Raw genomic sequence first — 72,089 nt, 5'->3', positions numbered from 1 at the left:
ATGATTATGTCTTCCTCCCGTCTATTGGAGAAAATCTGTTTTAATGACGCTCTCACATATTGCGCACAATAAAGATATTTAATGAAATGAGCATCCTGATCCCAAGTCAAGGCTAATTTCATAGTGATTCATGCATTATTTATGGCGCATCACATACTTTGTGGAACAAAAACCAGTGTTTGGGCAAAATCACGAATTAGTAGTTTTTAGGCTTTAAAAAAAATGAAGTAAAGAAATGCGAGAGTTGCAATAACTTTCTAAGGCTCCGTTCACATCTGTGTTGGAGGCTACTTTAGGGATTTAAGTTGCAGATTCCATAAAAAATGCTGCCCTATTTTGCCCTGTCCAACAATGGACACCATGATTGAAACCCATAGGACACTGTTATGGTCAATAGGGTCCATCAAACACCACTGGTGCTCATCATGCAGGGTTGCCAACTGTATTTCTGGACAGTCCATAAAAATAGGTGAATTTTGGTGTTGATGAAAAAAAAATGAACATGTCTGTGAATGTTTTTAGGCTGGTGGTGCTTGCCTAGATTATTTTGGTGGTAATCATCATTTTACAGGTCACAGTAGGTAATACGTTCCTATCAGTATATTGAGCTATAGACATGGATTACTTATAATCTTTATCATTTATTATGGTTTTCCAATTTGTCAATAAAAAATGTTGGTGGTCCGTGATTTTGGGAAAAGTTGTGGTTGGCAACCCTGCCATCATGTGACAAATCCATTCCCAGCTTGAATTACATTTTTTCTGTTCCTATAATTGAACAGAAAAAATAAATGCCTCATCAGTAGCGCTATTATAAGTGCATTAAATACTCCCCCTCCGATCAGCTGTTTAAAGAGAGTGAGACACTCTGATGAGAGCTGCATCCTCTTCCAAAACCACTGACATCACGTTCTCTGGTCACAGCTAGGCACAGTTCAGTCCCATTCGAGTGAATGGGCCTGAGCTGCAATACCAAGCACAGTCGCTGTACAGTGTATAAGCTGTGAGGAGGCCTCATTGGGGTGCCAAAGCTTTTTCCAATAGCCGATTTTTGGGGGTATCAGACCACCACCGATCAGATTTTGGTGAGCTATCCTGATGGTAGGCCATCAATATAAAATTCTTAAACAAAGCCCTCTAAAGTATGGATTCTGGGAGCTGTTCCCACAGACCTCTGTTAGGGGGTATTATTTAAATATTAATATACAATGCTGTGGAAACGTTTTAGGCAGGGTGGAAAAAATGCAGCACGGAGCCTCAGTGGTTAGGACTGGTACCTTGCAGCGGTGGGGTCCCAGGTTTGAATCAGACCAAGGACATGGAGTTTGTATGTTCTTCCTGTGTTTGCGGGAGTTTTTTCCCAACCCCCAAAGACATACTGATAGGGAACTTAGATTGTGAGCTCCTGGGGACAGCGAGTGACCATAATGTCTGTAAAGCTCTGCGGAATATGTCAGCGCTATAGAAGTGTATAAAGTAAGAATGCTTTAAAAAAAAATAGAAATGTTAATAGTTTATTTTTATCAATTAACAAAATGCAAAGTAAATGAGGAAAAGAGAAATCTAAATCAAATCAGTATGGGGTGTGACCGCCCTTTGCTTTTAAAACAGCATAGTTTTTCTAGGTAGACTTGCTCACAGTTTTTGAAGGAGCGAGGTTGTTCCAAACATTTTGTAGAACTTACCACAGATCTTCTGTGGATGTAGGCTTGCTCAAATCCTTCTGTCCCTTCATGAACTCACAGACAGATTTGATGATGTTGAGATTAAGGCTATTTTGGGGCCATAACATCACTTCCATCTCTCCTTGTCCATCTTTAAAGTGAAGAGAGTTCTTAATGGCATTGGCTGCATGTTTGTGGTCATTGTCCTGCTGAAGAATATATTTGGAGCCAATCAGACTCCTCCATGATGGTATTCCATGATGGATAGTTATCTGCCTGTATTTCTCGGCATAAAGGGCACCATTAATCCTGGCCAAATCCGCAACTTTATTTGCTGAAATGCAGCCTCAAACTTGCAAGGAACCTCCATCATGCTTCATTGTTGCCTGAAGACACTTAAAAATTGTACAACTCTCAAGCCCTCCGGCAAACAAACAGACAAATATTTGAAATTTTGACTCAACATTTCAGGGCATATGCTGCCATTTTTCTGTATCCTAGTTCTTATGTTTTAATGCATAGTTGAGTCACTTGGTATGGTTTCCACATTGAAGGTAAAGCTTTTTGGCTGCATTTCTTGCATCAAGATCACTTCTTGACCGACTTCTCCAAACAGTAGATGGGTATACCTGGGTCCCAATGGTTTCTGCCATGTGTGTTTCAGCATGATGTCTGCCCAGCTGGCAAAAAGGTTAGATCTACCTCTTGCTTATAAGGTTGTTTACGGTATTAATCCAATATTAGGGTTTACAGTCTTAAAGGAGTAAATGTTACCTACTGTATAGGAATAAGTGCTACTTGTAGGAGTAAATATTACTTATAGGACTGTTTGTTACTTATAAGAGTAAATGTTTAGGAGCAATTGTTACTTATTGGTGTAAAGTTTCTCATAGGAATAAATGTTTCTTATAGGCAGGGACACATCTGTCATGAGGCGAGATGGACATCTTTCCTCAGGTAGCAGCTGACCTGTCTCTGAGGGGTTGGCATTGTACGGTCCCTGCCATTCAGCCTCATCGGCCACAGGCCACTAGGCCTCCTATACCGGGTCTCAGGCTAATCCCTGATGATGTCCATTTTTGGCTGAAACAAGACAATCCCTTTGAGGGCAGCTGTACAGGACAGGGCACTGGGGTTCCTGCTTCTCTGCATGCACGTGGTGGCAGTTGGTGCCATTTACATATTATCGTTATATATACTGAGGCTCTAGTATCCTGTTGGACGCCTCTAGCCTGGATAAAAGATGAGCTATGGTAGGCCATGGAGGCATAAAGGTTCTGTATGGTATCCTGCGGCACGTTTTTCCACCGAAGTATTGCAGCCTGGCAACATTCCTGGGAAACCCTTGCTGTGTGGGTGAGCATTATCCTGCTGGAAAGTGCCAGGTTGGAAGTTCTGCCATGAGAGCCAACACATGTGGCCGCAGGATAGTCTGCACATGTTACTTCGCTGTTAAGCCTGTATTAGACAGGCAGATTGCCTGCCAGATCATCTCTAACAAGCGTTCATAGTAACGCTCGTTAGCCATGATCTGTAATTCTGCCGCTCGTTCATCAGGCAATTGGAATCTTTCAACAGGTTAAAAATTGATCATTTACTGGCAGCAGATTGTGCTGTGTAATCACTATCTGCTGCCGGCAAACAATGATCAGAATGGGGACGAGTGATGGCATTAACGATCGCTCCTTCCTATACTGTGGAGGAGATCACTGCATGTAATAGCAGCACTCTCCTCTGCTAACGGGCATGCGATTGCCTGGAAGGAATGCTTCCCTCTCTGACAATCGTCTGCTAATCTGCAGGTCTAATACAGCCTTAAGTGTCCCTCATATCACTACTAGTGGTGACCAACGGTCTTATTCATATCTGGATCTCCAGATCTTCACACCAGCAGATGGGGCAGTGTGTCACTCCACTGAAAGGCAGAGTTGAAGCACTCAACACGAGGCCTCTAAACTCGAACCGGATCATTGTCAGATCCCAAACAGCACCTGGACACGTTGCTAAAGACAATACAGTTTCAGTCCAGGTTACTCGTCCACGACACCTCTGCAAACAAAGGTGACAGTGGATGGCTGTCAAAAGCAGGACATGCAATGGGTGCCATGGTCCAGGCAGAGAAAGCGGTGTGTAATTATGGTGCCACCTTTGTATGTGGATGGGTAACAACAAAACTGTCGGAACTGGTTGTGCTTGTTGGCAGATCAAATAATCCTCTCTACTGATTGTCTGTCTGGGCTATCTGGAGCCTGTTTGCAGCCCGCATGTAACCACTGCTTCCAATACCACCTATCAGCTAGGTCACAATGGCCTACATGGAGGACAGTTTCTCAAAATGACCATTCTGCTTCTCTCAGTCCAATGATGAACCCCCTCTGAAAGTCTATCAGCTGGACAAAATGTCTTTCAGTGCGTCGTAGAGGGTCAACGATCTCTCACCAAGAGGTACACTACCCAAAAGTGGCCCCTGAGAGCCTTTTTAGATGACAGAAAGGAAAGCACTTCTACACCTTCTTGTGGCAAGACCCAGTGTCTAATCAGACTCATAATCATTCACATATCTGCCGGAGATTATAACTGCTTATAAGGTTTTCCAACAAACTGAAATTTCTATCTGGATGCGTTATTGTTTTGGACAATGTGTATTTATATGTACACCAGCAATAAATAATTGCGCTGATATAACATAACATATAAGTATACAACATAAGTATGCCTGAGTAATGGTTGGTTTTTGCATATTTCCACCACAGTCCTGTAAATAAGAAAAACCAATAGATATCACTTTGCATATATTTCAATGACAAGTTACATAGCATAAAATAAACACAGTATCCTGTGTATTATACAAATGTTCTGTGGCCAGGATGTGTATACAGCCCGATGCAAAACTGTGTATCCCATACACTATGCTGGATGCAGGTGGCTGATGTTTTGTTCATTAGAAGAACATTTAAGGACTGCTTGTCCTGTACTGCCCTGGTAGGGTGCTTATAGTAAAGTATTCACTTTCATCAATCACATGGCCTAGGCCTATGACCTTTTAGGATAGGTTGTCAATATCAGATTCCCCAAAAACCCCTCTAAAGACACAGAAAAAAGAACTTTTGCAGTTACAATGCTCAGTTTTAGCATCTTTAATCAACACAAGTGGAAATGAATAATCTCAGTGAGTCCATTTTTCAACCCATTCATGTAATATACTAAGTTTTGCTGGATTAAAAGGGTTGTCCTTGTCCAGGCTCCTGATTGTCATGACCTATCCTAGCCTGATGGAGGCCAAAAGGACACTAGTATGGCTACCTTCAGGTGAAAGGAGCCCTCTAGATGTGATCGACTTATAAGACAAACATAGGGTTCAGAAACAGATCCTTAAAGGGGTTTCCAGGCACCTGATATTTATGACCTATCCTCATGATAGGTCATTAATATCTGATCCATAAGGGTTTGACACCCCGCACACCCACCAATCAGCTGTTCCCTGCAGACATCTGGAACTAGCATTTTGAAAGGAACAGGAAGCACAGCTCCATTCAAAATGTAGTGGCCATGCTGGGTACTGCAGCTACCACTGAAGTGAATGGGAGATGGGCTGCAGTTACCCAGCACAGCCACTACACTTTAAATGTAGCTGTGCTTCCTTTTTTTATTCAAAGTGACTGGCTAATATACTGAATTGGAGCATTTTCTTGCTCTAACACTCCCTCTTGTCACACTGCATTACACATTGCAAGGCTGTGTTTGTTTATTGACAATGAAGTGCCGTGCTTCACATCACTATGCTAAGTGGAGACTTCCTCCTAGCAGTGGGCCTGGTGACGTCACAGATGGGAGGTCTATAGCTCTGCCAGAGGCTGTTTTGGAGGCGGGTACTATGCTACTTTGCATAGTACTCGCCTCCAAAACAGCCTAGGCCACCCATTTGTGCTGGTGATTTCAATAGGCTCACTGGTAGGCGGAAGTAAACAAACACAGGCTTGCGCTGTGCGATGCAGTGTGACAAGGGGGTGCATAGGAGCAAGGAAATGCTCCGATACTCCACTTATATATAGTAACAGATAAAGAGAAGCTTAATTCCAGGTTCAGCCCTGATACTGAAGAACCCCTTTAAGATTGGGACTTTGACTTGGCCATTCCAAAACTAACTTAATTCCTTTTTAACAATTTTTTAGTAGAAAGATTTGTCTACTTACAATTTCACAATCTGCCTCACTGTGGATTGGTGGAGTCCAGATTCTTTAGAGATGGTTTTTTTAACTTTTTCCAGCCTGGTGATCATCAACAACTCCTCTTCTGAGGTCTTCAGAAATATCTTGTATTTGTGCCATAATACACTTCGACAAACATATTGTGAAAATTCAACGTTGATAGTTTCCTGTTCATTAAAGTAGAACTCCTGGGAAAATGTTTATTCTCTGACCTGCTAGAAAGTGATGTCATGTGACCAACTGTCTGATCTCCAACTGACACAGGACAGGAAGTCGGTTACTTCTCTATTCATTCCTATGAGACTGAGAGTGAGGCTCCCATAGGAATACATAGAGAAACAGACCTGAAAATAGGTCATTAATACAAACAGGCTGCACAACCCCTTTAAGGACACTGCTCTCTCTTGGTGTTCTCTTGGTAGCTCTCTGGCTGTTCTTTCATTGTATCATTCCTTGGTTTTACTTCCCCCTCCTCTCCCTCTTACTGTTGGGGTTCCTCAGGGTTCAGTCCTAGGTCCTCTCCACTTTTCCCTCTACACTGCCCCTTTGACCAAACTATCAGCAGATTAAATTTTCAGTATCATCCTTCTATATGCTGATAATACCAAACTTATATTACTCCTCTTGTGACATCACCCAAGAACTAGTATAAAATACCAGCGATTTGATGCTGATCTTTCCTTCACCCCCTATATTCTATTACTTGCCCGCTCATGTCTGCTGCACCTCAAAAACATGTCTATAATCCTCCCTTTTTTACTGTGGAAGCAAAAAAATCATTGTTGCCCTAATCCATTCTCATCTTGATTAGTGTCGATCACGAATATTCGAATTGCAAATTTTTATTGCGAATATCGGCAGTTCTACAATTCGCAAATATTTAGAATATAGTGATATATATTCGTAATTTTGAATATTCGAGATGACTGGATATAACGAATTCTTGAATTCACGAATATATGGTGAATATTCACCAAATATTCGCAAAATATCATAAATTTGAATATTGCCCCTACCGCTCATCACTAATCCTGATCACTATAACTATGAAGCAGCGGAAACATGTTCTTTGGAGTGTTAAATCACACTTCTCTATTTGGTGGTCTGATGGAAGAGTTGGGTTTAGAACTTCACAGAATTGCCATTAATTCTAAGACATAACTTTTAATAAATCATTGTTAAAAAGAAACCATTGGACCCTTTGATACAAAAATTTATAATAAATGTCAAAATAAATCAAAAACCTACGTGTGGAAAAAATATATTTCACTAGCCTGTTTTTTGCAGGATGGGCAGATAAATATTGTTTAATAGGCTGTTGGGGCAGTATCCCTATTTTTGTTGTTGCCCTGCCTACAAACGGAATAGCCGCCCCGATAGGGGCGATCCCGTGTCTCGTACCTCCATTGAGAAAGGGGGTAAAAATTAAATATATACATTGAGAGGGGGGGGGGGCAAAAAGGTAAAATGGGGGCAGGGTGATGGGGGGGCCCAATCCAAAGTTTGACCTGGGGCCCATAGAACTCTAGTTATACCACTGGTTAGGGGAGAGTACTTTTCTGTTCTAGCATGATTGTGCCACAGTGCAAAAATTAAGAAACATAAAGGCATGGTTGATAGGCCCACACAGAGCATTAACCTCAAACCCACCTTTGGGATGAACTAGAACAGAGATTGTGAGCAACGTTCTCTTGTCCGACATCAGTGTCTGAACTCACAAATGTTCTTCTGGATGAATGGACAAAAATTCCCACAGACACACTCCAAATTTTGTAGAAGGCTGTCCCAGAGAGTGGAAGCCGTTTGGCTGCAAGGGTGGTGGTGTGGGGGAGAATTAACACTATATTAATGCCTATGGATATAAAGGATAATGTAGGTGTAACGTCACCCCCAACTAGATTGTAAGATTTTATGAGCAGGGCCCTCACTAGTGTTTCAGTATATTAGCCAGTTACTTAGGGATGTCTTTTGTTTTGTACATGAACCCTCTGAATTTGTAAAGCGCTGCGGAATATGGTGGTGCTATATGAATAATAATAATAATAATGTAGGTGTCACAATACTTTTGTCAGTACAGTCTATCTATCCAAGGCTACTCCCATGCCTCTACCCTGTGCCAGTCACTGAACTGGTTGCTCATGCAGTATAGTATTCAATTCTCCATCTCATCCACAAAGCTCTCCACAGTGAAGCACCCTCCTACATGTCCTCCCTCATCTCTGTCTACCACTCTACCCGAGCTTTACATTCTGCCAATTTACAATGAACATCCGCCATAATTTCTGTCTCCTAATTCCTGTCTCCAAGACTTCTCTTGAGCTACACCCATTCTCTGGAACGCACTACCCTGGACAATCATGTTAATTCCCAACTTCCACTGTTTAAAGGGGTTGTCTCATCTCAAACATTGATGGCATAATGCTAGCATATGCCACCAATGTCAGATAGCTACGGGATCCGTCTCTGGGACCTGCATCTGTCTCTAGAACGAAGCTCCCAAAGAGAACGAGAGCACACTGTGCATGTGTGGCCACTCTCTATTCATTTCTATGAGGGTTCTGAAAATACTTGAGTGCTGGCTTGGCCATTTCCAGCAGTTTCATAGAAGTGCATGGAGTGTTGGCTACGCTTGTGCGGTGCACTGCAAGACTCTCGGCTATTTTCGGCGCTCCCTTAGAAATGAATGGAGGCAGCCGTGCATGTGCAGTATGCAGTATCGAACTTTGGGCGCTCCGTTCTAGAGATAAGTGTGGGTCCCAGAGGTGGAATCCGCACCTGATATTGGTGGCATATTCTAGTGACAACCCCTTTAAGTTGTGCCCTGAAAACACGTCTTTAGGGTGGCTTATCACATTCCTTAATCTTATTCTTCTCCATTGACCTCAAACCGATCCTTTAACATTATTCATCAGGACCTGATCCTTTCATCCAAAAGTATCCACCACTCTTCATGCACTCAGAAGCAATGCAGATACCGACTAGTGGCTGGCTCATGGAGCGCTATATTTACTCCCATTTTTAGTTAAAGGGGTTGTCCTCTTTCTGGTTACTGGTGACCAATTTAGTCTTTGTTGAAATTCAGCACCATTTTCTATATTTCTCAAGACACGGTCCTTGTTTGCCAGGTCATTTAGGCAGTCCATAAGGAGGTCCTGTCCATAAAATGGCCACTGATGGAGGATAACCATCTCCATGTGATTTCTCCTCCATTGTTAAACACTGCACTAAACTCTTAAGAGAACAAGTACAGATTGCAAGTATAGTGTATCTGAATAGAGGAGACATCACATGGAAGTGATTTGCCTGTCCATCAGCAGCCATCTTGTGGACAGGACTTCTGTGTGGACAGTACAAAAGACTCTGTAAATATAGAAATGGCACCTAATTTCAACAAAGGCTATATTGTAAGTGCCATATAGACATCTTACAAACACATTGGTCAACAGTAACCAGAAAGTGACCAACCCCTTGAAGATGGCTGGACCACTGCACATAAAATTATAGATGTAAGCTCTTGTGAGCAGAACCTTCACTCCGCTTAGTTTAGTCGTTGATGTTGTAACCCTGTAATGTGTGATTTTGTCTATACTGTATTGTAACGTGCTGCACTATATATTGGCACTTCCATCTCAGTTGTTCCTGGTACGTACGATAGTGGTGGCGGTGTGAACATCAGTTATACGGTTGCGACAATTAGGGAGTTGGGGATCACTATTCAGTATCGTGACATGTAAATGGCTCATAGACATAGATAATGATCCGGTACACAACATGGTTACTGCTCAGTGTAAAATAAAGCTGTGAATTGTATTACAGGTGATTGGGAACGGGATAGGGACAGCCACAAACCCCACAGGACCGGAGGAGCTAATTATATCTTCAAGTGAAGTGTAACCCATTAAGTAGATGGCATCTCTGGACTATTGATTGCAGTTCAGAGGGAAATCTCAGCTTGTCGTGTCGAAAGGTTAATGTAATTACATGGTCGGGTGATGGGACTGGCTTCAGCTGGGGAGACGGGTAGTGGAACACTTCATTCACAACATATAAAGTTGTCAAAATATAAATTATTCATCTTGGCTTCCTATGGACGCTCTACCCGTGCATTTAATCATCTGCACTTTGCAGCACTAGGTTTATCTTATCAGCGCGTGCACAATTGATATTTAGTACTGAAGCAGAGCAGACACCATTTTTACGGTTTTAGCTGGGTTTACACTTTGTAGTTTTTGATGATGTAAAAATCATATCCTTTTTTACCGCGATTGCAATTTTTACAGTTGAAATATGTCAAATATATGTGATTCACCCGTAAAAACTGCACGGGCAATTACGACATAGCAAAGCCACAGGAATCATGTTAAAAATACAGCGACGTGTTTTTGTACTGACAAGAAAAAGCAATGTTTAAACCCAGCCTTCTGGACGAGTATGTTTCATTATTTTACTAGTAGATTTGGCCCATTTCAGACGATAAGAAAACTGTCCATGATCCGGGTGGTGAACGAGGTCGAGTCAGACTGCACACGGATGGGCATTTCACCCACAGACCCTTCCATTTGAACGAGGGAATCTTGCAAGAAAGTCTAAAAAAAATAAACATGCTGCAATTGTATTTGGTCCCTGCGGAAAATCGCGCTCATTGAATATGTATTCTAAACTATTCTCATTATTCCCTGCTAGAATGTAGAAAAACGGGTTCTCGAAACAAGACAACGCTTTAACATATTCTCATCATTTAGACTGTATAAAAGTTTTATGGTTCCTCTGAATGAAATATCCATTGCAAAAACATCACAAGGATGAGAAGAGCCCGCACACGATCTATGGCATTCATTTTATTCTTCAAGCGTCTTCCGTCATCAGAGTATTTAACCCTTCACACACATTTCATTCACAGCGCAGCAGGATGCTGGTGGGGGGTCAGCCATGCTGTGCTCAGGCTGCTGGCCGAGAATTAGACAAATTGCACGAGTATTTCTCTACAATCGAGCATTCAGAAATAATTGTCCTCCACGAGAAGATGATGGAGTCTCTTCCAGTTGTCCTATTTATGTGGCTTGAGTTTAGTGTACAGCATGGTTACTGTATATAGTGCTTGCATGCTGCTAATATTAGAAACTGCTGTGTAACAGATGTTGATCTATAAAATGCATATTGTATGAGTAAAGGGATTTTCTGGGACTTAGATATTGATAGCCTATCCTCAGGATCAGTGGGGATCAGACACACTGTCCATGTGCTGGGCAGCTGACCGTACTGGTAACTATATAGTGGATAGAGCTGAAAGCTGAAGGTGCTTGCGTACTGTAGCTGAGCTACCATTCACTTGAATGGGAGCTGTGTTGCAGTGCCCCGGCATGGCTGTTATACAATTGGCATAGTACTGTGCTTCCAGCTTTGTCCTCTGTATAGTTTCCGGCCCTGGTCGTATGCCCATAAACACCAGTGGGGTCCAGGGCATCGGTTTGATACCGATGACCTATCCAGGGGTTGTCTCACCAAAAAATATTCTATAGTTTTCAAACCATCAGCAGGATCTGAATACTTTTGTAACTGCATGTAATTAAAAATGTATCATAGCTACTGAGTTATTAAATTTAATCTATTTGTATAGCGCCACCTGCTGTTTCCTCTTTTTCTTATTTCTCTGTCCTGCTGACGGAGATGGAAGCACATGCTCAGTTCCACCCCCTGAGAAAGTGCACGCCCCCCTGAAATGACAGCTTGGAAAAAATCTAGCAGAACAATTGGAGCAATGAATGGGGAGATCTCTGGATCCATGTGAGGTACAGGGCTGTCATGTACTAGATTATGTATGATTTTCATTTTTTTACACTATTCATGGAACATGTGCTTCAAAAATATTTGACTTGTTTTTTATTAATTAACTACTACAAAACTGACTAGTAAGTATAAACTAGTTGTAACATACAATTCTCTACAGTTCTGAACTGCATTTTGCTTAACCATGCAATAAATGGAACCAAGGCAAGATTATAGGAAGGGCAAAAGGGGGAACAGCCCATGACTCTTCTTACTTAGGGGTCTCGGTACAGTTAGTACCCTTCACCTCTTCTCACAGCGTTCCCAGAAGTCTGAAAAGCGTTGACGCTCAGCATCACTAAAGTTTAGAGCTCTGTTCCCCGTGCACGGAGCTTCGATACTGCATCTGCTTGCCCTGATCCCTCTGCCTCTGATTGTGGCTGACGCAATTAGGGAAGGGGAGAGGGTGAATACCTATACTTGCAGTTGCACCTGGGCTTGGAACCTGAGGTGGCCCAAGGGATGTTCTTCCACATCAGTGAACAGCCGTACTGCATGTCATGCTTTGAACGCCTAATTATCTATCTTTCGATAGGACCCAGGAGCTTCAAGATACACCTCTGATCTCTCGAATGAGCACAGGATTGTCCAGATACTGGAAGAAAGTTTAGCTGCCCTCATACACTCGGGTCTTGATGATATTGTGATATCTACAGACAGTTATCTAACATGTCCAACTGAAGTTAAGCTGGCTGTACATATTAGATCAATGTCAGCTGAACCTAAAAATGTCTGGTAACGTGTTCGGGGTCTGTCAGTGGCTTTCTTCCCTCTCAGAACACATGCGTTCTCAGTGGGCATATTTACAAGGGGCAATGAGACAGGGTTCAGCCAGCAGTTTAGCAGTTCTAAATGATCAGTTTTAGTCATTGCATATGACACTGTTACAGGGGATGTAGCCCTCAACAGATTTTTGTCCAAAGGTCTCCAACCTTTACTGTAACCTGTATGGAAGGAAGGGGTGAATTACCAATTTATTTGTAGTCTGGGGTCAGGTTCGCTGGGTGGCATACTCTGTGGAATGTACATAAAATGGAGGTAAAATATATAGTATCCCTTTAAACATCTTCCTTTAGTGCGTTTTGCACCAATTATATATGATGATGAGACACAGTACACACTTCTGTATTCAGTAACTACTTTATTTTTTGTTTTATTTTGTCCAGAATGCAAACATTTGCATTAACTTTTGCTATTTTACAATTTTACAAACTAGGTATAAAAAGACCATAAATAAAGAAGATAAGTTATGCGTACCTAAGTTCCAGGGAAGAGGAACCAGTTACTCTCCCCTTTGCCAAAACAAAGGCAAAAAAAAATATACAAATGAAACAAAATTGGAAAACATGACAAGTCTAAACAATGTGTGAACTGAGAAAAAATATGCTCTGTTAGATTTTTTTTGACATTTTTTTACCATTTTTTAGTAGAAGCTAAATTAATATTCCTCATTTGCAGTGACACAAAACTTATAAATGTCCCTTTTCCTTAATGTTTGGTGGGTTAGGTACAAGTGAAAAATACTGTTATTAATAAACTGGATCATTCCATAATATTTTCAGTCATAGCTGGGCCTGAAGCATTCTAGGCCTCAGTTATAGGCATGGAAGTTAATAAGTCCCATTAGAACTTGGGTATTGCTAGGTAAACAATTCTTGAAATTACATATAGTTTTTGGCAGTAACACAAAATACTGATATCTATGCATATCGCTCCTCACAAAGCACTCAAAACCATCCTAAATTATTGACTTTGTTTCTGCAGAAAAATCTGACTACTTCTCATTGTCTCCCATCATGCTCCAAAGGGAGTTCTCCAAGCAAGCGATATATCTCAATGTTGCGTTGACAAGTGTTTGGAGAGTCGGTGTTACAGAATGGAAGAAACCTGATCTCATTCTATGTCATGCTTGGTACCCTCGCTTTTCACAATCCCTTACGGATGCTAGTAATTTCTTTATTAGCATCACTGCTGATAATGTTCTTAATATCAGCGGTTTTAGGAGCTCACACAAGGAGGAAGAGAATCTCTGGAGGGAATGTGATAGGATTTGGTGATAAAACTCACTAAAGTTGTTCTGCAGGCCCCTGGACTGCCGAATACTCCTAAGTTCTCCATTGTGATCGGTCTGCACAGCACAGAGGTGAAGGAGGATAGACAAAGACAATGGGTAAAGCACAAAAACATAAGTTTATATATATAAAACGCTTCTTGGCCTATTATATATATAAACTTAAATGGCAGCTTTGCCTGGTCGTCACTGGTACCAGCAAGATGCCGAAACAGATAAATTGCATATTTTTTATGTAGAAAGTAAAGTCATATTACATTACAGAGGCTTTTACAAATGAGGAGCAGGCCTTGAGCAGAGTACACCATCCTTCATTACCTTATGGGATAAACCATAAAGTAGAATTGTCCCATGGCCCATTCCAAGCTGGGTCCCTTGTTAAGGTTAGTTTGGCTTATAATTTGCTCCGGCTGTTTGTCTACAATGCTTTATTCCACAAATGATCCTCTTGCTCATTGCTTCGCAGTGTAGGAAAATCTCATCTGAAGTGCCTCTATTCCCTTTTACTGAAGAAACTAAAATGGATAATGCTGAGTGGTCTCAGTAATACCATTACCTAAGGCAAGTACAATATTCCGGCATGAAAACATGGCATCCTTAGTAAACATCAGCTGCCTTCCATCGCCTGCCTCATGAGGGGCAGACCATAGCTGGGCATGGAGTGCACAGGAAGACCTGTCGGACGGTATGGAAACTTTTCTTGCTGGAGAAAAACAGCTGCGCCGATAAGATCCATGGGCTCATCTCTTAGCTTGTAAGAACCGTTCTTCCCTGGAATGGGGTCTCCAAACCTTGAGCTTGCCATGGATGAATGAAGGAAGTTGAGTTCAGTTCTCTACAAGAAACAAAAGCAAATCTTGAGTGTCTACAATTTACAGCACTGCATTCTGAAAGGATTTTTCCACTTCATTCAGTTGTGAATACAAATGTTATCTACGACTATCATCAATCTGCTGAGGTTTGAGCATTCAATAATTTATATCACCCTCCACCAACTTTCCCAACTGATTGTTTCGATAAAATAAAAGCTTTCCCCAAAGATTAAAAACGTCTGTCAAATCTGGGGGAAACATGATACAGCTGGAGAAAGTAACAGGAATCTCTGTCTCACTGTGTTGCCTGCAAACTAATTCCTTGGAGCAAGATGGTGCTTTCAGAAGTTCATGCAGAACAGCCACAGTGCAGATGGTCCAACAATACTACACCACAGGAATTGAACACATACCTTCATATGCTTCTCTACGCTGCTGCCATTAGGTAGTAGAAACACACTTCCATCCCTAACAAGGAGTTCCAGGTCAACCCTGATATATCCTCTGAGTTTGCAGATGACCAAATGACCACAGGTAGCCTGCAGTAGACCACAGCGATGGTCTGCATCTCCAGCAAAAGATCACACAGTATTTCCATTTGTCCACACAGAGGGGGAAAAAAATGCTTGCACCCATTCCAAAAAGATGTCCATGTGACACGCAAAAACAATCCACGGAAAAAGTCTTGTATGATGTATGCATCAAGCAACATGATGAGTGTGCCCAGTCCACTTTCAATGGTTGTTTGTAGCTTCCTGATGTATGATCTACTGTAAATGTGGCACAAATGACTAAATTTATTTCTGTGTTTTTAATGGGTTTCACCTCACTCCTTTGATAATTACAGTCACTGTCCAATGGGGTGAGGCTATTAAAAAAAAGTGCAGTTCTTCAATTAAAGTGCATGGATGAGGTAAACTAATTTTTTTTCAAGAGTTCTGAGAGAAAATCGTTGCCCTGATGCACTATGACTTCAGACAGGAACCATCCTGCCTTGCATCTGTTGCATCTGGTTCCTCATTCCTTGGACACTACTCAGGATCTTGTTCTGGTGAGCAGGAGAAGTGATCCCAATCCGAGTTAGGTCACTAGGCAAAAAAAAAAAATTATAAATATATCATTTAAATAATTCTCGTTTTCAGTAGGCTACAAACCCCTGGCAATATAATAACACGACAAAACCAATATGTCCTAAAAAATCACAGTGAAATCATTGAACTACTTACTCTTGGTTGACATGGACAACTGATTCCAGGTTGTTGTACCCCGCTGCTGTAAAGTTATCTTTATATCTCTCCATTTTAATAGCCTGAAGCCAATCCACCACAGAGACCACCTGGGACCATTCAGGCGAGCTGGGGTCCAGAAGAGCGGTGTTCGTTCTGCCAGTCAAAATATAAGAGGGTTAGTCAAGTACAGCAAACATATTCTGTGCATAATGTGTGGCTGTTATTAACAAGCGGATCATGCGATTAATATAGAAACAATGTCGCCTTATATCCATCACTGTGACAGACAGCCTACAACACTCCATCTGTTGATAACCAAGTCTACCATTCTCCGTCTCGATTTTTTTAGGTTCATTTTTCTTATTTATTTATTTTGTAACCATTTGGGCTCATGTACACGACTGTAGTTTTCTACTGTTCACTAAAACATGCGTAAAATACACTAGCAACACATTTCGATGGTGATCCTCCCCCTTTTTCAGGCAGATACTTATTATGTTCATAAAAGGGTAATACATTATGGAGCTCTCCTTTGTCTTTCTTTATCTCCACATGAAGGAAGGGGCAATGATTGGCCCACAGTCATTTATTCAATGATTTTCTGTCTGTGGGTAACTACACCAATAGCCCCATTACCAGGACTGTGTGTGACCAGAGCCTTCCACAAATTCCCACTATGCATTTGATATCTATGAGTTATGCCCTAATCAGCCTTCCTGTACTTACATCGCTGATATTGAACTCATTCTCAGTGAAACAGCCCAATCAACTAGATCCCCAACAAGTTCTCTAGGAGCAGACAAAGCCTAGCTTGCAGGGGAGATAATCCGCTCTTTAATCAAAATGTTCCCGAACAGGCCATATGATAAAATTGGCTAGAATAAGGGGGTCTTTGATGTTGGGTTTAAGGAATGTAATTCTCCTCAGTTCCCTCTGTGCTGGACCTTTAGGGTAATTGCTTTAGCAGATTCGCTGCCGTGATTAGTAACGTATCCTGTTGTTGATACGCAAAAAGGCCAGGCAACTGCTGAGGGTTTTTGCACTCATACCGAGAAAGAAAATCACATTTTCTTTTTAGTTAATACTAGTAATATGGAAAAAGCAGACCTCACATATTCTGAAATTGACAAGTCACACATGCAAAGCTCTTCACGTTCTCAGCAGAAACCTATCACTAGCATAGCATTAGGAACCCTCCATCACTGGCGAGCACAGAGCCGCCTGCTGACAGTGAGACAAGCCCTTCCTCTCCTCGGATTAGTGGATCAGATTTCGGAAAATGCTTTTACCAAAAACACTTACTTATTCTTTTTTTATCCCCCTGTGCCTCACCCCTCTGCTGTAAATCTGTATACAGCTGAAGGCACAACTCAAACACTAAAAGCAACATAGAATTGCATTGTGACGACCAATAGCTCCAATATATTTTTAAGTCTGGGCTTCTTGTTTTCAGCCCAAGGGAACGAGTAGGCTTTCTAAAAGATTCAATCAATATCCATAAACACAGATGCTTAAAAGTCCAATCAATGCAGTTACAAATGTAAACTGATCGGGGTCAGGAGAAGGTGGGAATTGTTATACTGTTATACTTAATTGAATATGTAACAGATTACTGAATATTTCTGACTATGTGATAATATCACCCCCATGGGGACTTTTAACCAGTTCCTTCCGCACAGGAGTCATCAAAGGCCAATATATTTTAATGACGCAGTTTCCGAATTGATGGCTACAAACCAACCTTGAGCCTTCCAGTCCAGTCCTTTTTAAACTGTTTGGGTTTCGGATGAGTTTGTCAAGCATGCTAACAATCTGTCCAAATTTGGGCCGGTCACTGCGTTCCTTCTGCCAACAGTCCAGCATAAGTTGATGGAGAGCAATGGGGCAGTCCATGGGAGGAGGCAGACGATATCCTTCTTCTATGGCTTTGATGACCTTCAACAAGAAATTGACAAAGATGTAAAATATGGATTAAAAAATAGTAATGATTTTAGATATAATATAATTAGATCCAGATATCATCGAGACAGTAAGGACTAATGGTCTGATCTTGGAAGGAAACATTTTTAGTACTTACATGTACCAGTCGCTATATCTAGCAATAAAGCTGAAATTATCTGGAATATCACTTTCTAGCTTATGTTTCAGGATGTGCTGACCAGATGACCCTCTCATTATATATCCTTGGCTACCCCCCCCTGTTAGTAGACATGAGCGCATCATATTTCCAGATGCACCTGGACAGTGTCTGCAGGGTCTACCAAGAATACAACATCTTTGTATGAGTGCCTGAGATACAAATAACTACTTTCCAGAATAGAGGGAAATTGTACACAATGCAGCTTCCAGATATATTCTATGGGATAGCACACTGAATGCTATACTCAGGGAAACCAACAGAAAAAAACACAATCTTCTTCCTTGTTATTGTGTGAGCAAAAAAACAATGTGGGTTATTTCCCCCGTCACTATTCTTAGGTTTCACTGGGTCATCTAGAGACAGCTGTCTGAATCTGATCCCTATGAGACTATGCAGATGGTACACTTAAAAAAGATATGCATAATTTAAGAAAGGCCATTTAAAGAATTATTTTTTTAATGTCCCCTAGAGACGGTCATTTAATTGTCTCAAGACATACTGTAATTACACTAAGCTTTTTGTGCTTTACAAGGCCGGTTCTCCCACTGGTGAGTTGGTTAATGACACATAGACCATTGCTGGTATATTACTTTTACTGTCTAAAGCTCAGGATTTATGCACTCATGTCATATCATTAAATAATCGAGAATTCTTCTGTGACATCACTAGTGGGAAGTCTATTTGAAGCAGAAAGCACCAACTGATGCTTTGCATCAGTAGGAGACGTGAGAGCTTCATCACCACTTGATAAAATGTACAAAAAAAATCTAGATATTACAAAATCAACATAATGAAGTGTTTTAGACCATTACAAAAAAAGACTGCTTACATCCTGATTGGACATATCCCAGTAAGGTCTCTCTCCGTAGGACATGACCTCCCACATGACGATCCCGTAACTCCATACATCACTAGAAGATGTAAATTTCCTATATGCAATGGCTTCAGGTGCTGTCCATCGGATTGGGATCTTGCCTCCCTACAAGGCGCAAAAAAAAAATTTAATGCACAGTTAGATCATTGATATTAATTGCCCAATGTTTATTTATTGACCGGTCAATCATCCCCAGATGCATACTGAACTTCCTCACGTTATGAGTTCCCTGTCTGTACATAGTTTTGGGGGTGCTGGTTCTCAATGAAGAGATTCAGCTGGATTATGGAAAGTTACATAAAAGCAATGCTCGATGGGCAAAATAATGCAAATTAGCTCTTCTTCAGGAGAAGAAAACTATCCATACATCCATCTATCCATCCACCTACCCATCCATCTATGCATCCATATATCCATCCTAATATGAGATAATCTTCTTCCCTTTAGTGGGAACTAACTTTGCAAACTGTCTATACTAGTAATTCTGTTAGAACATTAGGACTGTAGACTACATTGCTATGTATACCGGGGTGTTAAATATGAAATACCGGTATGAGTATTATTAATTCTCATATATAGCCTGACCCCCCCTGCCTCACTTGGTATATATACAAGCAGTTTACAAAAAGGGGATTTGAAAGGACAAATAGAGAAAATGTAATTGATTTTGCCTTGGTACATTCAGTTAGGATCTTAGTGCATACATTTCCTTATTGCAACATCTACACTACGCCAATCTTGTTGCTCTTGACAGGCCACTATGACATTTTTCCATCCCTTTAAAATTGACTAATGAAGATAGCAATGTCTTGTTATGTATTTCTCGCCTCAACCCATACTGTCAGCGGTGGCCTTAATCAATAGCTCATCTTGTCTCTCTTACAGTAAGGTGACTGCACCTGACAGATATGGCCTGTGGTCATCAACCTGTCACCATGCTATTCATTAACAGAATATATTGTATAATTCAAGCCAAGGACCACTGAGCAGTGATTTATGTAACACACCCAGCAGTGAAGGTGTTACACATCATCTGCAACAAGATCCGTGCTGGTATGCCTTCAATTAATGGAAAAGCCAACAAGGGCTTGGCTTCCGTAGCAGGCCTCAGTGCTTGGTTAAGTTTGTAAAGAAACTTTTCGATTTTTATCTCTCCTCGATTCACTTGGCTGAGATCCTGCCACTGATACACCTAATTGTTGTGGTAATGCACAAAGCGTGTTCCCTTCCCTTGGCCCCCTCCTTCTCCAAGTACTTTTTTTTTTAAGCTCCAAGCTGTTTATGTAAAATCTAAGACATGGAGACTCTGGAATGCAGCATAGATACAAGACATCACACATGGAGATATGTGAGGATAGATGCCTTGCCAGTAATTTATACAGAGATCTGTGTGCTTCTGCCTTAGTGACAAGTGAAAGTAGTACGTAAGACTCTGCTTCTTCTGCTTCAGCCCACAGCCACCAACTGTGACCATATGCTACGTGCATGCCTGATTGTACAGTGCACTACAAATAAAGGTCTAATCTGCTTCTGAATTGTCTATCACCTTAAGTTCATACTTACTCTGGTTGTATAGGCTGCCTCCGGATCATCCTCCAGAACACGGGACATACCAAAATCAGAGACTTTGCAGACAAGGTTGCTATTGACAAGGATGTTACGAGCAGCCAAGTCTCTGTGTACATAGCTCATATCGGAGAGATACTTCATGCCAGATCCAATACCGCGGAGCATTCCTACCAGCTGGATCACAGTGAACCTGCCATCATTCTTCTGAAAGAAAACAGCCAGCATTACTTATAGATTACTGACAGCAGAGAAATTTAAGTAGTATGACCATTGATTAAGGCACATATCGTTGCTTATGCTGAAGAAGGCTAAACAATTCATCTTGTTAAGAAGTTTGTTTTTATTACATAAAATATCAAAATCTCCCATAAAAAAAAATCCTACCCCATCCATCCCAACACAGGACAGCCATTGTCGGAATCTACATTATCTACATAATTCTTATTATTAATACCATACTTATCATTTTTATTATTTGAATTTACGAGGAAATAGAAACAGAGAAAATATAGACTCAGCAGGGAATGAAAACTCACTGCCATTTTCTTGTGCAAGGCTAGGGAATTTCATGATGGCTACCTCATAATTAACGGGTTAAAACTCACAGGGTGTAACTACTTGAAGTTCAGACTTTAATAGAAGTTTAATCACATGCTTCTGGCTTTCCTGTCATTAATTTAGTGCTGACCTGGAACCAGTGCCTTGCCTCGCTCAAGGTGTTCTAGTCTAGGTCAGCTTGAGCCAAGAGGTGGGCAAGTAGTAACACGTAAAAAAACAGGACCATAAAAAATAATTACTTTTACCAGAACGTGTCGTAAAAATGGTCTGGTTTGTGTAACACTAACTGTAATTAAAGAGAGTATATTGTCTTCTTGGACTTTATTCACAGGTACTACTAATTCTGAAATAACGCCAACCAATTGAGAATGGCCTCCTACAACCTCAACCTCAAAAACATATCTGCTCTTCTGTCAACCAAGTCAACAAAAATGTTAGTACATGCCCTCATAATTTCCTATCTAGACTACAATACTGCAACATTCCTCTCTGTGGTCTCCCATTTACACTCTTGTACCCCTCCAATTTACCCCCGAATCTCCTGCCAACTCCACCTCTCCTCTCTGCAAATCCCTTAATTGGCTATCATTTACCATGTGAATTCGGTTCAAAATATTAACACTGGCATACCAGGCCATCCATAACCTGTCCTCTCCATACATCTCTGACCTGTTCTCCAAATACCTTTCCACACATAACCCCCAATCCCCAGAGGGCCTTCTTTTTGCTGTTCTCATATCTGCTGTTCACCACTAAGATTTCTCCTGATCATCTCCCATACTCTGGAACATTCTTCTCCAACTGATAATACTCTCCCCCACCTTCAAAAGCAAAGTGAAAACTCACTTCTTCAGAAAAGCCTACAATAACCCTCCTGACACTGCAATATCATATGATCAGCTTCTACCCTCACCATGTGCCTCCTTCCCCCCCTTCCTCTGTAGACTGTAAGTCCTTGTGGATGGGATCATCGCTCTTCTGTACCAGTCTGTCACTCATCTCTTTTATGTTTATTGGACATATTTTTTGACTCATGTGATGTAGTAATACCCTTTTCATATGTAAAGTGCCTTGAAATGAATGGCTTTAAAATTAAATAATAATCGTTCCAAAGTCAGCAGTTGGTATAAGCCAGCACCACTCATGCAACCCATGTGTGTAGGCTTTCCTAAGCTTTTCTAACTTACCCGAAGGAAAGCATCCAAGGAGCCATTCTCCATGTATTCTGTGATGATCATGACTGGTTTGCCTAAGACACAAATGTCATATATTTTAACGCCATGTAAATAAATGAACCTTTCACATACAAGACTATTCAAACATTTCACATAAATTGTTGTTCTTCAACTCTTTCCTTCCTTCAGTACTTTGCTAGAACGGTTATTTCATTGCATTTCTGACCTAGTCTATGAAACATGGATCTAGTGACAGGTTCATAGTGGGTGTCGGTTTCTTCGCATAATTACCATCTAAATGTGTATGGAAATGTAAGCACTTTTCTGTCTTAGAATTATTTTTCACGCAGCACACTTATTTTTTTTCTCCTCTCTTGCAGCTATTAGAGCAGCAGCATATTTTAACGCTGTGCATGTGAGGCCTTTATTCAGATTTTATGGTTTCATAAGTCACAGAGATGATAATAAGACACTGCTGGAATCTAAATCAGGAGCTTGGAACGTACAGAAAAAGCTAGGACCAGCATCTTACAACATTCACACCTCACAATGAATAATACTAAAATAAGCCACTCAGTCTGTTATTCATGAACCTAATGGCAACACATCGCCATACCACCAGAGCCAAAGTACTGGCCCAAAGGATATGGCAAGGTAGAAATAACAGATGGGAATCATAAAAAGCCCCTATAACCCATTAGCGGCTAGGAAGAATTGGGTAGTTCTTTCTGCATTAAACAGTTATTGGGCTGGAAATGAAGAAGACACTTGATGGCGGTGCCGAGCAATTCCAAAGGATTTTGCCACAGCAGATAACTGTAATGAGATTTAATGAAAGCTGCTTTCTCTGAGATGTGCCATCCATTGTCACTGATGGGCCCTATGTTACAGTACGCTGTGCCAATGAAGGTTAATCTACAGACCATGTTTTCCTTTTTCTATACAAAAATGAGAAGAGCTGCAGCCATCTGCTTCCTGACGAGATTTTTAACAAGTCTCAGTCTCACACAACCCTACAATATGTCCTACATGCTCCTCAAAAAACCTGCAGTATTCTCAACTAGGGAACAGGTATCTGTGAGAGTCACCAAAGCCATTTTTATCTGACATCAAGATGAATGGCTCTGTCTCTCTCTCTGCTTTAGGTAATACTGTAAGCTGTGCCATCTGTCATTTCAGACCAAGGTTTTTATATCTGTGGTGGTTGGATGATCTATTATGCTTCTGAATATCTATGCAAAATTGAAGAAGGTTGTACAGGACACATATCTATAAATACTGCAGACTAGAAATGCATGCCGATTTCAAGGAATACATTATCTCTGCTGAATTACCTGCGAGAAACCAGTGGTACAGAATCAAGTAAACTGTCCGCAATGAATGCTGTCTGCTCTGTCAATCTCAGCACTAAAGGTGGCCATACACAATAGATGAATGTCAGACGATCTTGCCTGGAGTAAAAAGGATTGGCTGTTGGATTTCAACATGCCTGATCCTTTTGTCCTCAGAGGAGGGAAGTCAGTATGAGAGGTGTCTGGCACAGGCTTATTAAATTCACCCCATTCAGTAACACATACTTGCTCACCCAAGTGAGTCAGGAGGAATAGCTGCTTGACAGCCATCTGAAGATCATGGCCAGCTTGAGTTGAGATTACAGGTAGATTCATTCTCAGAAGTTGATTGTGTATTCTCACTTACATTTGGTGACAACACCTTCGAGATGGATGATGTTTGGATGATCAAACTGGCCCATAATGCTGGCCTCGCTGAGGAAGTCTCGTCTTTGTTTATCCGTGTATCCAGCTTTCAATGTCTTGATGGCCACGTAAATTTCCCTTTTTCCAGGAACCTTAAGACGACCACTGCACACTTCTCCAAACTCACCTGTAGGCAAGAAAGCGGGTTAGCTTTCCTCAAATCAGAAACAAACTTTACAGTTTTGGCAACTTTTAACACATTTAAGAGTTTGACTTGTGTACTCACCAACGCCAATTACTTTCTCAATCTTGATACAAGATGCATCAATTTCTTTTGCAAATTCCCGCACTGCTTGGTTGGGGTCTTCATATGTGAATGGGTCTACATAAGTCTTCACTCCTGGAAAAGAAATCAGAAAGTGAAGTCCACCGTCCACATAAAAGCTAATATTTGAATGAAACATGATAACATTCTGGATATAGTTGTGGCATACATCATATGTAATGGAGGATACCGAGATTCGTCCCATTTACCTTGGTTTAAATGCTTCTCCTCATCGGCTTCTTGTTTAGCTTTACTGTACTTGCTCCGCCTGAAGGGGTAAAGAAGAATTCCATCAGGACCATGTGCATAACACTGTTAACATATATATCAGTACAGTCTTATAAGGAACCTGTCATGTTCCCTTAAGATGCAATGGCTTCAGGATACAATATTTTCAACATACAATGTTCTTTTCTGACCCATGTCAGACTCAGATGCAACCAATCAAGGCCACTTCTCTGGTAAAATAGCTGGATTAGTTTCTGGTTAGCAGCTGTCCCTGACTGTTATATGTAAGGAGTTGTTTTATATGTCTTAGGGTACTTTCACACTAGCGTTATTCTTTTCCGGCATTGAGTTCCGTCCTAGGGGCTCAATACCGGAAAAAAAACTGATCCGTTTTATCCTAATGCATTTTGAATAGAGAGCAATCCATTCAGGATGCATCAGGAGGTCTTCAGTTCAGTCTTTTTGACTTTTCAGGACGGAGATAATACCACAGCATGCTGCGGTTTTAGCTCCGTCCAAAATTCCGTAACACTTCCCGGAATGCCGGATCCAGAATTTTTTCCCATTGAGAAATGCTGAATCCAGCCCCGTATGTTCCGGCAAAATGTGAAAAAAAAAAATGACGGATCCATTTTTCCTGGATGACACCTGAGAGATGGATCCGGCATTTCAATGCATTTGTCAGATGGATGAGGATCCAGATCAGTCTGACAAATGCCATCAGTTTGCATACGTTTTGACGGATCCTCTGCCGCAAGTGTGAAAGTACCCTTAGTTATCTGCCTTTTTTTCTTAAATTTTTATTTTCTCTTATCTTAGATGACATTTTGGGGCTTTGGAACCAATTACTCAAGTTACAATGGTTTCGACATACAATGGTTGTTCTGGAACCAACTAATATTAGAACTTGAGGGACCACTGCATATATACACACAATATTACATACAAATTGCACTTAAACACATGTACTGGCTATGGGAAACAAGTTGGGAGGAACCGTTATAGAAAGGTAGATATAGTAAAACATAGATTATATCTGAGGATTGGAAAAACATTTAGACAGAATTAGGATTCTATGAATATACACAGATAATTAGGGCAATCAGTGGTTATCGTGTATCTGTGGGGGCTTTGTCTGAAGAACACAAGATTACTGATTAAACACTAATTGAAGGCATTGCACATTTAATGACAGGTCTGCCACAACACCCTTCCCCATGCATATCTTGACACCTAGGTGACCTTTCATTGCCTGTGTACTATCAAGGACACTGGTGGTTATCATTGTCCCTTCTTGCTAGGTCTTCCTCCGAAAGAAAAGTGCAATCTATGGAAATGCTGACAACTGATATGAATGCTATGTGGGCGGCGTTCTGTCTCTAGAAGTGATTTGAGGATGAGCAATGAATAGAATTCGCGTTGAGAAAGGGATGTTAGGATTTCATGTCGTCCAACCGGTCAGTTCCCCTCCTCCACAAATCACTGCAGGTGAGAGGGTCAAACAAGAGATATCTTTTCCCACAAGATTTCGCTAGAGACAAAAAGACTGGAAAGCACACGCATTGTGGAATGGCAACCTAGTGTGAGAAGTCTTCCTCAAATATCAGATGAGGACACAATGAAAAGAGGTGTGAACCTAGAGGTGTATCAGCCGGGTCAGCTTTGATCAGACTTTCAATGACCTAGATTAATGACATGGGACAAAACAAGCACACATGTGATACCCATCCAATACATGTGATACCTTGTCTATATAGTGATCCCTCAGGATACAATGGACCTAGGATACAATATCTTCAACTTACAATGATCATTACTAGACTAGACTCAACATGCAATGCCGTAGACTCGGATCTAACTAGTCAACATGGCCATTTCTCTGGTAAAACATCTGTGTTGGTAGTCTAGTAGCTCCTCTTTACAGAACAGTGCATTACTACATGTCCTGTACTGCTTCTGTGCCAGGATGAGCTCCTCCTTTGGACACCAGGTGAGGGCAGCTCCATTTTATGTTTCTGCTACACTGTGTGCTGTAGAGGACCCCGAAGAAGCTCCTGTCCGACTCACAGAAAGTGATCTACAGCTTCCAACATCTATTCCTGACTGCTATATGTAAGGATTTGCTTTATCTATCTAATTTATCTGCTTATTTTACTTAAATCTTCATTTGGGCTTTGGGACCAATTACTAGATTTCCATAGACTTTAGGACTTTCAACATACAATGGTTGCCAAAGAATCAAATAATATTGTAACTTGAGAGAACACGTTATATATTAAATATCCACAGCCCTACTGAGATGTCATATATTGCTGGGAGGAGAATAGCCGCTCCTAGAGATTCGGACTGAACAGATTATGGCCTGAATATTACTTTTTACTATAAGCGACTTACAAAAAAAAGTTAAAAAAAAGTAAAATAAAGATTTGCTAACCTCCACAGCCACATCCTAAGTGATCTGATGAACAGATGCAGCGTACAAGTGGTTAATTGCATTTTGTAAGGCATAAAATAGACTGACTCACTTCTACCCTAATATGGCAGTTTGCTCAAAGAAAACCACTTCCAAAAACACCCGTTAAAAGCAGCATTGGAAATGAATAGAGTAAAGCTATGTACAGGGGTGCCAAGCTGCTATGAAGCTACAGAGGCACCATCTGCCTTCCTCTCTGTCAACTGCTTACATAACCTCATTAAAGTGCACAGGAATAAATGTGAGGAACTGTCCAGCTTGGTGAGGACATAGCGCTAGCTTGTTTTTAGGCATGCCAAAAGTTGCTGTCCATTTTGATGAGGACTTCAAGATTTGGTCCTGCAATCCAGCAATAGCCCCCGAGGCTTAGAAAGAAAAGACTCTTGAATGCATAATTCTCTGCCTACAAGAAGTCTTATGGTAGACTGTGAGCTCAGTGGGACAGAAAGCATGCTATGAATAGTCCTTTTCTGTCCACACCAGGTTGCATTCCAGCAGTTTCCTTCATGCATAATACCATGACTGTCATTGGAATTCTTCTGGTGCATTCACTTGTACATTCCTGTCATTTCACTATGACATCTTCAATGGAGGATTGGATTCAGAACCCGTCCCTCTCTTTATTTCCTTGCATTTAGCAAATCAGATCATATACTGAAAAATGCGTCCTTGACAGGCTTGATGACTTCAGACAATGAGAAGGCATTGAAACATTTTCAACCCACTTTTTTTTTTTTTTCTGTGTGTTTCACTGCAGTGGAAAGAACCGTTTGAATCCCCATTAGGAGCCATGAGCCTGTCAGCGACAAGCTTCCTTGGCTGCGTTCCCTAAGACAGCTTTATGGCTGACACTAAAAAAGAATCAATGAAAGTCCAAAGGGTCGACGTTTCATTTTTATCTAAAGTGATCCACTGAGAGCCAATCAGTGCTGGCCTTCTATCGACCTGAACCCACCTCTCCATAGCTGGTGGTTGCTCTGACAGCCTGGTAGAATGATAAACCGCGGGAGACCTGATAAAGTACAACCTGAGTAGAGGGTCTGGAAATGATTTTCTGATTATGTTGTAGCAATAGTTTTTTGCTGCCTTGTTTGCCGCGGCGCTCGAGAGCAGACGTACCGCCTACACGTCCCTTTTAAATAAACAAACAATCATTTGCATAAAGTGGCGGCATACTGGTAGATGCTCAAATAACATAAAACTGAGATCTTGGGAATTAGTGGAATTCATTTTCCATTTCAAGCGGGACTCCTGCGGCAGACATCATGCTTAAACTGCAGGGGGGCTTTTGCTGCTGCACTCGTGCTGTGGAGATCAAAGATCTTGGTAGGGGTTTGTACCGAGAACTGCTATGTTTAGATGCTAATCAGAGAATATGTCTTTGTTTCAGGTCTGAACACCACCCAGAAGAGGTAAGTACTGACACAGGGGAGAGACAAAGGCAGAAGCAGGCATTCTCCGAATCCTAAAAATACCTAACATACTTTACTGAAAACTTCTTAGATATGGCAATGTTTTATATAGGACAGTAAAATATGAGTTCCCGTCAGACTGGTTCGACTACCAAACTGTAATACTGTTACGTTGAGTCCTTCCTTATGTTGAGACCTCAATGGTCTAGTTATTTAATTTTTTTTCTAATTTTGGTTCTGACTCTTCCTTCCATCCAGCAGATCCCAAAAGGGAGGAAAGAGACGTTAAAAAGTCATACTGTTTTCATTCGGAAAGCAAACAAGCAAATAGAATAAAAAATGAAGCAGAAGATGGTTCTGGTGTAGTTTTGTGACTTACTGTTTTCATCACAGTCTCAGAAGATTTTCCCAACACAGCAGACTATGAATAATTTAGCAGTGGTTTACAATACTTTATTTTACTATTCATTTTAAAGGCTGAAATTGGCAAATCCGACCCCATACCTTCTGCTGATGACAAAGGCGGCGATGAGGATGACCACGAGGACAATGCTACCTGCCACGGACACCAATAGCACAGTAGGACTGGTTCCTTCACCGATCATAGGAGATGGAACTATAAATAGCAAAGGGAACACAATGCATTACAATGAATTCAAAGCCACGCAGCTAAGAGGTGCTAAGATTCATACTGAGCAGCACACAGTTTACCCTTCACTGTATGGAAGCCATTCCTTTGTATTAGCACTATGCCTATAAATAGGAAGCCGGCAGTAAGGTATACTCTGCTCGGACAAAAAGTGCCACCATTTGTGTGCCATCGTTTAGTAACAGAAACTGTTACACTACTTTCCAAAGAGACTGAAGAGGTCTTACCTGTATTTGTGGTGAATTCAAAAGGTCCACTGAACTCGCCATAACCTGCCGCTGTTCGGGCTCGGACATGGAACACGTATGCAGTGAGTGGGTTGAGGCCTTTAATATCTGCACTACGCGACCCAGTCTTTACAATGCGGTAACTGCGATCGTTTTGGTCCTGCGGGTTAATGAATATAAGTTTTTTTGTAAAATTTCTAACAATGAAAAATACCAAAAGTCAATACAGTTATTTCTGCCATGGTTCATTTATGTAACAAGGGGACATCCTCGAAATCTAGGGGAAAAATGTCTTTTACTCCAACACAGAAGGATGTTCTGATGGTGACCTCACTAAAATAGTTCTAATGCCTTTCATGAGTAATAAGCTACAGTTACTAGATTTTTGGAGAATGGTTGTGGATTAGGGTTTTGTTCTGAAATATGGAATTGGGAGATGTTTTTTTGTTTTTTTTAATGAGGAAAATTAGCTTCTAACTCAAGATAAAAGACTAAACTATATGGATGTGTTTTTATTTTTGTATTTATTATGATACTATGTTACTATGTAATTGTATATGTATTTACTTTACACAAAGTAGCCATTGGCAGCAAGATGGACTTATTTTGACCCTCATGTGCACCATAAAATTAGGCTGTGTCCCAAAAAGGTTAAATGGTTATTTTACCTTCTCATAATACTTGACTTCATACTCTAATATAACACCATTGGCCCGGTCTGGTTCTGGCCAGGTGAGTGATACGCTGTGTCTGGTGATCTCCTTAGGCTGGATCTGGGTCACGGTTGAAGGAGCTGAAAAAAGCGAACATCAGATTTTTTTTATTAATTTGAAACGTCAAATAAACATTGAAGAGCATAAATTAAATCTTGTTGTATGCCACCCTTTTACTAATTCTAACATATATCCTTGCTTCTGAAAATAACTATAGGCAGGATGAAAGCTTTTAACATCCTGTGCTCACTGGGTACCTCCCCAAGTGCTTGCGAAACTAAGGATGTGGCCTCTCATTTAATTTAGATCTAATTAAGATCTAAGATGCTGGGATCACCCATAAGAAGCTAAATCAATTTTTCTGTAACTGAGCAAGTTTTTAATACGGAGTAAAGAGTAAGATTAGGTGCATGACTCTAGTGCTGACTCATCAGTACCAAAGTCTCCTGAATCAGCAGCTAATCCCGACACCCGAGTGATATCAGCAACGTGAGGGCTAATAAACAAGAGCACAAATTAATGATGGTTCTAGTGACAGAGTGTTTTATTGTTATACTCCTCTCATACTAAGCCTATAGTATGACAATGGGTCACTGCCCATGACAAATTAGGCTATTATTTGTGATGAAGCAACCGGAAGCTGAAGTGACATACTCAAGGAGACCAATATAAGACTTGGTCAATGAATCCATCCTTTATCATAAACCTTTTATTGTGTTCAGTGGATATTCATGACAATTATTCAGCCACATCTATCTGCTATATAGGGAAAAGAAGATGATGTATTTCGGCAGCCTACATCATGCAGAAAAGTCATTATATATTTTTTTACACATTTACATGAGCATGAAGCTACTTGAGTAGTATTTCCCGCAGAACAGACATTTCTTCTATGTAGAAGTATCATTCGACACCTCATAATGAGACTTTTCATGTCTGTCAAGTTTCAGACACAGAATATAGCTTGTAGGTAATCTGCAGATAACACTTCTAAAGTGGATAACTTTCTGGAGTCTTTGAAGAGCTCAGAATAGTAGGTCTGTTGGTTTTATTGGGGTAATTCTTTTGTTGTGCCATTTACCCTACAGTAAAGGTTTGAGGGTTGCTGTGATAGCACCAAGCATATATGGTAGGGGTTCAAAGCTTGGATTTGTGTGTTTCACAAGGGTTTCACATCCAGGCCTGACACTGACTTCCGCAGCTAGGACGATAAAACACCTAGTTTTACTGGTAACATCCATGTGGGTGATGACTTTTCCCCACTGGCTATGCAGATCCAGCTACAAAGACCACTACACCCCTCCCAGGTGTCATAAAATGTTTTTAAAGGACTGTGTAGAACCGGCCTAGACCCAGTACTGAAGTCATAAATGAAGACAAGAAATGCTGTAGAGGAAGTAAACAGCAGTAATAACCATTCCACAGCCTGAAGGCAACTACAAGAGAAACAGCTTTACTGACAGGAACTTGTAACCTGCCCTAGACTTGCAAAACATGCTATGAACAGTGACTCCAAACCAAACAATTTTCCACATGTGACATGTCTGTTTAGCAATGCCAGATACTTGAGGATATATATCTAGTGATGATCTCACTAATTTTTTGGACCAAAAACTTATGGTAATACAGTGGTAGCCTAGTTTCATATAACTTTATCTTAACGATCAAGGGTCCTGGTTTTCTTTGTGAAGCTCCAGTTGAGATAAGTAGTCTTACAAGAATGCTCCCTGGGAAAAAGTATGCACGTCAGCTCTTTATAAGACGAAAGAAAACGGTCTGCCTAATACCACCTATAAGTAGCTAACCTATCGGTCAATGTCTGGCTCATTAAGGGGCCTTGAAACATGACAAGGGCTTCCCGCTGAACCAGAGACACCCGACCTGTAGACAGCTGTTTTGGAGTTCTTGCTCAGTGTAACGTTGAGTGGGCAAGATGCCTTTGATGCAGCTCTCAAGAGGTACTGGCCCTTCTTGCAGATATCCAGCTGGTGTAGGGAGTCTTCCAGGCAATGCTTCCTGTACCTATGAGGATCAAGAAGCCCAAAGTAGTTCTCTACAGATGGGTGTCTCTGTTTGCCTCTACAGATGGCACTAGACAAGCAGTTTCCTTCCTTTTGGAGAACATATCAGCATAATGAAGTCATAGCTCCTCACTATTTTAAAGATCTCTTTACTGTAAGTGAATGGAGACTGGCCATTTTCCTTTTAGAAGTGGAAAACCCTTGCATAATCTTGCTCACACAGCTGAGCGTTTGCAGCAATGTATCAGCAGCCTTCACTTGTAATTCGGTAATATTTTAGTCAGAGGATGACTATATAGTCATGCAGAACACAGGAGTTTGAGGAACTTGTGTGACTACCATGTGGGAGCTGTAATGATGCCTTACTGGTGACTTACTAGTTGCCATCATAGCTTTAGCAGAAACATGAACAAATAAGGGGAAATGCTCTTTAAGCCTCTCAAATTCTGCTTCTGCTAGTTGAGTGCTCAAAGCTAACCTACAAAAATACCTCAAATCTAGACCCCACAAGAGGAGGCCTCCACTGTTTTAGTCCCATAATAGTAACCAAGGAACGGAAAATGTTGTAATTGCTGCCTCCTTCTACTGTGGAAATTCCTTGCGTTAATGAAGCATGCCTTTTATCCATTCAGGTATAATCTCAGGTTTGTCCAGACAGGGAGTTTTCATTATTTTTTAATAAAAAAGGCCAAATCCGTAACCAAACATATAAGCGCACATGCTCGGAGCCACCTATGTTTATGTTGATGCTATTGGCAATGTGTCTACATGTCAGTACCAGATTATGGAAGCAGCTTCGCTCTCTATTCACCGGTAGATTTAGTTTGGTTCTTCAACCACATTCCACAAAGTAAAGTTGGTACAGTAATTTCTCATCTTGCTTTGTTCTTCTTGACTCCAAACAAAATTTACACAATACAATCCTTTTAACCCTTAAACGTCCTACTAACACATTGGAAGGCACTCAGGATGTGATCTAAGTTTACTGCATACAGATTTACACTCACTGGCTCTTTTTATGTTCACAGCAAAACACCATACCGTCCATGAAATTTTAAGAAATCACAGACGCAATGGGGCACAAGGACAGCTCTTTGTTGTGTCCTGCAGCCTGTCCAATCCCAGGCACTTTAAAAAGGTTTTCCAGGAGTTAGATATTAATGACCTATCTTCAGGCTAGGTCATCAATATCAGATTGGTGGGGATCTGACATTCAGCACCCCCCACCAATCGGAATCTTTGGGCAATCACCAATGGACTGAAGGCTCCATCTACTGCATCGCTACCAATACTAAAATACTCCTTCACTTCAATGGGAGCTGAGCTGCCGTACCCCACCATGGCCACTACACTTCTACTTCCGTCTCTGTATAGTTTTTTGGCGCCTGCTGGAAACATTTGAATGATGGGAGTCCCGGGTGTCGAATCTGATCCGATCCTATCCTAAGTAAGTATAGGTTATACATATCTAATATCTGAAACCCCTTTAATACCAAATATTCCTTCCACTGTTTCTTTTAAGATCGTAAAACAATCAAGGTTTTCCATCAAAACAACTCTTAAGAACCATTTGGAGAACCGACTCTCTACAAAATGGCAGTCTGGTTTAGCATTCTCTGCCTTCCATCCCCCATGTCCCCCTCCTACTGCCTCTATGTCTCAGTATCCTAAATTCTGTCTTGATGATTGGCTATCACGTGTCACATCTCTTGTCAAGCTGACTCTATTCTTTAGGACGGTGTCTTTTTTATCATAAAATAATGGGGTAGATTTATGATACTGTCTAAAGGAAATACTGCCTGTGGTGGCTAGAGCAACCAATCACCGCACATCTTTCATTTTACCAGAGCAATGTTACAAATGAAAGCTGTGCTGTGATTGGTCGCTATGGGCAACAAGGAACCATTTTCTCTTAATTTTATAAATCTGCCATTTTCAGACCAGTTATTACAAAAAGTGGTGGCTACTAGGTGTATGTATGTGTGTGTATATATATATATATATATATATATATACATATATGGATTAACACTTAAACTACTATTCTTTTCATCATTCACAGATAAAAGTGACTTAAATCTGAGGCACCGATATTTTTTAAGTAGTGCAGGAGGAAGCAATTAATTAATGGCTGGGGAATAGCAACACATTGCAGGCTAGGCCTTGGAAAAAAAAAGTTATTAAAGTAAAGTAGATGTTGAGGAGCAGGACAGGAAAACACAGAAGTGCAATCCATCATCTTGTTAAAACACAAGGCCTGACTGTGTGTTTGATTAGTCTTGTGTCCTCCTGATTTCTTAACATTACTCAAACACCAGCTCTGTGCCCCCTCTGTTTCCCCAATCAATCATGTGGCATCGCAAGAACAGATTTGTCTCCAGGGAGAGAAAGGAAAGTTTCTGGAGAGTGAAAAGAGGCAGAACATATTGGGAAATAAGAGTTAAGTGCTTTGTTAAGCGCCAGTACACGACGTGTTAAAGGGCTTGGTGACAAACATGCGAAGACATTCTGTCTCCTGGTGGAAGCCATCTTCAGGGACGATCAGTCAGATTGTACAATCTATTCCAAAAAATGTACTAGCTGTATAATTTCTTACACTGATCCATAAGTCTCAATGGAACGATCATTTCCCTTTAAAGAGGACCTGTCACCTCTCCTAACAATTCTGGAGCATCAATTCTTATGAGTCTAAGATGTCCTACTCTTTTGTTATTCCTGCTAGAAGTTATGAGTGAATTAAAAGCAGTTTGGGGTGTGTCCCTGCACAGTCTGATACTATCCAACAAGTGCTGCATGTGTCAGGACCATGTAAGGACACAACCCCAACTGGTAGAACCCAACTGGACCTTAAATGAAAACTGCTGGTAATTCACTCATAACTTCTAGCAGGAATAATAAAAGAATAGGACATCACAGAGCAGCACTAAGGGGGTCATTTATTAAGACTGCTGTTTTAGATGCTGGTTTAAATAACCCTGTGCGCTGGAGATGGCCTCTACATAGCATTGGCGCATCCACCGCTGGTCTAAATCTAAGGCAACTTCCTTGCTGGCTTAAATTGAGACCATTTTCTACATCTAAAACAGGCATAGAAAATGATAAATGAGACCGCTCACTCCCCCTTTATTTTAGACCTGGAGTATATCTGATGGTAAATGACCCCCTAACAGATTTCTAATGACAACCACTGACTGTCTGTCAAACCCTAAGAGAACTATACGGCCACGTTCACATGTGACATATCTGCTCGTGCTGCAGATCTCCAGAGGGCTCCTGAATTAACACTACAAGTCAGATAATAATGATTGTGTTAAATCTCATTCTCGGCCAGATATATATAAAAATGGCCTTGAGTAGAGATTTCTGGAATGTGGACATCCACCATAATAATCTCTGAAAAACTAAATTACCACTTCTAGGTGAAACTGAAACGCAATTCTTTCTTCTAATCTTCCTTCTCTGAAAGCCCCAATTCTCCTCCTGTTACCAAGGACAAATGTGGGAGGACAGCTGCAATTTGCCAGCTCCATGGCCCAAAATATTGAAATACTAACTGCGGGGACACTGAAAACAGCAGGGGTCAGGGCTCCACAGAAACGCTCCTTTCCTTCACAGCAGAGCAGGTGATAGGCTTTGCTTTGACAGGCCGACAATGGTGGTCTGGCTAATAACACCATTAATGTTTTAGCAGGAAGTCTCCCCACCACCATCTCGAGGTGGACATAACTCTGCAGCCATTAGCTTTAATATGTCTTCATTACAGCTTTTTCTTTCTTTCCTTTTTTTTTTTTTTTTAAACCAGTCACAGATAATACTAGCCAATGTAATTACTGCTTAGCTTCGGGAAGGTTTCTGTTTAACCCTGGGCCTGCCAATACACTGTAAACAGCATGCGTTGCAAGTTATTCGCTAGGAAACTAGGACACTGTGGAAAAACAAAGTGTTATGCTCGGCAAAATATATGTCTAGCTACTTCAAAAGCAGCCAGTGAAATGCAATCATGAAAAGTAAATGTTTCTTGGCGCTGGCAGAAAAAACGGTATGTTCCGTCTATGGCACTAAATGGTGCACGGCAGCTGTCCTATATTCTACAGCCTTCCTGTATCATGTATTACTCATTAGCGGTGCAGATTGTTTATAACGCCCCGTGTACGGGAAAGCAGCAATCACAGCAATGATTACATCCTCGGCGCACAGGACACAACACGGCGATGTTGGTAAACAGTCAGCCAGTTGGAAAGACGGTTCGGCCTCTGGGGCAAATATACCCCCACCCAGACAATGGGATGCTGTTCTCACCTTTGATATTAAACAGACAGTAGCTTCTGATGTGAACGGTAGTTTGCAGAGTCAATTTGTTTACCCCTAGCAATCCACAATCTGATTATTCCTATTGATTTTGTATCGTTAAGATGACTATTCAGACTTTGCAAGCTTTCAAAGATATAGATACACGTACCCAATTGGCCCATATTTATTAATGTGTCTGTGCCTACAATCTTTGTAAAAACCGGCGCAATTTGGTGCAACTACGGTGGTGGGAGTGGGGCATGATAGGAAGGGACGGCCTTCAATGTGACATTTAGCGCCACAATTCTAGTGTAAAATCCTGTCCCAAAGTAAGCCAACCCATAGTTGGTATAGAGTCAGAGAAAAGTGTCTATCCCTGCACCCGATTTATTATCCAGCCTAAGCCTCTGTGATAAATATGGTGCAGGTCTGGACACCATCTATAGGTTTAGTAAATCTGGGACAATGTGCAGAATTGTGTAGTTCTGGTGACTGATTCCATCACAACACTCCCTAAAAACAGCTGATCCGCAGGGCACTAGGAGTCAGACCACCACTGATCTGATATCGATGACCTATCCTAAGGATAGTTACGTCCTGCACTAGCAGTGGACATTTACCCTATGCAGTAGGAAAGCTACCAGTGCACACGTTAACGGACCCACATGCCCCCATTCATCTGATGAAGGCCAAAAGAGTGTCCTTTTGTCCTCCATCAGGCCAGCAACCATTACGGATACCGGTTTATTTAACATATGGAATAGCACATCAGACCAGGCTATTCCAGAGGCTTCCGGTAAAAAAATGAAAATAACATATACATTTTTTAACACCTACCTACGGGCAACAAATACTGCTTAGTGGTGTCAGTTAAATTTCTTCATCTAGGGTTTCCATCGGCATAACGCAGTGTGAAAAAAAAGCCTTACGTGAAATGATCATGCAATTAGGAGGTTTGCTTCTAAGACAGAACTGCAACATAATATGGCGCCGTACTAACACATTGACCCAAAGCCATATGGGATCCGTGTGCTGCTCTACTGGCTCCATGGGCCATGAAGCTTTTAACCACATAATAATATAAAGAACGCCACTGACATAACTCATAAGAAAATAAATTCCATTTCCTCTGTTATAACATCAATCTCCTTTCTCTAGATCTTGCTGATACTTACGGAAGATGCCACATCATTATGCACAATGCGGCAGCTGAAAAAGGCCAAGTACCAATGAAAACACACCAGCGGGTGCATCTGGGGATGCGAAAAAGTGCTCTGTAAAGGGCTGGCAATTAGTGTGGTGATTGTCTGTGTCATTATACAGTTTCGTAATTTCACTAGGCACCCCAGAACACAAGGCTCTGATCACTGTGTTTGGCATATTTCTAAAGAGGTCTCGCATTGAGCAGCCAACAGCTGTTTAAAACTATCTGTCGCCTCTCGGAGGAAAAAGGCTTGCTCAATTTATTTACACACTTTTGGTGCTAATTGGCGTATCCTGTGTCCAGCAAGCTGTGATGCGATGGAGGGAAAGAGCAAGAGGTGACTCGTTTGGGTAACCGATCCCAAACGTGTTTTGTTTATGTCTGTTGGCAAAGCCAAGACTGTCGTGTTCTTAAAAGAAATGGTATTCAGCTGAGCCCCCCCCCCCCCCCCCCTTGTACACTGAGGGGAGCAAAAGGACCAACAGAGAGTCTTTCTTTGCAGTCCTCATCTGGTTTACTTTCCTGCATTTCATGGGTGATGGATTGTGATCACAATCCACTATTTCACTCCACTATTTGTGCAGGCTGGCTCCCCGACCCTATCCAAACACACAAATCATCTTTATGGAAACGTATGGTTTAACATTGTAATTGTATTGTTATTAAACCTATCGTGACTTTTACCCCGGCGTGGCCAGAATATCAGCTGTCATTGTAATCAGGGGCAGAATAACTTGGGGTGCAAAGGTTGCAATCACACCTGGACCTTAGTACATAAGGGGGGCTCAAGAGGAAAAAGTCAGAATTCAGGGCCCTGGTTTGCAATCTCTGGTTAAATACAATCATTTTTTATTCAACTTAAAGTGAAAAATGAATCCAAGGATCTCCCCCTATGGCTATCTGAATGGGATCCTATTCTTTTCCCCCATGTTGCCCTTCCCTGTGGAGTTCCTGTCATAGAACAGGACCATTCAGACTTTGAAGCCCTGTCATATTTTGATCAAGAAAAATAACTCTCCTGATGAGCAAATGCACTGTCCATGCAAATAATAAAAAAGTAACAATGAATGGTGTAATTTGCATATTCAAATCAGCATGCTTTCTTTGCATATTAAAATTAAAAGCGGCTGCAGACTTTCACATGGTGCAAGCTGCTTAATGTTCCAACTTCTTCACATGGAATCCATTGTGGTGGCCAGACAATAAGTGAGAATACCGAAGCCGCCTTATTTAATGATGGGGTGGAGTGGATGTTAAACCACCTGCCCCATTAGTCATTGGTTGCATCATATCCAAGTTGGTATTCACTTATCTTATATTGATATTTACATATAGCAAACACTTACCAGCTTGGTTGGTGGTCACAGTAACTGAAACGGCCTGGTCCAGGCTTGGATTCTGTTTGGAGACACCATTCACAGCCCAAATTTCAAATGTGTAGTTGGTATGAGCCTGAAGATCGGTGATAGAGACTTTGGTTGTCTTCAGGCCATTCTGCTGGGGGCTGTAGTGAACTCCACTACCACAAGGCCGGCAGCGAGTGAGGTCAGCACCGCACCTCTTACAGACCACATTGAAGGAGACATCATGCCTTCCACCTGTATTTTGAGGAGAAGTCCATTCCAAATTTACCGAGGTCTCATTGACATTGGAGATCAGGTTCTGAGGGGCTGATGGTGGTCCTGTTGAATAAACAGCAGAAATCAAAGTCTCAAACATGAGATTTAACACAGAGTACATTGAACTGGAACCATGCAATCTTCACACAGATGCAAAGAGGATTATCAACAAGCTTAATACAATGTGTGTCTCATCCACAGCTTCAAAACAAATTGTCATCATACTACATAGGGTTAAAACCCAGAAACATGTTGTTTCTAGCACCATTGCATTACTTTCCATTCTCAACACCACAGTGCTCGTGAGGGCACCTTTCCAAATGGCGATGTCCACTTTCACGTGGGAAAATGTGCCACATTGAATCAAGATCCTCAGAAAGCAAAAAGTCAGTAATTGGTATGTGGGACGAGGCCCAGGCAGCTTCTGAACACAGGGGCAGCCAAGCGGAAAACTAGGCACGCAGATGCTGGCAGTTCTGAAGAGAGAGATGGGTCAGGAAGAGCCCCCCACCCTCCCCTTCCAACATGAATGGAGATGGTCTATGTAGAGGAGGGGGTGACAGTTGAGCAGAACATCAAGGAGAAGACAGGCAAATGAAGAATAAAACCTTGACATTATCCATGAGAATGAGAAAAAAAATTAGGTGTCACTCCTGGCAGGTTGATTTCAGGTTATCTACAAAGATTATATCTTTTTTCACACAAAGGTTTTTTCAAGAAAAAGTATAAGTAAGGCTGATCTCTTGCAATCTACATACAATTATTGTTTTATCTATCAATACAGATATAATTTTTGCAAAAAACCATAGAAGAACGTGGTGAAAAGCTCACGGAGATCACTTTTCTACAGCTGTTCTCATTATACTCAGATCCATTGTATCTATTCTCTCTTTAACAAGGATCATTTTTGCTAGTGCATCACACTAGTCGTAGACTCTTTTCACATACACAAGTTCGAATGAATCTATTTAGAGGTAGAGACCATACAAAACGATGGCTTTAAGGGCTAATTAAAACTAATTTCCTAGATCTGTGGATTTCCAATCTCCTTAGACTCCTATACTAATCACACCAAGACCAGGCTGACCTTTCCATTTCTGATGAAGTGACCTTGAAGGCTCGCTTCATGGCCTTTCAATAAGAACAGAAGAATCGCTGGTATGAAGTCTACCTCCCCTCCCAAATTTATCCCTATTATTCTGGTTCTGTTTACAGTCAATTCTAGAGCTGAATTTTGTTTCTGTTGAGCTCGGCAATTTCCTCATAAAGACTCTGACACAGTCCTGTAAATTACAGTTTTTTGTTTCTCTGCTGGGCGAGTTTGGACTGGAGAGGGTGTGTGTTGTGGGCTAAGATTACGTAGAAGAAAAGGCATTGACAGGCATTATTTTTTCTTTCCCTTTGTGGAAATGGCTTGTCATTAAGTATCCAAACACGCCCTGAGCAAAATAATTAATTTCTTGCTTAAAATATTGTGTAATGATGAGCAATGACTAGAATAATTGGTTTAGTTTGAGGAGATGACAACCATTTAAAACCACTTCCTATTCGGGTACATTCACACAACATTTTTAGAACCAATTAAAGTCTATGAGACTATTCACATGCCCATTATTTTAATGGTCAGTGTATAGCAGCCATCAAAAAATAGTCCTATTTTTGGCAGTTTTAACGGTCAGATGGACTACACTGAAATTAATGGGCCTGTATTTAACTCACCTCATCCACTTGAATGCACAGGGACATTTGCTCCTCGAACCTTTGCTATTCACTGAATGCAGCTGGACCTGCGCTCCCAGCGTCATGATGTCACATGTGACGTCACGACTCTGGGAAAGTCAGATCCTGATCCCTCCAGTGCAAAGCAAGAGTTCTTTCATATTCAAGTGGATGAAGAAAGGTTTTTGTTTTTAATGTCGGCATTATCAGTGATGGGGGAAGGAAGGGGCGATATACATGGGGGCCCAACTGGGGGAAATTATATATTTATATATATATATATATATATATATATATATAGGCACAACCTGGTGGCTATTATAACTCCTAAGGGGGGCATAATCTATACTGAGGGCCATTATAACTACAGGGTGCAATATTTATACTGGCGGCACTATGGGGTAGCATAATATATATATATACTGAAGGCACTGCAGGAGTTGGGGTTTTAACTTAAAAAAATATATATAAAAATAATCTGTTTATAATGGCTTTTTTTCACGGCCATTAAAAAAGTATGCAAGACGGATGCGAAACAGCCATTAAAAAAGTGTCCAGAAAATTGTTGAAAAATGGCCATAAAAAACTGACAGCGTGGCCGTTTTTAACAACCAGTGAATGTAGCCTAAGAATACAATCTGAAAAAAAAATGCAAAAAAGGCAGCACCAGCTTATAGCAAAAGATAAACAAATAAAACGTCCACTGTTACCCTCAGATACTTAAGATTATGTGGTTGTTTATGAGTCTCAGGACAACCTGGGGTGTGTATAAAACACTTTAAATTATCCAAGAAAGATTTACAAGCTGGTAAATTAACATTTGGACATGGGTGATTGGGAAGGATACATCGCTCAGAGCAGAAGGCAATAAGAAGACTTTCAGTCTTGGTTTCAAGATGGCAGGAAAGTAGTTGCAGATTGATAAGTAAAGTAGCAGAGTGTGACAGTTGTAAAAACAAGATCCCCGCTCTCCATCTTCAGATAATATAACCTGAGATGCAATGTCCCAAAGCCTAGGAAATGATTAATGACCCTAAATGGAAGACCGTGGAACCAGTCTGGCTATGTTTAAATAGAGAACGAACCAAGGTAGAACCTCTAGCTTATGTTACATAATGCAAGGCGATGTCAAGCTTAATTACCAGAAAACAAATCTAGTTTTTATCCCCATGATCAATCTCTCTGCTAGACGCTTCAAGTTCTGGACAAATCCCAGGTGCTTAATGGCCAAAGTGCCTAGAAGTTTACTACTGGCACCAATTTTTGGCCGCCTTCCAAAGATGACAAGCTGATGATTAAATGTGTCTGACTGGTTCCCAACACCTAGATAACTTGTACTGTTAAGGATTTATTTGTCAACGTCAATGAGGCCTTATGCCAAAAAATACTATTTGGTAGCCATCATATTACGTATCATTTTGCATGCCTTTAATGGATATTACACAAGTTTCTCCTACTTATGAAGTTCTCTGAAACGACTCTATTATAATACAAAATTAAATTAGAAAATGTAACCTAATTTTCACCATTTTGAGATGCCACGTGGAGGGTGAGATCTTGGAAGATTAGAATTTATGAATTAACATTTCATCCTGCAATTAATCCATTGTTCTCTAGAGGCTAGCAGAGTTCTCAAGAGCACTGACGCTTCTAATATAATTGTTGGAGTCTAAACTTTTACAAAGCCAATGACACCATCAACTCCCTTAAGGTCAACGTGCCTCACAATGAAGCAGCTGGTTCTCTCAGCCTAAATTGCCCTGTGTTTCTTGTGATTTTGGGAACACTGGAAACCTAAGGCAGATGTGCCACCAGTAGTCTACCAAGCTAATTAATTGTGTTCATTCACAAGTGCTGGACTTGGAGTGATGACGGAAAAGGAGCTACTGTGGTGGATTTCTAACTTTAACCAAACTGAGAAAACCTCTGCCCCTCATTGGCCTTGCTACCTGTTCCTCAAACACAGCCATAGAGAAAAGAAGAGGAAAACCACTAAATGTTCTCCATTGATTCAGCTAAAGGAAAGTCATATATTTCACCAAAAATGCTAACATCTTTCCAACAAATCTGATTCCCTGCAAATACTAAACCTCTAGGAGTAAATGACATCCAAATATAGTACAGACCTTCATTATGAGGATCTGGTCAATTTTTTTCTTGCACAGATACAAAGCTTCACATGTAGTTACTCACTGCTGACCATCCTACCATACGAGCAGGACAACATTCAAAGCTAACCATCGCTCTTGCTAGAATTTTGCTGCAGCGCTCTCTGAATCCGTTCTGCCAGCACCCCTGGAGAAAAAAACAGGCACTGCAGATTCCCCGATAATTGCTTTTGTGCAGTTGTGTACGTGCTTAGGAGCCAAGGAAAAGAGGAATTCAAATCAGATGAAGGTTAAAAACCAGAAGCTTAGAGGGAAACAGCCTTAACTATTCTGCTGCTGGGAAATCATCAAAACTCTGCACTGCAGATACTTCCAGCAACGAGACAAAAAAAAAATACTCTCAGCGTGAATAAACCCCGCTGAGAGATGTTCACCATGCACAACCCAGTGAGGAAATGCTACGCTTTCATCCTTGACCTTGGGAGCGAGCGAAGGTTGGCCGGGCTTCTCAATCTGCCCTTACATTTCAACGAGCCAGCTCCCGGCGGCAGCGGTGGAATTCACAGGCAGGTTCCACCAGTCATTTCATTAGGGTTCATTACGCGGATAACTGTCAAGATGCATTAGAGGAAGCGACCGAGATTAATAGGGCTGCAATGGCCATTTAAAAACAATATAGTTACTTGAGGAAATAACAGCCTGAGCAGCAAATCTGATTATTTAAAGAAAAAAAAAAAAAAAAGATATGAATGAAAGACAGGGGACGCGTGCTGGTGGAAACCCAGAGGGCACGGATTTTATGATGGAGTCATACGGTTCATTTCAGGCAAATAATCACTTGCAAATGAGTGTGCCTTGGAATACAGTTTTTTTTAGGTAAAGTAAACAGGATTTAATTCCATGTAAATCTACAAAAACTAATTTTATGATATCTTACCAGCTTATAATTATGTGTATACCGGTTTGCTGTATTCCTCCTGCAAGTCGCCTTGCTTGACAGGATCGGTTTTCTCTATTCCTTCAATTAAGCTGGTTTGAGCTGTCAGGCAGTGACAGCGCTATCAGAAAATTAGTGATAATACAGCTACTTTTAGCAGACCTTTAAAAACTGGTATTTTAGCTTGTATGCAAAAAATATAAATAATTTTGGGAAGCTATATCAATTGTCATAGTTTCCTTTTTTTGAGCTTGCACATTCTCATTCTAGAGAGCACTCTAGAGTGCACTGATCTAAGCCACACTGTTTATAGTAAAACTATAGACCAGTGTGGATCTTTATACATAACTTATATCATGTCACTATAGCCTTAGACCTCCTTGAGATAAGTCTACTGATCTATGAATACAGGAAGTTTGGTCTAGTAGTACCACAGGAGATTTCAGTGTTACATCCAGAATCTGGACCTTAGACTACTCAGTGATGCTTACGGGTTACAGGTACAATCAGCATCGACTGAGAGGTAATTCTTCTAAGGTCCCACCATCTGTGTATATAGGACCTTGAAGGCTCCATTTTGGTAAGAGCTTGGACCCACAGGAGGATCCTCTAGTATTAGGCCAGCCTGATCCTGGGTGCAATAGCTGACCTATCTGATGAATTTTCAAAATCTAACATATCAAGGGTTCGAAAGTGAAAGACATTAGTGGCATTTGCTAAGCTGCTGATCACAAATGATTCTAGATGACAATGAGTCTCTTCACAGCGAGGCCCGGACGGGAGGTCAGCAAGGCTGTGGGAACCACTGATCTGAGCTTCTTTTAGCGCAACATAAACCCAGACTTCACAACGGGTGGCACCTTCAGAAATGCCCCTGGACTTGTGACAGCTGCCGTCAAGTAAACGCTATACTGTATGGAGTGTACAGTACAAAAGATAGAAGAGGCATATATCAAGATGACAAACACCAATGCACAGAGAGTGATCACATGCAGAGAGACAAGGGGTGGATTTAGCTTTCACTGAAAGACAGAGGCATCAAGTAACTTACGGGTGCACGGCATGGAGGCAGGGTCACTGTCAGCTCGAAAATAGCCCCGATCACAGGTGCAGGAGGTAGAGCCTTCTCGAAGTGCAAAGCTATGGGGAGGACACTTGGAGCACGCTTTATCCGATAAGAGGGCCTTGTAGTAGCCAACTTTGCAAGCTGTAGAAAAAAAAAAATCATGGTGAATAAAATATGCTATCTCACAATTTTCAATAAATGACATATTATAATATAGAAATTATGGCCATTTTACGCTTTCTCAATAAGTGTTTTGTCTACAGTACTACATAACAGTATGACGATGACACTATCAGCTCTGCTGCATCTGCTGATCCATTATGTGGCTTGTGCACTAGTTGCAACTGTTTTTCCACCATAACCGTGTAATGTCGCCAGTATCGATTGTTTATTTGCTTCTGAGACGGATCTTTTTTTCCCAGGGCATGGCATGAACTTTGCTTAGCGTGTTACCTCAGGTCTGATGACTTGCTAGGTGTTTGATTAGTTTCACTTGAAAACAGACCCATGGGAGGGATTGATAGGAATCACAAACCACAGCTTGGCAGACAGATAGGCTCAGGTCAGGCCCCTCTCCCCACATCAAACGCGGCCTCATCCCCTACACACGGAATCCAAACCCAGTGGAAAGTGCCTGTCACTCAGCCGTCACTGATAAACAAAGACAGCCTGTGTACATGCCAGCCACTGGATGCGAGGAGGCCTCACTTCTCTTCTCTGGACTTGACAACATTTTAAATACGGCTGAATGAACACAGTCAGCCTCTGTGTATTTGCCACTGCATTTCATGTTCAGGAGGAACTAAATTCTCCCCGTGAAATGTATATGCTTCATTTTATAACATGGCGCTGTACTGCCCGCTCTAGGAAATCTGCACTTTCTACCAGAAATGAAAGGAAAAGGGTATGCTCTTCAGAATAACCTTGGCATCATTATTATCGACATCTTACAATCACTACTTTAAAGCGACCCTCCAAGAAAAAGAACTTACATGAACTGGAGAACTAACACTTACAAGTTGCCCTCCTTTTCACCTTCATTCCTGGGCTCCTCTTCTGCCATCCAAGGTGGCTGCACCTCCTCCAAGACTACTGGACATAGGTAGCTCAAGACACCTCCTATTTGTCCACATCTGCTCTTGGATTGGCCGGCACTGTTCACGTGAGCGGGGCTGGCTAAAGATCGAGCGAATCGATTCGTAAGAATGAATTGGTCTCATCAAGCAGCCGTGACGAGGTGTCCCCAAAGCTGAGGATGCTCTCCAAGCCGCTTGATTAACAGGACCAGACATTTAGGCCAACCCTGACAATCTCGAGCCTGCGCCACTGCTCTAAATAGTGGCGCAAATGCAGAGGTCCTGCCTTTTGGGAGGTGATTGTTCACATGCTGCTACCCAGAAGTATAGCGGTGCATGCACAGGCGATGCTCCAGTAGCGGAAGCAGCTGCTCTGGGCAGCGGCAAAGGTGGAAAATTGGCCCTGTCAATCAAGTGGCAGAGGGGACTGTCCTCAGCTTTAGTGATGCCCCATCACAAGTGCAGAACTCTTGCTTGATAAGACAAATCCATTCTTATGAAATTATTCGCTCATCTTTATATTGTCTATCCAAGGGCTGCAGGAAGTGTCCAAGGGTTGCAGGAAGAATGCATCAGGCAGTCTGAGAAATGGCAGCTCTACAGCTGAAAAGGAGGAACCATGAAAAACATCTCCTCATTCCCCAGTTTTTTTTTGTTTGTTTTTTGAACCAGAGAGTCGCTTTAAATGCTGCTTGGTCACAATATTAGAGAACTCATGTTTATACACGATATAAGAAATTCAGAGTTCATAGCGAGGGATCTGATTATCTATTAGTCAGAGTAAAGAGCGTCTACAAAGATCAATGCTTGCTCTGGAGAACCTGGCATGTCTACGCGTTTTACAGACTTCTCATTGATTTCATTGGGGACTGCGTCATACCTCATTTTTACTAGGATGGTGCTGCCCGGAAACTGAACACCTACTTCTGCTGATTGCTGAGGGTCCCTTTAATGGAATACCCTGTGATCAGCCTATAGGTGATCAACTCTTCTAAAAAGAAAGGACTGTCTAAAACTGACTGCCTCTTTAAGGAATATTCCTCACTAAAAATCTAGATATACATTTGAATAATTCCGTTTCTAGAGAAGATGGAAGACAATCAGTAAATCGAATACAGCTCTCATCAGGGTGATTTGTAGGCCTGTATATTACAGTTTAAAGCCTACCATAGGATCCTGAATGTTATCTCTGTCCATTTATTAGAACCGATGTTGGATACAACCTGCTTGCCAGAAACCCTCATTAAGTGTGTATGTGATGCTATTGTGCGCCTCATTGTGTCTTGTTAATACATTCCCACCCCAAATCCCCATTCTCCATGCCACAAATTAAAGTCTTTGGTGCGTGCTTAATTCTCTGTCCTCTGTTTTGTCCTTCTGCTTTTCTGCTAAGGATTTGCTGGGTAAGATTGGGGGGGGGGGGGGGGCGAGGTGGAGGAAAAGGGTTATTGCCAGAGCTTTAGGTCCATCCTCTTTGTCCCCAGCTTAGTTCACATGTTCAATACAAGCCACAAATTCAATATCTTTGGCATGGCTTTGATGAGTTTTCTTCCCCTCTTTTTCATTAGTCAACAAAAGCAGATCCACGACCCAGATGACACAGAAACACCACCGGGTTAAGGTTTAGGATCAAGACTGGTGAGAAAAAGGATCTTTAACAGAAGGATTCTCAAATACATAGCCCTGTCCTAATAGATCAGCCTAATCAGGATGCATGCTCACATCTGCACCCCCCGAGAGTGACCCCTCAACCCCCCCAGACAATGCTTCCTGACAACAATCTCTATCTGTCTCATATCTATCTATCTATGTATTATCTATCTATCTATCTATCTATCTATCTATCTCTTATCTATCTCCTATCTATCTATCCTTTGTATCTATCTATCTCATATCTATCTATCTCCTATCTATCTCCTATCTATCTATCTATCTATCTATCTATCTATCTATCTATCCTTTGTAGCTATCTAGCTTCTATCTATCTATCTATCTATCTATCTCCTATCTATCTATCTATCTATCTCCTATCTCCTATCTCCTATCTATCTATCGCATATCTCTCTTATTTATCTCTCATATCAATCTCCTATGCATCTATAGTTTGCATATCTTTCTAATCTATTTATCTAATCTATGATAAAACCTGTCCCAGTAAGGATAAGGTCAGGTTCACACAGGGGTGATAATTGTACCATTATTGCACAAAAATTCAACTCAAAACACTAGTCAAATCTGATTTTGGTTCAATGTGCAGCCATAATAAATGCAATATATGATCATTTTATACATTGCCATTCCCTGGCACACTATAAGGAAACATTATGTTCACCTTAAACAGAAACTTCTCATCTGTCAAACTACATGGCCAAACGTCTTATAAGAAGTAGCGGTGATGGCTTCCTCAGAAGACTCCCATCCGTTGCTTGTTTACACTCCATATCCTACTTCTAGCATGGAAATGGCGCAGTGCAGACCAGAATGTCATTTCCATCATTTTAATCTAACAGATCATATATCATGGATACAGGAAATATGGCGACTTCTGTACTCGCTGTCAAGCAGGAGCTGCAGCACAGGAGCCACGCGTTCTGCGCGCCCTGATTTATACAAATGATATACATGTATTCACACGTTAAAATGCATATTTTACTGAGCTGGAAAAAGAGTCAAGTCATCGGGTCGTGACCATATTTTACCAAACCAACAGAATTATGGAATATTTCCGTCACCACGATCACGAAAATGACAAACCGAATAACTCCTTCAAGAATGCAATCTGATTTCTTTTCATGGAAAGGGTTTGAAAAGCTCAGTAAGAGGGTGCCCCTGTCTGCGGTGCCCGTCGCCTGGTTGCCCATGCTCTGGGCTAATTAATTGGTTAACTGCTGAGTGACAACTGTTAATCCTGTTATTTAAAGCCCTTTCTTCTGTACTCGCCCCTAGAGAGAAGAACAGCTTTTTGCCCTCTCTGCTCTGTAAATAGTCTGCATTTATCCTTTCATTTTCCCATAACCCAAGATCTGATGGGCGTATTACACAGTACAAATAGTGGGAAAGAGGCATAGCTACAGTAAGCAAGGAATAGCAACCATGTCAGCTGGTCAGTTTGGGAACGCCCGTCCTAGTCCACCATGTATGTCACTGTTAGAATTATTTATTGGATTATCCTGTATGGAATTACGATGGATGTATTTCTGAACAATATTACATGGGTCTATGTTGTGCCATCCCTCTATTATTCCTGCTAGAAGTTTAAGAAGGAATTACCAGCAGTCCGAACTGGGTGTTAGCAGTTCGGGGTGTCCCTGCACCCCCCTAACTTACTACTTTATTTAGTTATTTATTTATATAGTGGCAACATATTCCGCAGCGCTTTACAGACATTGGCATCGCTCACTATCCCCAGGAGCTCACAATCTAAGTTTCCTATCAGTATGTCAGACGAAACCCACAGGAGAACATACAAACTCCATGCAGATGTTACCCTTGGTCATATTCGAACCTAGGACCCCAGTGCTGAAAAGCAACAGTGCTAACCACTGAGCCACCGTGCTGCAGGTGTCAGTCCGTGCTGGGACACCCCCCAACTGGTAACGCCCAGCTGGACTTTTATTGGATATGGCTGATGATTCCTCCATAAACTTCTACCAGGAATAATAGAGGAACGGCACATCATACAGTCACAAGACTAGATATTCCAGGATTGTTATTGCCTGGGGCGTACGAGTCAGGAGAAGTTACAGTTCCTCTTTAAATATCCAGTAAATACCCATCTCCAGCCAAATTACCATTCAGAGGTGGTTTGAAGAGGACCTCTCATCACTCCAACATGTCTGTTTTAGTAAAGACTTGCATTATTTTCTCTAAAATAACAATACCCGATCATCTTTTCTTATAACTATGTTTTGTGTCATTCCTCTGTTATCCCTCCTAAAAATAACTGAATACTAGGTGTTACTCCCCCCGTTAAATGGAGTATTTCCTATACTCTCGGCACAGATTGGAGAGTTTTACAGTATGCAGAGATACACCCCAGCTGGTAACACCTACTTGTTAATTTCTTCATAAATTTCTAGAAGGCATACCAGAGTAACGACACAATGGAGGGTCTAAGAAAAAATGCCGTCAGGAACAGTGACGGATCCTCGTCCATAGAATATTAAAATACAATAAAGCAAGAGGCATTCAAGACATTGGCACCTCCTGTAGATTTTACAATGTAAGGCCTCATGCACACGACTGTTGCGTGTTTTGCGGTAAGCAAATTGCGGATCTGCAAAACACGGATTTGCGGAACGGCGCAGACAGCCATTAATATAACTGCCTATTCGCTAAACAGGCAAGAATAGGACAGGTTATATGTTTTTGCGGACCACGAAATGGGGCAACGGATGCGGACATTGAAGTGAATGGGTCCGCACCCAAGCCGCAAATACTGCGGCTCGGATGCGGACCAAAACAACGGCCGTGTGCATGAGGTCTAAGGACCGTAGCAGCTTGCAGTGCAGACCAGAACCCATCCTAACAGCCATCACTTGGCAATCTGTTCAAGAGATGCCGTCCTCAGAGCTGGAGGAATCAGCTGCTGTGAGGAAAGTCTTGGCAGAACAAAGCTTTCCAGTTCTGTAAAAAAAAATAAAAAATTCCGTCTCCAGGTTCGGCTCCTCTGTATTTTCCATCTGTAAACCAGAGTTTGATGAACCTGAGCCCCCTGGTGCTGAAATTCATCTCCCGAGGCCCATAGTCATGAAGATAGAAAATTCTACAGGCTCCGAGGACGTGACACTGAATACTGGGAGCTGAGGAATATTTCTGGAAAAGTTCTCCTCACTTGTAGGGCCATGCTTTGTGTGTGGGATCCACAACCCAAATTGGATAAATGTCCCCTTGCCCTTCCCAACATATCAATGAAAGAACTAAAATAAGGGGCGGACACTCTCGCCATAAGCATTGTGCGTATTATTTAGGGGAGGCAGTAAATGTTCCCTGCGGTCCCCCTAGGGGCTTTAGGAACATATCATTACCGTTGACCTCTTTCTCCTTTATACTCTTTGCTTTTTTATGTATTTGTATTACGTTATACATCAAGAGACATGGGAGCCATGACAGATTAGAACATTCCCTGCCCACCAAATGCAACAAGTGGCCCAAATGGGTGGTCTCCCACAAAAAAAGAAAAGAAAAAGAAAAGACAAAGAAACGTAGGCCATCTTCAAGGGGTTGTGACTCCTGCTGACATTTTTATGGAGGCTATGAAATACCTCCACCATTTGTTCCAGGAAGCCTCTTCAGGGCTCTCTTCTTGTGAGGGACATGTTGGACTGCTTGAGAATGTGTGAGCAACCAGATTCACTCCAGCTGAAGAACACATTTTAGGAGGTCACTCCTCAAAGTCTGTCCACCATTAGGCGCTGTTCAAATCTACTTTGGAGCCTGTGTTGCGGATTCTGTCACATTTGAAAGAAAAAAATACAGAGCTGCCTGTATTTTATTTTATTTTTTTTTCGTTGAAGGAGTTATCCCATGAAAACTATCTTTCAACCAGCACCTGGATCTGAATACTTTGGTAAAAATTACTGAGCTATTCAATAAAATGTACCTGTATAGCGCCACCTGCTGATTGTTTTTTTCTTATTTCTTTGTCCTGGCCGCACATGCTCAGTTTCATTCTTAAACTGAGCTACAAGCTTGATATAAATCTAGCAGAACAATAAGGGCAATGAATGGGGAGATCTCTAGATCCACGTGAGGAACAGGGCTGGTTCTAGATTTGTTAGGAAGAGGTGGCCACGTACTGTATGATGTCTGATTTTCATTTTTATACATTAATCACTGGATAACCCGTCTAACATGATAGTCACCATAATGAATTCCCCACAATTTAATGGGGTCCATTGGGCTCCACTGGTGTCCGTGTGATGGAACCATTGAAGAAACAGAATTCACAACAGATCACTAAAATATGATATATAGCATGCAGAGGATTAATATTCATGACTAAGTGAATCCATACCATAAAATGTCCCTTGACATTAAAGACATAATCTAGGCTTGCAAGCATGAGCTGAAGCAATTACTATGGAAAATAGGCCTTCACCGGGAGATGACTATGTAACTGACCCTATATACTGCTGAGAGGCTATAGCAGAAGTATAGACCTTACGTAATTATTTTTCTAATCAAAGTGAATGGCTTGAAAGCAAAGGCAAATTAATATCAACCCTTTCGTAACCCTGCCCCATTCAACAAAGGAGGAAGGGGGGGGGGGGGCATCCTAATAGAAAGTGTGTCTATCATGACCTGTAGGGCTTTCCATAAAAATGGCTCATTTCACATACACAGATTAGAAATATGCAGATGGCCTTTGGAAATAATTGAAGCATTTCTCCTAAGAAACCTATCTTTCCTCTGATTGACTTCCGTTAGGGCTTTATGTTTATGCATTAGAAAAGCTGCAATCACTTCCAGATGCACCAGGGCCATCAGGTGGACATATATGTGGCAGAAAATGTACTGCTTACGTTTGACCAAATACTTAGGCCGGGAGCAGCTGTTTGGAGAATTTTTCACTTTCTTATATTTGATTGATCTTAGGTACAAAATTCAGCAAAAGGAGCAGTAGATATGAAGAAGCTGTGATTTTCCTCTGTATCGATTATACATCTCATCATATTTAGCTATCAGGAGCTTCCTCATCTGTGTGAATTGGCTTTTTTTCATCAGCACAATAAGCTTCACTTTGGAAAGAACTTGGTAGGAATTTCCTCGTCGCGAAATTGGGCAAAACGCCAGGACAACACACAGGTGAATTCCAGAAGCCTTGGAAGCTCCTCTTCTGCACAGAGGGCTGGCAGGAGATGTTATCCCTCAATTCCCGGAGTTATTAATGAGCGTCGTGTCCCCTCAGTGCTGGCTGCTTTATAAATCAACCTTTGCACAGCCAGGCAGATAATGAACCAGCAGTTTCTCAAGCATGTTACAAGGGGGCAGGTAACCCTGGGAGGATTTAATGCTGCAATGTCCCCAAGGACGCAAAAGAACCAATACCAATCATAGGTAACAGATGCCGTATCACAAGGTTATGAGGCTCCTGGAAGAAGCTAAACATCAGACTGTATATAAGCTCTCTTTGAGTAAACTGCATTGCGTACTGGTCAACCGCATTGTGTATTGGTCAACCGCATTGTGTACTGGTCAACTGCATTGTGTACTGGTCAACCGCATTGTGTACTGGTCAACTGCATTGTGTACTGCGTAACTACATTGCGTACTGGTCAGTCATATTGTGAACTGGTCAACCGCATTGTGTACTGGTCAACCGCATTGTGTACTGGTACTGGTCAACTGCATTGTGTACTGCATAACTACATTGTGAACTGGTCAGTCATATTGTGAACTGGTCAACCGCATTGTGTACTGGTCAACCGCATTGTGTACTGGTCAACCGCATTGTGTACTGGTCAACCGCATTGTGTACTGGTCAACCGCATTGTGTACTGGTCAACCGCATTGTGTACTGGTCAACCGCATTGTGTACTGGTCAACTACATTGTATACTGGTCAACTGCATTGTGTACTGTGTAACTACATTGTGTACTGGTCAGTCATATTGTGTACTGGTCAACCATATTGTGCATGTGTACTGGTCAACCATGCTGTGTACTGGTCAACCATATTGTGTACTGGTCAGCCATATTGTGTACTGGTCAGCCATATTGTGTACTGGTCAACTACATTGTGTACTGGTCAACCTTGCTGTGTACTGGTCAATCACTTTGGGAGACATTGAACATCTGATCAGTGGGGGTCCTAGTCCTGACATCCCCGCGATCAACTTGTTAGGGCAGTGATGTCACATTCATCAATCACATGACCTATTTGCAGCTCAGTTATATTCAAGTGAATGGACCTGGGCTGCAATACCAAACACAGCCCCTATACAATGTATGGCACTGTGCTTGGTAAGCTGTAAGGAGGATGCAGCACTCACCAGAGCCCCCAACCCTTTCAAACAGATGATTGGCGGGTGTGCCAGGAGTCGGACTCCCACTAATCTGACATTGATGACCTATCGTGAGGACAGCTCATTAATACTGTACTCCCGGAAAACCCCTTTAACTCACAAAAAGTGCGGATACTGCTTTCAGAGATCCACCTATAATGAACTATTTAGGGTAAGCTAATGCTCTCTTTAAGGGGTCAGACACCGACTTACAGAATAGCCCCCTATTGGTGCCATTAGTGAGCTTTTATTCTTTTAGAGGAGAGCTGTTATTAAAGGGGTTGTGCAGTCCCTGGACTTTTTGCTTACTAAAAGTTGACAACGGTATAAAAAAAAATAAAAAAAACGGAGTAATACTCACCCACCAGTGCCATGCCACTACTCCCTAGATCTCACAGCAATATCTGCTCAACGGGCATTGACAATGAATGGGGACAAAATGGAAACATTTTTCTTCCGGTATTGAGACCCTATGACGGATCTTAATATCGGAAAATATTAACGCTAGTGTGAAAGTAGCCTAAGTTTGGTGAAACATGTCAAGGGGCGTCCAGTATCTGATATGCTATCTATATGCTACCTTGCCCATTCCGTAAGTCATCTACATGGCCAAAATCTATAGGAGGATCACAGAAATGACACCAGGACAGTTTGTATGACAAATGTGACAAGCAGATCTGGTTTCCAGGACATTTGATGGTAAGATTTCATACAGAATCAGATTCTAGTCTCTACCAATATTTATCTTTGGGTTTGTAATTTGAACCTAGCATCTGTTCTCATTTCACAGTCATGACTGGTATGTTACCACCACGCTGCCATTGCCAGAGATCTGGGCGTCAGGGCTCAAATATTCAACACAAACAAGACGGTGGTGCCGACCCTCACTCCTGCTTCCTTTCTCAGTACACACTTTTATGGCTGTTATCCAAGGTGACAATTGGATGTGTATCCTCTGAGCTGTGCTTGTGCCCATTTCTGACTACGTCACCTGTCTATACTGAAATAAATCACTAAAGGACTTCCTATTTAGGGTAATGTGTCTAGGGTGTCTGTCTATCGAAAGAGCTTCAGCCGTCAACAGTAACATATAACGTGTACTGTACAGAAGTCCTTCTAATTGCCCCCAACCATGCGGGGCGGACAGCAGGGAGCTGGGGGCGTGAAAGCCCTGGGGTTCTATTTACAAAACAGACAACATTGCAATGTAAATAGGAGCTTTGTTTACTGCATGTAGTATGCTACAGGTACAGCACCAGTATGCTACAGGTACAGCACCAGTATGCTACAGGTACAGCACCAGTATGCTACAGGTACAGCACCAGTATGCTACAGGTACAGCACCAGTATGCTACAGGTACAGCACCAGTATGCTACAGGTACAGCACCAGTATGCTACAGGTACAGCACCAGTATGCTACAGGTACAGCACCAGTATGCTACAGGTACAGCACCAGTATGCTACAGGTACAGCACCAGTATGCTACAGGTACAGCACCAGTATGCTACAGGTACAGCACCAGTATGCTACAGGTACAGCACCAGTATGCTACAGGTACAGCACCAGTATGCTACAGGTACAGCACCAGTATGCTACAGGTACAGCACCAGTATGCTACAGGTACAGCACCAGTATGCTACAGGTACAGCACCAGTATGCTACAGGTACAGCACCAGTATGCTACAGGTACAGCACCAGTATGCTACAGGTACAGCACCAGTATGCTACAGGTACAGCACCAGTATGCTACAGGTACAGCACCAGTATGCTACAGGTACAGCACCAGTATGCTACAGGTACAGCACCAGTATGCTACAGGTACAGCACCAGTATGCTACAGGTACAGCACCAGTATGCTACAGGTACAGCACCAGTATGCTACAGGTACAGCACCAGTATGCTACATGTACAGCACCAGTATGCTACAGGTACAGCACCAGTATGCTACAGGTACAGCACCAGTATGCTACAGGTACAGCACCAGTATGCTACAGGTACAGCACCAGTATGCTACATGTACAGCACCAGTATGCTACAGGTACAGCACCAGTATGCTACATGTGTACAGCACCAGTATGCTACATGTACAGCACCAGTATGCTACAGGTACAGCACCAGTATGCTACAGGTACAGCACCAGTATGCTACATGGTACAGCACCAGTATGCTACAGGTACAGCACCAGTATGCTACAGGTACAGCACCAGTATGCTACAGGTACAGCACCAGTATGCTACAGGTACAGCACCAGTATGCTACAGGTACAGCACCAGTATGCTACAGGTGTACAGCACCAGTATGCTACAGGTACAGCACCAGTATGCTACAGGTACAGCACCAGTATGCTACAGGTACAGCACCAGTATGCTACAGGTACAGCACCAGTATGCTACATGTACAGCACCAGTATGCTACAGGTACAGCACCAGTATGCTACAGGTACAGCACCAGTATGCTACATGTGTACAGTACAAGTATGCTACAGGTACAGCACCAGTATGCTACAGGTACAGCACCAGTATGCTACATGTACAGCACCAGTATGCTACATGTGTACAGTACCAGTATGCTACATGTACAGCACATGTACAACTGGAGATTTTAGCATTATTGCATAATGATAGATAGAAATAATAGATAGATACATATGAGATAGATGGATAGATAGATAGATAGATAGATAGATAGATAGATAGATACAAATAATAGAGAGATACAAATGAGATAGACGGATAGATAGATAGATAGATAGATAGATAGATAGATAGATAAATTGATAGATATGAGATAGATAAATACGGTAGATAGATACAAATAATAGATAGATAGATAGATAGATAATATATATCATACATTGTATTATATACTATCATAGCTATATAATTATGTATAGTAATACACATGATAGAGACACTGAAACAATTTTTAATATGCAAATCCTGTTTGTTTTGTTCAATGTCTACTGATAATAATACGTTCTTCAGTTCGCAGATATTAATAAATTCTTTGTACTCCCGTGAAAATAGCAAGGAGCTCTTATCAGCAGGTAGCAGTAATCGGAAGAGTCAGACAAATAGAGAGGAAGGAAGTGGTTTTTGTTTTCCTCCGGCCCATGTACTTAGCATGCAGGGTGAGAACATTCCCAGAACATGCACGTTCTACAAAACATAAAGAGCTGAGTCCAGCGTCAAAGGTGCCGCAGCCCTGACCCACCCATCTGACTGGGCTGCACCCTCCACCCAGGATTCAGGGCTGTGAATCACCGGACACTTCATGTATTGTATGGGAATAAACAAGTATGACTCCTGACCACAACCCAGTTATTACCTATGGGACAGGGACAACAAACATGGAATGCACAGGGCTGAATCATGGGGGGGGGGGGGATATGTGGATGTGTTTTTACAGCTTTACATTCTAAAAAAAAAGACCGAAAGCTGCAGTTTTTGGGGTTCTGGCTAGACATGCCATTTAACCTTCCAACATCTAAATGGAGATTTACTGGGCAGCAAAGTCAAGATAAACCGAAAACCTTTCCAGAAGGATTAATAACACTTATTGGACATTGTCCTCGCGTTACTACTACTGTCTAGGCCTCTGGTACTTAGGAGACAAGAAGAATTATTATAAACTGATATCCTCTTTTCCAAGCACAGACGGATCTTCTGGACCATTTCTTCCCATATCCAATGCCAGAAATTTGCACTGAGGGTGAAGGTGGCACAGTAGAGAAAGGCGAGCGCCAAAAACATAAAGCAGATGGGGGCAATTAAAAAAAAAGAGGCACTGGAAAACAGAAAGAGTATTGATTCAATGAAAGCATTGACATGCTAATTTATTTGCAATGGTCCCGCTCTTGTTTTGGTCCGTTGCTGGCACACTCCAAAAAGGAGACGGACTCTCAATAGTAGATGAAGTCTGGTATTTTTTTTTCTTTACTCCAGTGCTGCTCAGGCACAAAGTAAACTTGACCGGGAAACAAGCTGCATAAGGAGGGGTGGACTGGGCTTGGCGTACCCATGGGACACTGGAAAATCCCTTCTAAAACAGCCACAAAGCAAGACTGCTGAAAGCTGGTAATATAACTCACCCCTCATAATTCCTGGAGAGCAACATTGATCTCGGTTTTCCCTTCGACAGGAAAATATGTTGGAAAATTCATTTTGTTAGCAGCACCACCCGCTAATACAATTGTGGAAGATAATTTGCTTTTTCTTTTGGCACAAGCTTGAGGGGTTTCTTTAGGGACTTGCGGATGAGGGTCACTGCTATAGCAAAGTACGTTGCTGAAAAATCACAACTAGGACTATTCATACGTCTATTGACTTTGGCTACAACCTATTAAAGGGGTTATCCCGCGAAAAGTACCACCATGCAATGAATGGGACATTTGAAATGACATTCCATTGCAATATAGATGTAATAAAAATATTATTATTATGACTTTTTATGTACATTGCATTTTCCTCTCTGGAAGCGCCCCCCTGCTTGCCTATCCTTCTTGTCCACCTTCTTCTGCTCCCCTCAGTACCAGCAAAGTGGTTCATAGAGAAGCGGGTAGAGCAGTCCAGACACCTCTTCGAAATTCATAGAAATATATTGCTATATATCTGTCTAGATGGTGGGGAAGGAACATATGGGGGTAACACAGACAACGATGGGCTATATATGGGAGACTAGTTTCTATTTAGAAGAGGAAGGTGTTAGAAAGAGCTAATTGCAATGCTTCCTTGATGAGCTCCTGTCCACTCACAGAAGAGGAAGAAAGTCCTCCAGATAAGCCGATAAGGGTTTAAATTGATGGCATATCCCTTATATTGCCTTAATTTGTATACTTGGTATATGGTGTATATATCAATACATAGTGACAATGTCTTTCAGCAGAGGTAGCAATCCCAATCCTGTCACTGTAGACTTGAAATCTAAAATATAAAGTCAAGGCACTTCTTCTACCATTAATGATGCCTTCATAACCTCAATGGGGTAGTGCTGTACTACACGGAGTTAGTTTGATGACATCATTTTGCTACTATAAACTGCACACATGCAAATATTAGGGTTCACTGAGCTAGGAGCATGAAATATAAAGGTTACACTTTTCTCTATCCCGTGTCCAGGCCAAATCTTCAATATGAAACAACGCTGAACTTAGAATCCAGCTATGGCTCCATGGAAATAACCCGCTTTCTGTCCAAGTTTCTACTAACAAACTGCTAGGACTTCATGCTGATAGGAATAAAAAAAAAATCTTATATCGGCTCAGCGAGCCTGTTTGGTGTCCTAATTACTGTTTATCCTGTGGTTCGCCCCCCTATTAAAAAGAGAATAAATGCAAACCCCCACAAACCTCCCTCTTTCCAACAGAAAATCTCCCGTACCAATGGCCTGCTGTTTTATAAAACTAAACATAAAGAGGGGACACTGGGGAGAGGCTATTATTGACCCCCGAAAAAAAATCTCAAGAGGTGGGTTAGAGACTGATTTAAAAAGAGCAGAGACAAACTTTTGCCTCCAAATGCTACCCCCTTCTGGACTTGTGAATGGCATCTATTTGCATTTGACTATAATAAGTAGAAGGTTTGGGCCCCAATCCTAGTAAAAATAGGTTTATCTCCTTGGTGGACAAAGCCATGAGAGATATGTACAAAGACTCATATACAATATGTGAATGGAAAAGCATGCCATGCAAAAGAAGAATGAGAGAAGCTCCACAGACAGCTGACAATCTCCATTCATTAGGGCAGAAGACGCAAAAAGCAAAGAAGATACACACAGAATGGTTTCCTAGACAGAATTTGGTATGGGAGATGATACTCATGAATATTCATGATATCAACATGCAGTTAGGCAAATTGTTGTTTGCAAAGTATCATTCACCTGCTGCTCCATTGAAATGGATTCAGTTTGTTACTGATGTTCCTACTGCATAATGTTCCAACCGCTCATTAAAATGGGCATATATTCTCCTAGATACCGGATAAGTGCCTTCATTATGTGGCACAGCTTATCTCTGTGCACTGCAATCCTTGATAGTGCATAATGTGTCATTGCTTTCACTAAACATCACTGATAAGATCACCAATGACCAGATATCAAGATATATTTTACAAGGACTTTTACATTTTAGAAATGAATAGCCTCAGGCCAACCGCAGAAGAAAATTATATCTTTCTAATCAGGTAATCGTAGACAAGAGCTTGTATATGACTACTTGACCCAAGATCAGTGTGTTGCTGATGCCCTTAAACCAATGAAGTAACTTTCAAAGGTCTTCAGGTTTGAGATTCTCTAGGTCTGACCCTTGTCCACAGGCCTTTGTCAAACTGAAGATCTTAATCAATCTTTGCCTGTGACCAGGGAATGACAAGAAGAAGATTGATGAAGGATTAAATGACCTCTGGACCTCCTTCTTGTTTTCAGTCTGCTTGTGTCCAACCTCCTATGGACAGTGAAGGAACAACCTGCTAGCAGGGGTCACAACCTGTAGGCTGGTGTATCTTGCTTATCCTCTCACTAGGACAATTCATTTTCTCCATATTTACGCCCATAGCTTTCATCTGTATGAGATCTATGGCCAAAGTGGACATTGAAGTGGGAAATCCCAAGAGACTGAATGCATGCAGATAATTTAATATCAGGCACAGTGCCCTGACATCTCGAAGAGAGTAAAGTTAGCAAGGACATAATACAAAGCCAGCCAAATGCTGTCCAGCATGCCAGATGCTACGGCCATCAAACAAAGTTTTGCCAGCAAAGCTCAAGCCATAAGGCCACACAAAATGAGATACATAAATTAGTAGTGAGTACAAGGAATGTATCTATGCACATCTATAATATACATCTGTGAGCAATGTAGGCGCACTTATATTCTTCTATTCGGCCTTCTAATGATCTTCTCTTAATCAGAGATTTCCACACAACATCCTCTGACAAAGGATTTGAGGCATGGATCAATTTAAGACTGGTGCCATAAATGCTTTACAAGAGAACTGAACCCTAAGTAATTTGCTTAAGGACCTTTGCTTGGATTATGGCAAGCTGGGCCACAAAAGGGAGGCAAGACTTAAAAGCAGTTCACAGTTCTTTCAATTAAATGGATCATGGGCAACCTGTTGCTTCTTAGAAAACCCTATTCCACTTGCAGGCCAAGGTATTCGTCAAAAGAAAGAATTATTCCTTTGTCAAGTATACATTTTTTTATATCATCAAATAAGCTAACACCACACACTATTCTATCCAGTACCAACCGATGAGCTACACACACAAGGCCTCCACCTGAACAGAATAAGCAATGAGACAATAGCTGGCTCTCTTGGACAATTGAAATATTAAATGTCAAAAATCTGTCCTTTTGTAAGAGCCTCTCGACTCTACTCGTGTCTTGAGGTCAAGAAGCACATACTTTGACCAGGAGACGGTTCCTTAACATGTATTCCCAACACAATATTTATGCACAGGTGACATTTGCTATACACAATTCTTCTTACCCATGAAATTACATTAAAAAATTAGAATCATTCCTATAGAAACCTGAGTGAGTCATTTTAATTGTATAGAAGGTAATGTTGGTTGGAATTTAACTTATCCTGCCTATTTAAGTATGTTTTGGATAGGACAATGGTTAATTCATAGTCATATGTACTCAGCCAGTCCTCGAATATGTCTCCCTGCCTTCTGCCATGCCATGTGTTCATTCTACCTTCCGTGCCAGCCCTTGCCACCTGGACCTCTTGGCCTTGTGAGCACAACCCTTCTGTCAACAGCCATCCCAGGGGATCTGCCAACTATTGGCTTGTTTCTATTCATCTTATGTCACATTCAATTACACAATTTAACACCAGATGGAAACATACAGTAGGGTTCCTTACCTTGACACCCTCCATTGCGCTCTTCATATCCGGCATTACATAGGCAGTTCCCAATAGGGACCAGCCACTCTCCATCAGCTCCACAATACATCTTGGGCACTTCTTTCTCTTCTGAGTTATTGACACAGGAACCTCGAACTTCCACCAACGAAGAGGTATCAGACCCAGTAATGGTGTCAGGGAATTGGGCCAGGTTTCTCACAGTCAATGGACACTTCTTGTAGAAAACACGTACTGACACAAGAGCAATGCATGCTCCCACATCCTGAAAAGCCAGGTAGAAGCCCTCCATGCTAAGTGGACCGACATCTCTGACCTCCGTGTTCAGTTTCATAATTCTGTCTCCAATGTCCACCTGAGTGAAGCTCTCGTCGGCTGCAATTGTGTCAATTTTAACATATTGTGTTTCACGGATATAACGTTCCTTGTCATTGTTGGATTCATAGTAGTACAAATTGAAGGTCTCTTTGCAGGTGCCCATCACTCCAGGCAAGCTGTTACAGTCCCGTAAAGTGAACTTAATCTCAACATACACTCGTTGTGCCCCACTACGTGGGATCCAGTCAGTCCTTAACCAGTTGTTCTGGCTTGACTCCATGACATTGCAGACTTGATATGTTCTGATCGGCGTGTTCTTCTCATCCATAATGCTAACCTCTTCCCACTGCAATAAAATTAATAATTAGAAACTCGATTTTCAAAAAAAAAAATTTAATCATAAGCATAATAAAAGATTGTACTTGAACCACTAGGTCTCTTTTTCTAGTGCCTCCTGTTGGACATTGAGAATGCATTGCATGTGGGTTCCAAAATGAACTAATATATTGAATATCAATGAACAAAACAAGCTTGGTATCCAAAAATTAACCCTATGTTCTTCAGCAGAAATATCAATGGACTAGTACATTGTCTCAATAATTCCTATGGAAAATCAGCCTCTGTCATCAATCAACAGCCACGCCGGTAATCGAAATATATTCTACGTTAAAAAACTCTTACATATTATTTATTTCTTTACGGTAGAATCTGGATAGTGTGAAAGAACAAATGCTTCCTACTGAGGATTTCTGGCTGTCCATGTACTATTAAATTTTTCACTAGCAGTATAAAAATAACCTGCGTACGTATGCGAGGTTTGGAGGAAATTGTCATATCCACAGGGAGACAGGAGAGTGGCAACTGAAATCAGCATCACTTAACTACTGATGTAGACCTGACAGTCTGGATATTACCAATAACGCAAGACATTCATATTATGTCAAGTTATGGGTTACAGTCAAGAATATATGTCTGTAACTGGTGTACAGGCTGAAAAATGAACCTAAAACAGGTTTAGAACGTAATGTAGACAATCCAATATTGGATAATTTACTAATATGGAGCAAGAAAAGTCAAGCCATTGCCATCATTGGGCCATGGAGGAACGTTATGTTTGACTATGGATCTTCATTCTGCGGAATTACCCCTTTCATTGTTAGAAGCCTCAGGAGAAAAATTATGATGTTCCTCAAGGTCATACTGAACACTCATCGGATGGATGGCACCAAACTTCTAAACATATGTGATTTAGTGTCCCCAATATTCCCCGTTCATGGCTTGTGTTGGGAAGGGACAGACTGTCTGTGAACAAAGGCCCCATGGGCTACAGAAATGTGAAGCACGCTGCCTACTGCAACAATCAAGAAGCAAATATGAGCTGGGTGCGATGCCAGCTGCCTGTCGTTCATCCTGGATCCTCTGCTCCGACCATTACGTCAACTAGAGATGTGCGCAGAATCAGGTAGAGCAGGTCAGATATGGGGACTTTCTGTTTGTTGCCTCACATTCATTGGACTTCTCTCCCTTGATGTAGGCATCATTTGTAAATGGACCTATTTCACATTCAGAGCTTGTCTGTATAATGTAAGTACTAACGGGTGTAAGAAATGAAGTTCACAATCTGTGGAGGCATTGTTGGGTGTCCCATTGTCAACCAAAATATTAGAAAGTATAATAGTAACCTTACTAATCACACTGCAAACATCATATGCCGTTCAATGCCCTGTGATAGTATGGAAATTCTTAACCCCTGATAACTAGATCATGTTTCCAATTGTTGGTAAGTGATCTAATGCCATCTTAGATAATGCAAAATAAAAAGAGAAGAAAAAAAAAACCATAATTTGTCAGTGATACCCCCTAAAATATAAGGTTTCAGGCCCAGAAAAAAGGTAATTGATACAGCAGATTGCAAAGGTAATAGGCCACTCTGTATAATCAGCCCAAAATGAGCCTCTGTGAATCACATAAAGGGTCAATCATCCCATTACCTTACAGAATCAAGAACTTACCCCTCCTTCTAAAGGACTAGCTATCCAGCCAAGTTCTCCCTGTACAGACCTGGAATCCAAGAGGGTAACTGAAAAGAGAAGAGCGTGGATACTTGTGAGCGACATGTACAGTAAAGAATGAATCATAATAGTCTAGGATCTCCATCTTGGGATACTAGGTAGAACGGATTATGTCTATGACCTCCATGCTGGGATATAACAATGGTCTAGAAGCTCCATCTTGGAACATGGCATAGAACTGCAATGGTGCAATAATTCTTATTTCATATACCAGTATGCCCTGCTATAAACATATGCTACGCCGGATACATAAATCTATATATACAGATGCAAACCAACAAGAAGGTCCTTGATTAACAAATCCCTGGTGGGATCCATGGAACACGTATGAGACATGAGTTCAGAAGAATCCTGCAGTAAACTGTAATACAGTATCCTAAAACAACACATACAATTCCTGTATTATTTTATATACATATAACCATATAATCAGTTCTTCATCAGTATGGTATATATATATATATATATATATATATTAAACACAGAAGTCATCTGATGGGCAGAAATGTGACTCCTCGACAATCATTTTCCAGCATTTTTCCAAAATTTATACCAAATTTCAGTGTCTTTATTCTCAAGCACATCTCCCCAGATCCGCCACTCACTCTGCAGTCCTGAGATCTACAGCCATCTAGATTCTTATAAGGTAGATGGGAGATACAAAGGGAACAAAGGGTCTCATTTTATTCAAAAAGAGGGAAGAAGGGGAAGAAGAAAGGCAGACGTGACCGGCATTCACACAGCCCCCCCCCGCCCCCCAGCGCAACTTTATGGCTGCCAAGTTAACCATGGGCACAAAGCTCTGCATCTTACAAAAGGCACACACTATATAAAAGCTGTACGATGTGGCAGCACTCAGTCCTTCAATAAATCCCATACACTGCAGATATATACTCAAGTGGAAACATCTAATCTGGTATAGACAGAGAGACGCGTTTCAGATCTTCCACAGATGCATCAGTCACTTATACCCTTACATAGTCCATAGCAGCATCTGTCTATATGTGTGTGTGTATATATATATATACTATAGTATAAAAAGTAATGCACAATCACTTCTAATTAAACACCCCTATACATATAGCTCCAGTACATACCGGTATACCCCTAGATACACTCCAGTACATACCGGTATACCCCTAGATACACTCCAGTACATACCTGTATACCCCTAGATACACTCCAGTACATACCTGTATACCCCTAGATACACTCCAGTACATACCTGTATACCCCAGATACACTCCAATACAAAGCTATTAGCCCTCAGATACACCCCAGTTCCTAAGCTATACTTCCTGACATACACTCCGTAGACAGGGCAGGGGTCTGGGATTTACTAACAGGTTTTAGCCGGAGACTGGAGGACTCGCTGCGGGCACACTGACTGCAGTCACACTGGTAGCAGGTGAGCAGTGCCCGGTATCGCAGCCCCGCAGTGTGCACACAGCTCTACACGTCTTCTACATCAGCATATACACATTGTGTTCTACATGCACATCGCCTGGTCATACATATATACATCCTAACACTGCACATACCCATCACCCATCCTAATAATCCATATACACATCACCCATCATCATCCTAATAATCTATATACACATCACCCATCCTACCCCATCTAGTAATCCATACACACAGGATCCCAATAATCTAGTAATCCATATAGTCATAATCCATCCTAATATTCTAGTAATCAGTGTATACATCATACATTCTAGTATTCTACATACACATCATATAGCCATATAATCATCTACTGACCCACATCCAATAACCCATATTATATAATACAGGCTAGTCATCTAGCCTTATATACATCTGATATCACACACAGGCACACTCCTGTACAGTTCATAGGCACTCTATTAAAGGGTTCTGGATACATCTCATACCTATAATAATACTGTTTCCCATATACTGACTATAATATCCACATGTACATAATGAATTCTCAGACTATACCTGCTAGTGATCTAAGAATTCACATATACATCTACAGCAGACATCCTAAGAATCTACTAATCCACATATACAAGTAGTGATCCATGTATATTCAGTGCAGCCTATCCATCTAATATATAATCCGCATATACACCGTGCAACCTATCAATCTAATATATAATCCGCATATACACCGTGCAACCTATCCATCTAATATATAATCCATATATACACTGTGCAGCCTATCCCTCTAGTACATAATCCGTATATACACTGTGCAGCCTATCCATCTAATATATATAATCCGTATATACATGGAGCAGCCTATCCATCAAATATATAATCCGTATATACACTGTGCAACCTATCAATCTAATATATAATCCGCATATACACCGTGCAACCTATCAATCTAATATATAATCCGTATATACATGGAGCAACCTATCAATCTAATATATAATCCGCATATACACCGTGCAACCTATCCATCTAATATATAATCCGCATATACACCGTGCAACCTATCCATCTAATATATAATCCGTATATACACTGTGCAGCCTATCCATCTAATATATAATCCGTATATACACTGTGCAGCCTATCCATCTAATATATAATCTGCATATACACTGCACAGCCTATCCATCTAATATATAATCCGTATATACACTGTGCAGCCTATCCATCTAATATATAATCTGCATATACACTGTGCAGCCTATCCATCTAATATATAATCCGCATATACACTGTGCAGCCTATCCATCTAGTACATAATCCGTATATACACTGTGCAGCCTATCCATCTAGTATATAATCCGTATATACACTGTGCAGCCTATCCATCTAGTATGTAATCCGTATAAGCACTGTGCAGCCTATCCATCTAATATATAATCCGTATATACACTGTGCAGCCTATCCATCTAGTATATAATCCGTATATACACTGTGCAGCCTATCCATCAAATATATAATCCGTATATACACTGTTCAGCCTATCCATCTAGTATATAATCCATATATACACTGTGCAGCCTATCCATCTAGTATATAATCCGTATATACACTGTGCAGCCTATCCATCTAGTATGTAATCCGTATAAGCACTGTGCAGCCTATCCATCTAATATATAATCCGTATATACACTGTGCAGCCTATCCATCTAGTATATAATCCGTATATACACTGTGCAGCCTATCCATCTAGTATATAATCCGTATATACACTGTGCAGCCTATCCATCTAATATATAATCCGTATATACACTGTGCAGCCTATCCATCTAATATATAATCCGTATATACACTGTGCAGCCTATCCATCTAGTATATAATCCGTATATACACTGTGCAGCCTATCCATCTAGTATATATTCCGTATATACACTGTGCAGCCTATCCATCTAGTATATAATCCGTATATACACTGTGCAGCCTATCCATCTAGTATATAATCCGTATATACACTGTGCAGCCTATCCATCTAGTATATAATCCGTATATACACTGTGCAGCCTATCCATCTAATATATAATCCGTATATACACTGTGCAGCCTGTCCATCTAATATATAATCCGTATATACACTGTGCAGCCTATCCATCTAGTATATAATCCGTATATACACTGTGCAGCCTATCCATCTAGTATATAATCCGTATATACACTGTGCAGCCTATCCATCTAGTATATAATCCGTATATACACTGTGCAGCCTATCCCTCTAGTACATATTCCGCATATACATGGAGCAGTCCTCATACACAGCCTAGTCATGTACACGATGCAGAGCTGTCAGGGCAGTTGCAGGGGGTGCAGGACCCCGGCAGAAGATCCAGGTCACCACGACATCCAGCTCCAATTCCATCCAGTGAAACTTTGTCCCGGCCCGATCCAGCAGGAAACTTCCGCGGAAGTTGGATCCAGTAGATCTCCATAAATCCACTTTTGTCAGATAGTAGGGTCACCATCATTCCAGAGCCCTGATCCGCGGAGCAGCAGAAGTGATCGGCAGGGATCCCAGTCTTACCTTCACTGGCCGGATAGATCCTAGATCCCGTAACTGCACAACTGAAGCCAAAGAGCAGAGAAGACAAGATGCAGTGTAGAATAATCCCAGCCATGGTGGCTGCCGAAGCTGTGGACGGAGGGGGATGATGAGGGTGATGAGGATGATGGGGACTGCACACTCTGTGCCCGCTCTACTTCCCCGCAGGATCCCAGTGGAATAAATGCTTCAAGTTTTAGTGCGGCTGCAAGACATTGCCAGGGGGGCGGGGCCTCATGGCTCTCCCTTCACTCAACCTTCTTTCAGCCAATCACAGGCATAGGGGCGGGAAAAGGGGGGGTGAGGTTAGACAAAGCCACTCCCCTTTTACCTGGACTGGCCCGTCATTTCCAGACTGAGAGGGACGAGGAGAGACTAGAGAGGATAACGGGACGTATCACATATATACTGTACATAGACGGAGGATAACGGGACATATCACATATATACTGTACATAGACGGAGGATAACAGGACGTATCACATATATACTGTACATAGACGGAGGATAACGGGACGTATCACATATATACTGTACATAGACGGAGGATAACGGGACATATCATATATATACTGTACATAGACGGAGGATAACAGGACGTATCACATATATACTGTACATAGACGGAGGATAACGGGACATATCATATATATACTGTACATAGACGGAGGATAACGGGACATATCACATATATACTGTACATAGACGGAGGATAGCGGGACATATCATATATATAATATATACTGTACATAGACGGAGGATAACGGGACATATCACATATATACTGTACATAGACGGAGGATAACAGGACGTATCACATATATACTGTACATAGACGGAGGATAACGGGACGTATCACATATATACTGTACATAGACGGAGGATAACGGGACATATCATATATATACTGTACATAGACAGAGGATAACAGGACGTATCACATATATACTGTACATAGACGGAGGATAACGGGACATATCATATATATACTGTACATAGACGGAGGATAACGGGACATATCACATATATACTGTACATAGACGGAGGATAACAGGACGTATCACATATATACTGTACATAGACGGAGGATAGCGGGACATATCATATATATAATATATACTGTACATAGACGGAGGATAACGGGACATATCACATATATACTGTACATAGACGGAGGATAACAGGACATATCACATATATACTGTACATAGACGGAGTATAACGGGGCGTATAACTTATATACTGTACATAGACGGAGGATAACGGGACGTATCACATATATACTGTACTTAGACGGAGGATAACGGGACGTATCATATATATACTGTACATAGACGGAGGATAACGGGACGTATCACATATATACTGTACATAGACGGAGGATAACAGGATGTATCACATATATACTGTACATAGACGGAGGATAACAGGACGTATCACATATATACTGTACATAGACGGAGGATAACAGGACATATCACATATATACTGTACATAGACGGAGGATAACGGGACGTATCACATATATACTGTACATAGACGGAGGATAACAGGACGTATAACATATATACTGTACATAGACAGAGTATAACGAGACATATCACATATATACTGTACATAGACGGAGGATAACGGGACGTATCACATATATACTGTACATAGACAGAGGATAACGGGACGTATCACATATATACTGTACATAGACGGAGGATAACAGGACGTATCACATATATACTGTACATAGACGGAGGATAACAGGACGTATCACATATATACTGTACATAGACGGAGGATAGTGGGACATATCATATATATAATATATACTGTACATAGACGGAGGATAACGGGACATATCACATATATACTGTACATAGACGGAGGATAACAGGACATATCACATATATACTGTACATAGACGGAGTATAACGGGGCGTATAACTTATATACTGTACATAGACGGAGGATAACGGGACGTATCACATATATACTGTACATAGACGGAGGATAACGGGACGTATCATATATATACTGTACATAGACGGAGGATAACGGGACGTATCACATATATACTGTACATAGACGGAGGATAACAGGATGTATCACATATATACTGTACATAGACGGAGGATAACAGGACGTATCACATATATACTGTACATAGACGGAGGATAACAGGACATATCACATATATACTGTACATAGACAGAGGATAACGGGACGTATCACATATATACTGTACATAGACGGAGGATAGTGGGACATATCATATATATAATATATACTGTACATAGACGGAGGATAACGGGACATATCACATATATACTGTACATAGACGGAGGATAACAGGACATATCACATATATACTGTACATAGACGGAGTATAACGGGGCGTATAACTTATATACTGTACATAGACGGAGGATAACGGGACGTATCACATATATACTGTACATAGACGGAGGATAACGGGACGTATCATATATATACTGTACATAGACGGAGGATAACGGGACGTATCACATATATACTGTACATAGACGGAGGATAACAGGATGTATCACATATATACTGTACATAGACGGAGGATAACAGGACGTATCACATATATACTGTACATAGACGGAGGATAACAGGACATATCACATATATACTGTACATAGACAGAGGATAACGGGACGTATCACATATATACTGTACATAGACGGAGGATAACAGGACGTATAACATATATACTGTACATAGACAGAGTATAACGAGACATATCACATATATACTGTACATAGACGGAGGATAACGGGACGTATCACATATATACTGTACATAGACAGAGGATAACGGGACGTATCACATATATACTGTACATAGACGGAGGATAACAGGACGTATGACATATATTCTGTACATAGACGGAGGATAACAGGACGTATCACATATATTCTGTACATAGACGGAGGATAACGGGACGTATCACATATATACTGTACATAGACGGAGGATAACAGGACGTATAGCATATATACTGTACATAGACGGAGTATAACGAGACATATTACATATATACTGTACATAGACGGAGGATAACGGGACGTATCACATATATACTGTACATAGACGGAGGATAATGGGACGTATCACATATTTACTGTACATTGATGGAGGATAACGGGACGTATCACATATATACTGTACATAGACGGAGGATGACGGGACGTATCACATATATACTGTACATAGACGGAGGATAACGGGATGTATCACATATATACTGTACATAGACGGAGGATGACGGGACGTATCACATATATACTGTACATAGACGGAGGATAACGGGACGTATCACATATATACTGTACATAGACAGAGGATAACAGGACGTATCACATATATACTGTACATAGACGGAGGATAACGGGACGTATAACATATATACTGTACATAGAAGAAGTATAACGAGACATATCACATATATACTGTACATAGACGGAGTATAACGGGACATATCACATATATACTGTACATAGACGGAGGATAACGGGACGTATCATATATATACTGTACATAGACGGAGGATAACGGGACGTATCACATATATACTGTACATAGACGGAGGATAACGGGACGTATCATATATACTGTACATAGACGGAGGATAACGGGACGTATCACATATATACTGTACATAGACGGAGGATAACAGGATGTATCACATATATACTGTACATAGACGGAGGATAACAGGACGTATCACATATATACTGTACATAGACGGAGGATAACAGGACATATCACATATATACTGTACATAGACAGAGGATAACGGGACGTATCACATATATACTGTACATAGACGGAGGATAGTGGGACATATCATATATATAATATATACTGTACATAGACGGAGGATAACGGGACATATCACATATATACTGTAC

At 41.3% G+C, this 72,089-nt stretch overlaps 1 protein-coding gene across 2 annotated transcripts; it reads right to left on the bottom strand.

Annotated features, from left to right (window-relative positions):
- Positions 1-12,828: 12,828 nt before the first annotated feature.
- EPHA4 (EPH receptor A4) lies at positions 12,829-68,327 on the bottom strand. 2 transcript variants are annotated; one of them, XM_044288541.1, is made up of 18 exons: positions 68,140-68,327; positions 64,095-64,162; positions 61,765-62,428; positions 44,800-44,955; positions 38,712-39,047; positions 29,806-29,930; positions 29,138-29,297; positions 28,766-28,877; positions 24,358-24,416; positions 24,110-24,223; positions 23,825-24,010; positions 22,139-22,200; positions 20,388-20,597; positions 18,780-18,929; positions 17,552-17,745; positions 15,808-15,963; positions 14,995-15,669; positions 12,829-14,604 (listed from the first exon to the last, which is right to left on the bottom strand). In XM_044288541.1, the coding sequence occupies exons 1-17, from the start codon at positions 68,231-68,233 to the stop codon at positions 15,555-15,557; spliced, it is 2,961 nt and encodes a 986-aa protein (XP_044144476.1). In that variant the 5' UTR covers positions 68,234-68,327; the 3' UTR covers positions 12,829-14,604; positions 14,995-15,554. The 2 variants fall into 2 exon arrangements, with proteins under 2 accessions (XP_044144476.1, XP_044144477.1); XM_044288542.1 differs by having other exon boundaries at positions 20,388-20,594.
- Positions 68,328-72,089: the final 3,762 nt, after the last annotated feature.

The sequence above is a fragment of the Bufo gargarizans genome, chromosome 4 (assembly GCF_014858855.1).
Source record: "Bufo gargarizans isolate SCDJY-AF-19 chromosome 4, ASM1485885v1, whole genome shotgun sequence".
Classification (NCBI taxonomy): Eukaryota; Metazoa; Chordata; class Amphibia; order Anura; family Bufonidae; genus Bufo; species Bufo gargarizans.
This window is presented reverse-complemented; position numbering and strand designations above follow the sequence as displayed.

Coding starts and splice junctions, on each gene's coding strand:
- EPHA4 (XM_044288541.1), bottom strand. CDS start 68,233: ATGGCTGGGATTATTCTACACTGCATCTTGTCTTCTCTGCTCTTTGGC. Junction 39,048..44,799: donor TGCCTCCATGCCGTGCACCC/GTAAGTTACTTG, acceptor TTTATTCAACAG/GACCACCATCAGCCCCTCAG. Junction 24,417..28,765: donor GCCTTTGTCATCAGCAGAAG/GTATGGGGTCGG, acceptor TTACCCCTTCAG/GCGGAGCAAGTACAGTAAAG.